This window comes from Lactuca serriola, chromosome 1 (assembly GCF_051521515.1).
Source record: "Lactuca serriola cultivar US96UC23 chromosome 1, Lser_US96UC23_V15, whole genome shotgun sequence".
In the NCBI taxonomy this organism is placed as follows: Eukaryota; Viridiplantae; Streptophyta; class Magnoliopsida; order Asterales; family Asteraceae; genus Lactuca; species Lactuca serriola.
This window is the reverse complement of record NC_136408.1, coordinates 168,671,822-168,743,910: the sequence shown is the minus strand read 5'-3', so window position 1 is coordinate 168,743,910 and position 72,089 is coordinate 168,671,822. Positions and strand designations below refer to the sequence as shown.

Sequence of the window (72,089 nt, the reverse complement as noted above, 5' to 3'; positions counted from 1 at the left end):
ATCCCTATATCGTCCAAACCTTGTTCCTTGTGAGATTGAAGTGCTTTGGTGTGTTTTCTTGAATTTTTTGAGAGAAAAGGAGAGTAGATCAAGAAGAGAAGAAGGAGGCCAGACATCTTGGTGTTATTCCAGTGATTTCCTTGAGGTATAACTCGGTTTCCCTCTGTTTTCATGCTTATAGTCCCTTATAGCTCCATTAAAGTCCTTCTTGAGCCATTTCCAAACTTGTTTATGAATTAGGGTTCATAATAAGCTGATTAACCTTTAGATCTATGCATGGTTGAGCTCCAGGAGCTCAGATCTACTGCCTTTATGGAGCCATATTACATGAAAGCCCTATATCTACTCTTTTAGTGCATTTTGAGCCCTAAAACCTTCATTAGTGTTTATTTACACGTAAAGTTGGAAACTTTACGTGTTAATCGAGCCCTAGGAACCCAGATCTATGTATGGCATGAGCTGGAATCAAGTAAAATCGAGCATATAGTATTTGCATGCGAAGACTCGGCGAGTCGTTCATCGGACTCGGCGAGTCAAGTCGCGAGTCCCCGAGTTTTCCCCCTTTTCGTGTTTGCTGGGTGGAGTAGGGAGTCATGGGGTGTGACTTAGTGGGTCGGAAGCCAGACTCACTCATGAAGGAACTCGGCGAGTCAATGCCATGACTCGGCGAGTTCAAGGCAATCTTCTTGCCTCAAGAACAGACTCGGCGAGTTGTTCATACAACTCGGCGAGTCGTAGCATAGAGTGTTCTACGGATGAAGATGAACTCGACAAGTTGTTCACACAACTCGGCGAGTAGGATGAAGGACTATTGGACATCGGTTTAGAAGGAAAACTCATCGAGTCAATGCCTAACTCGACGAGTAGAGACGGGATTATGGTCAATCGAATGAATAGGGACTCGACGAGTTGGCGAGCCAACTCGGCGAGTCGGGTCAACTGGAAGTTGACTTTGACTTGGACTTTGACATGGTCAAGGGTCAAAGGGGTCATTTTACCCTAAGTACATCTAGCAGTGTTTGACTGAATGTTTTGTGGAAATTATAGCCAAAGGACTTCCGGAACAACAGCAGCAGCAGCAGTAGACAACTAGTTCCTGCTCAAATCAGCAGCTACCTCGAGGTGAGTTACCTTCCAGTAGCAGTGGGTCTACGGCCACAATGCCGGCCCACCAGTAGGAGATGTATGTTAGATGATCGTCTTTGTGATATCATCTAGGTTGCTACTACCTGTTACGTTATATGATGGCATGATATGTGATAGTAATAGAGTTCGGTCGTTAGGACCGAAAGGTAGGTCAGACACCCCAGCTATGTCTGACAGTATGTGATGATATGATTATATGCCAATATGATCTGTTATATGTGTTAGAGGTAGTAGGAGGGGAGCAGTCCCCGAGGTTCGATCGTCAGGACCGAAGGGTAGTCAGCACCCCAGAACGGCTTGACATAGGCCGGACGGCACCCCAGAATGGCCGCATGGGTAGGTCAGCACCCCAGAATGGCCGTACCAGGTAGGTCGGGCACCCTAGAATTGCCTGGCAGTATGTATGCTATGTGATTATATGGTATGTGGTACAGTAGGGGAACTCACTAAGCTTCGTGCTTACAGTTTTCAGTTTTGGTTTCAGGTACCTCTACTTCGAAGGGGAAGGAGCTGGCATGGTAGCGGCACATCACACACATGCCTCGTATTCCACACTATGAGATCTTCCTGGGGATTTGTACTCTGACAATGTTATGTTTTATAAAAATGTTTTTCCAGACATGCGGTTATCTTTATGAAATGATATGATCGGTGAACGTTTTATTTCTAATGTTTTGCTAAGTATATGTTTTAAAAATGAAATTTTTGGCCCGTATTTTTGCGACGTTACATAACCCCTTACTGTGAATTACGAGTTTGGGCAATGTTGTAACTATGTATTCATGCGATGATGCCCTAAACCTTGTTGGGCACGTATTGAGGGAGTAATCCCTGAATCAATACTGTCTATGCGATGTAGGCGATGGTCCTTAGGGAGAGTCCTTAGGAACAAACATATAAGGAGACGCGATATAAGGAGATGAGAGGTAAATATGATGTAGGAGACGACCCCTAGGATAAATCCTTAGGGAGGGTACTTAGGAATAAAGAAGATAATGGGGATGGGTAATTGGGTTAATTGTTTGATGAGTAAACATAATAATTATATTATTGTGGGTTGAAAACCCTATGTACTCACCAGGTTTCCCAACCTGACCCACTCAGTTTACTTGTGTCACAGGTGACGATGTGAAGTTACATTACACTGAGAGATTAAGGAGATATAGATCATTAGTGTAAATGAATGTAAGTTCTGTTTATGCGTATGTTTCTGTATTAACGATGACATCCCAAATGTTTTAAAAGGAATAAAAATACATTTCTTCGAAAATGATTTGATAATGAAATTATCATGTTTTTCTGGGAACAAATTCTGCAACTTTTTTTATTGAAAGAGATACTCCGATTTTTATAAAGCATACACAAAAATCGGTCTTTTCTGGCCGTGAAAATGGGGATGTCACGGAGACCTTGGAGTTGTACTAGCTATAAAGGAGCCTATGTAGATTTTCTATGACAATGAGGGTGCGGTTGCCTTAACCAAGGAACCAAGGGATCATGGAAGATCCAGGCACATCGATAGGAAATACCACTTCATAAGACATCGGGTGGAAGGACTCCTCGTGGTAAAGAGGGTATCATCAGATGAGAACCCATCAGATACCCTCATGAAGCGACTGAGTAGGGTTAAACATTTTTAGCATGCGAGACGCATTGGGCTAAATGATGATATTAGTTTTAATGATTAGATAGCTATTTTGAAACTTGCCATAGATAAAATGTAATTGACATTTGATGATTAAATAAAAGGTGTTTTATTTATGAGTAAAGTTACTATCTTGTGTCAATAGTTTACTATTGTTTCATTTTTCATGTTTTGACTTCCAGAATAATTATATTATTCAAACTATCACCAGTCGTTCTTACTTTGGAAGTAGTTATTGAGGCAAGACTGTCATGAATTTGGCTTGTAGATTGTCTAAAGTGTTTTAGACATAGTGAGAGATTGCTACAACATTCATGAGTGCTTATAAGGTCTGAGTATTACATTAAACCCATGCTCACTTGAATCACTTCATGGAATTTATCACGAGTGATCGTTAGACGATAATATCATATAAGTCTTCAAACTAAGATATATGAGTTGGTTGTACATTGATAGTGCGAAAATGCATCAGTAACTTGATTTTATAAAATGCATTGTTGTATATGATTTGATGAATAGTTAGTACAAGCATATAATGTCGAAGTTTATATGTTCCTTTTAATTCTTGGAGTATTAAAAGCGATATCTTAGGTCCTTCGATGATTTTGTTTTAACTTATGTGTCGGGACCGGTCAGGACTAAATTGATGTGTTCAATTAAGTTCTCTGCCAAACAAATCGGAAATCGAGAAACAAACTGTTGTATAATAAGAATAGCATTGTTCCATGTATTTGTCCGGTTGATATCTTGAATAACAGAGGATTATATGATCCCTTATCTAAAGGACGCGACACTGACTGAGTTAGAGTTCGACAACGGCTTATAAGAGCTACGAGTGCTAGTCGGTTTTAAGTCATGCTTGAAGTTATAGTTATTAGACTTATCCAAGTGGGAGACCGTTGGATTAGGTGTCTAAGCCCATAACTATAAATGGTATGTAATTGACCCGAGAGTAGCATGGTCCTTTTGGGTTACCTTCATTAATGCAAATTGATAGGATAGACTTTTGAGAATAAGGTATTTGTGATTTGTTAATATATTACAAGTATAATATATTAATATGAAATCATAATATTTAATTAGTATTTATCAATAATTAATTTGGAATTAATTTAGTGATCAAAAGAGACTAATTAAATATACGTGGACTGATTTGGTAAATCAATGATTTTTATATCGTGGGCCAATGATCCATTGTTATTTAGGATCGACTAAACCAACATGGATAGTCCATGGAGGTTAACCCATGGAGCCTAAGTAATATGAAGAGTCATGGTGCATTAGGGTTTGAATGGATGTAACCCTAGCACTTGTCACACTATAAAAGGAAGTCCCTGTAGCCAAAATCGATTGCCATATATATTCTTGGAGAGTGTTAATCGATTTTGTGCTAAGAAACTTATTCTCTCAAACCTCGTTTTGCACTTAGTGTTTGTGACACACTAGAGGCATCACATTTGAGGTGATATCGCTTTTGAAGGCCAAGAACTACAAGTCCTAGTTAGAGGTAAGTGATCTAACCGGTTATTTTTTTCAATTGTCAAATTGTATGCTAGTTAAGAAGTATGCTTTGGAAAATCAAATTGCATGTATAATTGGAGAAAACATAGATCCAAAGCATCTAGGGTTGCATGTGCACCATAAGGTTGTTAGAGTGCTCAAAACCCATCAGGTCATACCATGACACTAAAAGCAACTACAACATGACCAATGACCGATATGTCATCCATGGGTAATAACATGACACTATAAGCAACTACAACATGAACAATAACCCATATGCTATCCATGGGTCATACCATGACACTATAAACAACTATAACATGACAAATGAACCGTATGTCGTCCATGAGTTATACCATGACACTATAAGCAACTACAACATGACCAATGACCCATATGTCATCTATGGGTCACACCATGACACAATAAGCAACTACCATATGACCAATGACCCATATCTCATCCATGGATCATATCATGACACTATAAGCAACTACAACATGACCAATGACTTATATGTCATCCATGGGTCATACCATGACACTATAAGCAACTACCACATGTCTAATGACCCATATGTCATCCATGGGTCATATCATGACACTAAAAGCAAATACAACATGACCAATGACCCATATGTCATCCATGGGTCATACCATGACACTATAAGCAACTACAACATGACCAATGTCCCACATGTCATCTATTGGTCATACCATGACACTATAAACAGCTACAAAATGACCAACGACCCATATATCTTCCATGAGTTATACCATGATACTATAAGCAATTATAACATGACCCACATGTCGTCCATGGGTCATACCATGATACTATAGCCAACTATAACATGACCAAAGACCCATATGTCGTCGATGGGTCATACCATGACACTATAAGAAACACAACATGTCTAATGACCCATATGTCATCCATGGGTCATACCATGACACTATAAGAAACTATAACATGACCAATGATCGTTATGTCATCCATGGGTTTTACCATGACACTATAAGCAACTACAACATGACCAATGATCCATATGTCATCCACGGGTCATACCATGACACTATAAGCAACTACTTCATGAAAAATGACCCATATGTCATCCATAGGTCATATCATGATACTATAAGCAATTACAACATGACCAATGACCCATAATTCATCCATGGATTATAATATGACACTATATGCAACTATTGTTGGATTAGGTGTCTAAGTTCATAACTATTTCTGGAATGTACTTGACCCGGTTAGCATGGTCCATTTTGGGTTGCATGGCATTGCAACACTTGGATAGACTAAATGAGTGAAAGGACACTTATGGTTTATTAATATATTATAAGTTCTAATACATTAATAATATTATTTAATTAGTTTTTATCAAGAATTAATTTGGTGATCAAAAAGAGACTAATTAAATATATGGGGTTAATTATGCAAATCATCCATTCTTTTATATGGGCTAATGATCCATGTTTTATTGAATTGGGCTAAAACCCATAATGTGCTACATGGATAGTCCATGGAGGTTATAAACCCATGGATCATGGAATATGAAAAGCCATGTCAATTAGCGTTTACATGTTGTAACCCTATTTGTGACACAACTATAAAAGGACCCTATGGGCTACTAAAGTGTAACATCCGGATTCCCAGGTACATTATTTATTCATTTAATTTTTGGAGTTTGTGGAGGAACTCGGCGAGTTAGTGCCAAGACTCGCCGAGTAGGGACGTGGATGATCATTCTAGTTCACGTCTGGACTCGGCGAGTCCATGCTGTTTAGTGAAGCCCTAATTTCCAGGGTTTAGGACCTATTTAAAGGCCTTTATAGCCGTCTATTGCGGCTACTACACCCCAGAGAGAGTCTCATATCATTTGAGAGGAAAGGAGTGACCATTGTTGATCTTTGTGGAGTTGGTTGGCAAGAAAAAGGAGGTTCTAGCCAAGGGAAAGCAAAGGAGGTTGCTATTCTGTGGACTAAAAGCTAAGATCCTTTCATTTGAGGTATTATTTCGACTCTTCTTCTGTTTTGGGAAGGATATGTGGTTTTAGGGTTTCTTGTGCCCTTGTCTAAGTTGATTTGAGGTCCAAATGGTCCCTTCTGGAGATGAGACTTTAAATCTGGACCCATAGAGGTCCAGAGAGCCTTATTCTTCAAGCTTTATGAAGAACAATGGAGGTCATGACCTTCGGTCAAAGTATTTGGGACTAAATCACCATTTGATGCCTATTGGTTGATATATAAGCATCAAGATTCAGACTTTACGTGACATTTATGCTTGGGAAGGTCGGAGCTATGGATTAGGGGCACAGATCTGACCTCAGGAGGTCAATAGAGTTGGTGCATGGCATGAACTTGCCGAGTTGTTCTTGAGACTCGACGAGTAGGGTTAAGGGTTCACGCAAATCACTCAGTGAGTAGACTTGCCAAGTTGGGGGATAACTCAGTGTGTCAGAAGGGGATTAAAGGACTGGAGTTCAAGGCGGTACTCGCCGAGTTGTTCTTGATACTTGACGAGTTGAGTCGGGGTAGCCCTGCGATTCATGCCAGCTGTGAGTCGTCGAGCATATGGAGGGACTCGACGTACCAAGCGGGACATAGAGAGAGTTAATGGACATGTGTGTACTCGCCGAGTCGCCGGAGTGCACTCGGCGAGTTGGGTCAAAGTTTGACCGTTGACTTTGTTAACTTTTAGGGTTTGCTCAACAATAGGGTCCTTAAGTCAAGAGGGGGGGGTAAAATAGTCTTTTACCCTTCTGAGGGTGACAATAGAGGGTTGAGTCTAGCCTCGAGAGTTATATTTATGAGAAGTATTTACTTTTTGTGAATAGGCGGAGGCTAGGCAATATTTCTACCGAGCCAGAGATTTACCGAGACGTCTGAGGTGAGTCTTCTCACTATGCCTTACCCAATTGGGTAATTATATGTGACCGAAGGGTTTTATGTGTATGATGTATATGTGATGTAAGTTATGTGTGATATGTTATGTGATATGAGCATGATGTGGGCCGGAAGGTCAAGATGATATGGACCGGAAGGTCAACAGAGTCTGGGATGGAAATCCCCTGAGACACTTGGATTGGGAGATCCTATGGCCTGGAAAGGCGTATGTGCAGTATGTGGTATTTTGGGGAACTCACTAAGCATTTATGCTTACAGTGTTATGTGTTATGTGTTTCAGGTACTAGTGATGATCGCAGGAAGGCGCCGGCATGACTCGTACACACGCACATTGGAGTTTAAATATTTTGATCTTGGGGTTTTGTACTGATACAATGTCGATACAATGTTTTTATTTATGAATGTAAATTATATTTCATGGTTTTTCAAAAGTGAAAAATTGTTCAAATTTTTACGGTGTTACAAGTTGGTATCAGAGCCTTGGTTTGAGGGATTCGGATACATCTTCGGGCGTATCTAAACTCAAACTGGGGATTTGAGGAAAATTTTAATAATAAAATAAATTTTTTGAAAAAGAGTAAAAAGGGTTTTGAGACAAACAGAGCAGAGCCGTGTGTACGATCAACCAGCGCCCGAACGGTGATTTCCCAAAATACTCTCATAATAAGTGTTATCAGACATGCTATGTTATGCTATATGATGAATTACGATATGCATGCTAGAGTAGAATAGGTATTCTTATTAGGACTAGAGTGGCCTGATATATGATGCCTTAGTCTAGGGGTTTTGCTGCTAGAAATGCTTAAAAGTGTTTAGATAGTAGCGAGGTGCTTATGAGAGATTTGCTAGCGAGTAGCACATGATAGTGAGAGTAGAGCACTAGGATTTGGGGCTCAAGGAGGAGGACTTGGGATGAATGCCGATGTGGTATGGACGGTAGTATTGGGCCCGTACTACTGAAGATACTGGTTTGGTGCGCAGTCATGTAAGAATCCTAAAGGCACTAAGGAACCAGTGTGGTGGAGTTATCGAGTGTGATTATACTCGAGTGGGTCCCTAATATTCTTATGTTGTATTTCAGAGGGAGATCGTGGTTGGGACACGCCACACACCAGAGGTCAACGGGACGAGTGATGAGAAGAGTGTGATTATCCACGAGGAGGTGGCTGCGGCCATCAGGGCTGAGATTCCAGAGATGTTCGGGTCTATTAAGACCACTTTGATTGAGACTTTGGATGAGCGGTATGCTGTTCTTTCTGATGTTGCTGTTGCTGCAGCCACTACGTCTGTTGCTGCTGCCAGGCCGCAAGGGGGTGACTCGTTGTTGTACCGGGAGTTCAGCAACACGAAGCCACCAGAATTTGATAGAACTCAGGATCCGATAGCCGCGATGAGATAGGTTTCTGACATAGAGGGGTGCTTCTACACATGCTCCTGTCCGGAGCATCTGAGAATTTGGTTCGCGCTGAACCAGCTTCGCTTGGGAGCAAAGGACTGGTAGAAGTTTGTGACTGCGCACTACACTCCTGCTGAGCTTCTTGCAGTAACCTGGGAGAGGTTCACTGCTATGTTCCGAGATAAGTACGTTCCCCAGGTGGAAAGGGAGCGATTAGCACAGGAGTTTCTGACCCTTAAGCAGGGTACTGAGTCGGTTACAGAGATTACACGGAGGTTTCACGAGAGGGCGATGTTCTGCCCTGAGCACGTGTCGAACGAGCAGGCACGTATGTGTCGGTATCTGAGCATTCTGAGAAGAGACATTCGGGAGTTTGTGGCAAACTCATCATACCGGACATTTGTTGAGCTTCAGGCAAATGCCCGGAAGAGGGAGATTGAATTGGAGACGCGGGCCAAGGAGGAGGCCGAGTCTCAGAAGATGGATTGGTGGCCGGAACAGTCTCAACCGGCAGCCAAGCAGGCCAAGCCCGCCGATTCGAGGTCTGGGGTCAAAAGGGTCACACTTGCGAAAAGTGCGGCAAGGGTCATGATGGAGTTTATAGGGTCGGTGCTTGCTACAAGTGTGGCAAGGAGGGCCATATCGTCAAGGATTGCCCCAAGGGATTCATGGTCTGCTTTCATTGCAACCAGACCGGGCACCGGAAGGCAGAGTGTCCACAGTTGTTAGGGATGACACAGGGAGCACCTCAGGGATCTGCCCCTGCTGCCGCGAGAGCTAGTAAGAGTCGGTCGGTGAAAGCCGAGGGGCCAAAGGCGCGAGGGAGGGCGTTTCAGCTGACAGCGGAGGAGGTCCGTGCATCACCTGACGTCGTGGCTGGTATGTATTCTATCATGTATTCATTTTATGTTGAGATATTGTGCTTATATTATGTTATACGTAGGTACTTTTCTTGTGAATTCTGTACCTGCTCGAGTGTTATTTGACTCGGGTGCAAGTCGATCTTTTGTATCGTTGGCGTTTAGTCGACACATCAGTATTAGTCGAGAGGCGTTGAGTCGACCTCTGAGAGTTTCCATAGCGGATGAGAGAGCAGTCTATGCCACCGAGGTGATTCGAGGTTGTGTACTTGAGATTTTCAGGGTAGCGTTTCCGATCGAGTTAGTCCCCATTGCAATGGGAGATGTCTGCGTCATCGTGGGTGTGGACTGGTTGAGCAGATTTGGAGCGATCATCGACTGTGAGCGATAGCCGGTGACCATGCGAGACCCTAGTGGGGGAGTTCTTACAGTGTACGGCGAGGGTACACGTTCTGGGTCAGCATTTTGTTCAGCCGCCAGGGCGAGATAGAGTCTTCAGCAGGGATATAAGGGATTTATAGCGTATGTGATGGGCACGAGGGTTGATTCAGAGAGACCAAGGTCAGTGGAAGAGGTTCCGATAGTGCGTGAGTTCCCAGATGTGTTTCCGGAGGAGTTGTCGGGTGTGCCTCCCGCGAGGCAGGTAGAGTTTAGTATCGATCTGATCCCGGGGGCTGTGCCTATCGCCAAGGCACCCTATCGCCTTGCGCCTCTCGAGATACAGGATTTGTCCTCACAGCTTCAGGAGCTGCTGGGGAAGGGATTTATTCGGCCGAGCAGTTCGTCGTGGGGAGCACCTATCCTTTTTGTCAAGAAAAAGGATGGTTCACACCGGATGTGCATTGATTACCGGGAGTTGAACAAGTTGATGGTCAAGAACCGTTATCTGTTGCCGAGGATTGATGATTTGTTCGATCAGTTGTAGGGAGCATCTCGGTTCTCCAAGATCAATCTGAGGTCTGGATATCATCAGGTGAGGGTGCGAGATGAGGATATCCAGAAAACAGTCTTCAGGACTCGTTACGAGCGTTACGAGTTCGTAGTGATGCCTTTCGGGCTCACCAACGCACCAGCGGTGTTCATGGATATCATGAACAGGGTGTGTAGACCGTTGTTGGATCGCTCGGTGATCGTATTCATCGACGACATTTTGGTGTATTCGAGATCTAGAGAGCAGCAAGAGGAGCATTTGAGGGAGATCCTCGGGGTTTTGAGATCGGAGAAGCTTTATGCCAAATTCTCCAAGTGTGATTTCTGGTTGCGAGAAGTCCAGTTCCTGGGACATCTCGTTAACCAGAAAGGGATATTGGTCGACCCGGCCAAGATCGAGGCGGTGATGAGTTGGGAGGTGCCGAAGTCACCAACGGAGATCAGGAGTTTCCTAGGACTGGCAGGCTATTATCGGAGGTTCATCAGGGATTTCTCTAAGATCGCCGTGCCACTCACTAAGTTGACTCGGAAGGGTGTAGCTTTTTCTTGGGGTCCAGAGCAGTAGGCCTCCTTCGAGACACTTCGCCAGAGACTTTCCAAAGCCCCGGTGTTAGCCCTTCTGGAGGGAATGGAGGATTTTATGGTATATTGTGACGCGTCGATATCAGGGTTGGGAGCAGTGCTTATGCAGAGAGGGCATGTGATAGCATATGCATCGAGGCAGCTGAAGCCTCATGAGGCGAGGTATCCTAACCACGATTTAGAGTTGGGGGCAGTAGTGTTCGCCGTCAAGATCTGGCGTCACTTTCTGTATGGAGTCCGGTGTACCATTTACACGGATCATAAGAGCCTGAAGTACTTAATGGACCAGCCCAACCTGAATATGCGACATAGGAGATGGCTGGATGTGGTAAATGATTATGATTGTGAGATCCTGTATCACTCGGGTAAGGCTAACGTGGTAGCTGATGCCCTGATTCGTAGGGCGGAGAGTGTTCCGATGCGAGGCGTTTGTATGAGACTGATAGTGATGACTCCGGTGTTGGACACCATTCGAGGGGCCCAGGCCAAGGCCGTGAGACCAGAAAACCAGAAGATAGAGCGAGTTATCCAAGTATCGGAGTTCGTTACCGATAGCCGAGGGCTTGTGACTTTTCAAGGTCGAATTTGGGTACCGTTTGTGGGCAGAACGCGTACCATTCTGATGGAAGAGGCACATAGATCGAGGTTCTCGATCCATCCCGGGGCCACTAAGATGTACTTGGATCTGAAGAGGGAATATTGGTGGCCCTGTATGAAGAGGGACGTCGTGTGGTTCGTTGAGAGGTGCCTAACCTGTCGCAAGGTTAAGGTTGAGCACCAGCGTCCGCATGGCAAGTTGCAGCCGTTGGAGGTTCCCGAGTGGAAGTGGGAACAGATCACCATGGATTTTATCACCAAATTGCTGACGAATGCTAGGGGTGTCGATGCAATTTGGGTGATTGTGGATAGGTTGACGAAAAGCGCTCACTTCCTTGCCATCAGTGAGAGCTCTTCCGCTGAGAGGTTGGCAGAGGTGTACGTGAGAGAGGTGGTATCGCGACATGGAGTGTCGATCTCGATTGTCTCAGATTGAGATGTGCGTTTCACGTCCAGATTTTAGAAGAAATTCCATGAGGAGTTGGGTACGAGGCTTTATTTTAGTATCGCATACCACCCATAGACTGACGAGCAGAGTGGGCGGACGATTCAGACGCTCGAGGACATGCTCCGAGCATGTGTGCTGGATTTCGGTGGGAGTAGGGACACGTATTTGCCCTTAGCGGAGTTTTCCTACAACAACAGCCATCATTCGATCATTGGTATGCCACCCTTTGAGCTGTTGTATGGGAGGAGGTGTCGGACCCCCATTTCCTAGGGAGAAGTAGGGCAGCGTGTGATGGGTAGTACAGAGAATCTGCTTCAGACGACTGAGCAGATTCAGCATGTCCAGCAGAGGTTGTTGACCGCTCAGAGTCGCCAGAAGAGTTATGCGGACAGGCGACGATCTGAGCTCGAGTTCCAGGTTGGTGATATCGTGCTCCTGAAGGTATCTCCTTGGAAAGGAGTGATCCGATTTAGGAAGAGGGGCAAGCTGGGGCCCCGGTACATTGGGCCGTTCAGAGTGATCGTGAGGGTGGGCAGGGTAGCGTATCGCTTGGAGCTACCTGCGGAATTGGACCAGATTCATGATACCTTTCCACGTGTCGCAGCTGAGAAAGTGTATAGCCGACGAGTCGGAGGTGGTGCCATTAGAGGATACTCTGGTGGATGTGGGCCTGAACTACATTGAGAAACCGGTGGCAATTCGGGATCGAAAGATCAAGGCCCTAAGGAACAAGGAAGTGCCTCTGGTGCAGGTCCAGTGGCAGCATCAGAAAGGGTCAGAGCTTACTTGGGAGCCGGAGCGTGAGATGCGTCAACAGCATCCAGAGTTGTTTTCAGAGTGAGACTTCGAGGGAGAAGTCTGATTCTAGTGGGGGACAATTGTAACATCCGGATACCCAGGTACATTATTTATTCATTTAATTTTTGGAGTTTGTGGAGGAACTCGGCGAGTTGGTGCCAAGACTCGCCGAGTAGGGACGCGGATGTTCATTCTAGTTCACGTCCGGACTCAGCGAGTCCATGGGTGGACTCGGCGAGTCCACGTTGTTTAGTGAAGCCCTAATTTCCAGGGTTTGGGACCTATTTAAAGGCCTTTATGGCCGTCTATTGCGGCTTCTACACCCCAGAGAGAGTCTCAGATCGTTTGAGAGACAAGGAGTGACCATTGTTCATCTTTGTGGTGTTGTTTAGAAAGAAGAAGGAGGTTCTAGCCAAGGGAAAGCAAAGGAGGTTGCTATTCTGTGGACTAAAAGCTAAGATCCTTTCATTTGAGGTATTATTTCGACTCTTCTTCTATTTTGGGAAGGATATGTGGTTTTAGGGTTTCTTGTGCCCTTGTCTAAGTTGATTTGAGGTCCAAATAGTCCCTTCTGGAGATGAGACTTTAGATTTGGACCCATAGAGGTCCAGAGAGCCTTATTCTTCAAGCTTTATGAAGAACAATGGAGGTCATGACCTTGGGTCAAAGTATTTGGGACTAAATCACCATTTGATGCCTATTGGTTGATATATAAGCATCAAGATTCAGACTTTACGTGACATTTATGCTTGGGAAGGTCGGAGCTATGGATTAGGGGCACAGATCTGACCTCAGGAGGTCAATAGAGTTGGTGCATGGCATGAACTTGCCGAGTTGTTCTTGAGACTCGACGAGTAGGGTTAAGGGTTCACGCAAATCACTCAGTGAGTAGACTTGCCGAGTTGGGGGATAACTCAGTGTGTCAGAAGGGGATTAAAGGACTGGAGTTCAAGGCGGTACTCGCCGAGTTGTTCTTGATACTCGGCGAGTTGAGTCGGGGTAGCCCCGCGATTCATGCCAGCTGTGAGTCGTCAAGCATAGGGAGGGACTCGACGTACCAAGCGGGACAGAGATAGTTAGTGGACATGTGTGTACTCGCCAAGTCGTCGGAGTGCACTCGGCGAGTTGGGTCAAAGTTTGACCGTTGACTTTGTTGACTTTTAGGGTTTGGTCAACAATGGGGTCCTTGAGTCAAGAGGGGGGGGGGGGGGTAAATAGTCTTTTACCCTTCTGAGGGTGACAATAGAGGGTTGAGTCTAGCCTCGAGATTTATATTTATGAGAAGTATTACTTTGTGTGAATAGGCGGAGGCTAGGTAATATTTCTACCGAGCCAGAGATTTACCGAGACGTCTGAGGTGAGTCTTCTCACTATGCCTTACCCAATGGGGTAATTATATGTGACCGGAGGGTCTTATGTGTATGATGTATACGTGATGTAATTTATGTGTGATATGTTATGTGATATGAGCATGATGTGGGCCGGAAGGTCAAGATGATATGGACCGGAAGGTCAACAGAGTCTGGGATGGAAATCCCTTAGACACTTTGATCGGGAGATCCTATGGCCTGGAAAGGCGTATGTGCAGTATGTGGTATTTTGGGGAACTCACTAAGCATTTATGGTTACAGTGTTATGTGTTATGTGTTTCAGGTACTAGTGATGATCGCGGGAAGGCGACGGAATGACTCATACACACGCACATTGGAGTTTAAATATTTTGATCTTGGGGTTTTGTACTGATACAATGTTGATACAATGTTTTTATTAATGAATGCAAATTATATTTCATGGTTTTTCAAAAGTGAAAAATTGTTCAAATTTTTACGGTGTTACATAAAGTCGACACTATGTGTAGAACAAGAGGGCTAGCCGATTTTGAGTGATAGCGTACTTCTCTCAAAGTTATTCCAAGTGTTGTGGTGTTGTGTGAAACATTTGATGCATCACATTTGAGGTGTTATGCTCACAAGGTTCTCAAGGAATCCAAACAACAAGAAAGGTATGTTCTTCTACTAGCTTTTATGTTTCAAAGTTCCCCATGCCATGCTATCTAGGTTAAGAACCTTGGAAAATCAAATTTGCATGTATATTAGTAAAACATAGATCCAAGGTTTCTAGGGTTTCATGTACACCTTAGGAGTGTTAGAATGCTCAAAACCCTTCAGTGGTATCAGAGCCTAGGCTTGTTTTCTTGATACTTGATGCAAATTGTTGAAAAAACTCAAGATTTCTGCATTCTACTGAGTGAACTTGCCGAGTCAATGGGGGGACTCGACGAGTTCATGTGTTATTCCATCCTACTCGTCGAGTTGGTTCTTGCACTCGATGAGTAGGAGGCCATTAATGTATATTTTCGAGTTTTGCTGCGGGAAATGGACTAGAAATATTACCCTAAACTGTTTTGGTCTTATAAAACTTGTTTTAGATGGTGTAATGGTTATACTAATCCATTTACAATGGCTATTATCAAATTTTCAAGTTTTGTATATGTTATTTATGATTCTTGAAATTGTTGATATGAATGTTCATACATTTATGAGTTTAGAAGATCATATGAATTATTTGCAAATAGTTTGTTAGTTTAATTCTTGATCTTGATGTGTTTTATTTGAATCCATAATTTGTCCTCAAGTTATGGATTACCAAAAGTTTTCCTTTTAAAGTCCATTAATGAACACATAGGTTACATAAAATGAAGAGTCTTTCATTTTAATAAACCATTAACTCAGAAGTTATGAAGTTGAAAAGCTTTGAAAGTTACAAAAATTGCCCTCAAGTTTTGGAACATGTAAAGTCACTTTAAAAAAACTTTAGTTCCAACCCCTAGAATTCTACAGCAATAAGTGGCAACCCCCTCCATTTTAGCATCGATCAGACCATACGAGGGCAAACTTTCGAAGTGTAACCGTGACTGTTGTCATTTGTTGGTTTCCCGGATCGATACAACAATAGAAATTTTCAACTCCTTTGCTAGTCTTGTTTGCGTTGCCAAAGCTGAGGTTTGCAAGGACAGCTGTCACGACAGCTGTTACCGCGGCTTGGAATGTAGCGGCATCGATATGAAGGATAGGGGTTTCGTTGTTCGGCTGACTATTTCTGGATGACGACATGATTTTGTTATACGAAAGAAAAGGAGTTTGTGAGTGATTATGTTTGAACCTAGATGTATTTCGGTCATTCATGTAAATAGTAGAAGCATGTTCTCGAGGGTTTGACCTACATCCCTATGATGCAGTCCTAGTAAGGAACAGAAGTAAGTTCATAGAATGGTCTCAAGACGTTTTCCATCCAAACTAGTGTATTATTGGTTGGTGGATAACATGATCCAACCTTTGAAAGAGAATTGTAAATGATCCTGGGGCTGAATTACTATAGTCCAATAGCTTTACTAGAATGAGTTTCAAATAGACTCTAACGATGGTATGATGAAAGTATTTGAACAAAGAGTGACACAGAAGTTAGCCGACTGTCAATATCATTGATGTTTAAGATGTAATAATTTTGAAAAATTGACCTTGTAGTAGATCTTAAATCATATCCAGAGTAGAAAAGTTTTTGACAGTAGAAAGGCCTAACTAAAAGTACTTATAGTACAAGATAGTTTCATAGAAAAGTGCCACATAGGACATAGACAGGAAAACGGTTCCTTAAAACAAGGAAGCAAAATAAAGCCTCTCCTACTGGTGATGGGCATTCCTCTGGTGAACTCTCAGTTCAGCCAATTGTCGTTCCATATCAAGCAGGTATCTTTCGTAGACACTCTGGCGTACTCGGAGCTCTATGACTTTGGCTCGAGTTTCAGCTAGTGCTTGCAGCAGGGTCTCATGGTCTCCCTCAGATCTCTCACGAGTGTTTTCAAGGCGATTGGTGCGAATGGTATGCATTCTTGAATTGGCATCAACCTCTGCCCTGAATTTTGTTTTGGGCAACTCTACGGACCAGGATTGGCAGAACTCTGTCTGCTGAGCCCCCTTCACTTAAGTTGTAGAAGCTTCAGTCTACATTAAACGGCATAGGTTGATCTTGCTCTTTGCTCCATGTTTCCAAGAATTATACCCAAGGAGGCGTCGGGCCATGAAAAGTCGGACGAGGGTTAGGATTTGGAGTGGGAGCTATCGGGGGTAGGTTATCAACCTCGGGCTCAGAGTTAGCACCATCCAAAAAGTCTTCAGCATGGTGATCATTCAAAGGGATTGGATGATCATCCTCTAGTTGTTCTCCACACCATCTAGCATTGCCTCCGTTCGGAAGGTACGGATCGCCGTGAGGATGGAATCCAGCCATTTTATCTACGCGAGAATTGGGGTAAGGAAATAATTATTAGACGAACTAACTAGATAATTATTAGATAATCTTCATTAGTTACATCACTATTTGTAAAGTGCATACCAGTTATATGTAATCAAAACAGGATAGGCCTTCGAATAAGTGACCTTAACTCTAAATTCACAAGGAACAGGGGTAAAGCAAAAATTCACAGATTCTAAGTCTATGACATCCTAGTTACATATAACCTTAGCGTACCCACTTAGCAATTATCGACTTAGTAATGAAGATCTTTTTAGTTCTCAAATAAGTAATTATAGTAACACAAAGTACTCCTATAGTATTTTAGACTTATGTTCTGTCCTAGTGTTCTCATTGTAGTAGTGTTGGTAAGTTTTTAGACTTGTTGCCATATCACAACCATTCTTAGGCATATGTTAATCACTCCTCAGACTAGCATAGTTGATCAGGCTATGCCACTCCCAGGACTAACCATACATCCTCGAGCTTACTTGTGATATCCAACAATCATAATACTTTTGTTCTTGTCATTGTGACACTGATTTTAGTATGAATGCAAGTATGTATACTTAGTTAAATATTTTATTATTTAAAAGTAAACTCTTGGTCAGAGTATTTTTAATCCCATTGTATTTATAGTCTGTATATCTTTTATGTGTTGATATACTCAATTCACTATAAACAATGCTCTGATACCAATCTGTCACACCCCAAAACCAAGAACGGCGGAAACGTTTCGGGGCGGAGGACGTCATGTAAAGTATCACAACAATGCAAAGTAGTAAACAAGCAACAACATCATCCATTGCATTAATAGTATAATTTTAAATACAAGTGTGTTCTTTCATAGAATAAAACAACATAATGAATAATCAAAATAAAAGACGAGTCTTGACTGCTCCGTCTTCACAAAACCTGGTTGTCATACCTATCTATTGGTGACCTGAGAATACAAAGTATTTTGAAAGCGAGTATCAACATAAAGCTGGTGAATTTATAAGTATTTTAGTGTCATTGATTTGTAAAAACTGTAATTTAAGACTTGTAATTGTTTGAGAAAAAGTTTGTATAAATATAAAAGATCCTAGAAAATCTCATATTTCCTACTAGTATAAAAACTAGTCATCTACCAAGACTCGACAGTTTTGAAATTATGTATCATTGTAAATATGACGGTTTTTCCCATGTATAACTATTATTATAAAAATATAGTCTACCTCTTTTTTTAAGTGAATGTATCAAAAAATAAAGGTAATAGGGGAAATAATATATTTATATCAAAATATATCCTACCTCATCATTTATATGAATGTCTCACAAAATAAAGGTAATAGGAGAAATAATATATTTATATCAAAATATATCCTACCTCATCGTTTATGTGAATGTCTCACAAAATAAAGGTAATAAGGAAATAATATAATCCTTATGAAAGTATCCATTTGTATAGGATAAATATAGCGTGGTAACTCGCCGAACAGTACAACCGAGAACATCCGTAGATGAACACACCTTCTGTTGCGAGCAGCCAAGTGTAGGATGGTCAGTCCATGAGTATGTAGAAGTATGACTTCATGTAGTATGTAGTAGTATCTCTCCATATAGTATGTACTAGTGTCTATTTGTATAGTATGTATTAGTGTCTCTTCGTATAGTATGTACTAGTGTCTCTTCGTATAGTATGTACTAGTGTCTCTTCGTATAGTATGTATTAGTATATCTTCGTATAGTATGTATTAGTATATCTTCGTATAGTATGTATTAATGTCTCTTTGTATAGTATGTATCAGTGTAGTGTATGTATTGACTCATTTATGAACTGACTCTTAGTGTGATTCCTTGTACTAGGAATAGTAAATAGTATCTCCTAACTATACCTATTATAGTTACTAGTAATGTACGTGTATAACCGAAAAGTATGCCTTTGCTACCCAAAGGTACTGAATTGACTGACAAAACTTTTATGTCTATATATGTATACATAATATATAACAAATATTTAGACGACATTCAGAAAAATAACCGATACTCTAAGGCCACATCCAAACAAGGAAAAGGAATTAAAGCGAGCTAGCAGTCCTAAGTCCTTTAAACATTACTTATATAACTATACATATATAGGCATGCATTTGACAATATAAAAGTATCAGAGAAGTTTTATAAAACCTTTGAAAAGTTTAGTAAATAAGAATTGATGACTTTATGTCAATTTATAAAATGATTTAAAAGCAGTTTGTTTGATAAGAACAGTTCAGAGTATAAGAAATCATTTGTCTGAAACATAGATGTAACAGAGTTTAAAAGGAAAGATATAGTATGTAATACAATTTGATAAAGAGTTCAGTATGTAAAGATGTTTTGAGAAATCATTTTGAAGTAGTATACTGAGTAAAATAGCTAAAGGTGTAGTAAATCTATAGTTTGATAGTTATTAATCCTATGTGATTGATATAACTATCATGACTCAACTTGTATTCCCCCCATGAAAGCATTTAAAAACATTTGAAAGGTTAATTAAGGGGTATGAACTCACCTATAGTGAGTGGATCGTATGGAAGTGTCGGACAAGTGCTGGGTGTCAAGTGAAGACTTGAACACACACAACGATCCTAATAACATATAAAGACATATATATATATATATATATATATATATATATATATATATATATATATGTATACAATTAGTGATTATAACACTAATTTGACAAGTATTAACACCCTAAAACGTGTTAAACACTTTTATTCAAGTCCTAGGAGTTCATTAGGGTTGCATCCAAGGAGTGTAGGGCTTCTCAAAGGAGTTTATGGTCCAAACGGGAACAACTCATGAGTTTACGGCCCATGGTCATTTCCCCATGAGTATATGGCCGTAAACTCATGGTATTAAGTACCATTTTGTGTATTAAGGTCTTATAAGTCATAAAGAAGCATCCTTACTTCAAGTCTAAGCCTTAGGAAGTCATGGTGGCACAATCTTACTCCTTTATAGAGTTTACGGCCTAAGGACCATTTCCTTATGAGTTTACGGTCGTAAACTCTATGTGGACATGTTTTCTTTTATGTTTAAGGTCCTTAACACTTCAAGGATGTGATCTAGGCTAGTGTCCAAGGCTATAGGAGGGACTAGGGTGCATTTTGCACTACTTATAAGGGTTTACGGACCAAGAACATGTCTTGGCCGTAAACACCTTGTATCTTGTGTTTCTTTGTGATTTCTAAGTGCAAACAAGTCCAACTCAAGTGTATAACAAGCTAGGATAAGTGTACTTACAATCTAGAAGCTTGATTGGGTGTTTAAGGTCAAAGAACACTAGTGTGTGTTCTTGGTGAAACTAAGAACACTTGAAGATCTACACAAATGGAATGATTTCACGGATGAAATAATGTAAGATCACTAGATTAAGTAAGATATCAACTAGTTAGGGAAAGAAACACTAACAAATTTGAAGATCAAGAAGGAAAATCGGATGATACTTGAGAGGATTTTTATGTTCTAGTTCTTGAAAGTGAGAAAAAGTGATAAATATGACTAAGTGTCATATTTATACCCCTTGGGGTTTACGACCGTAAACACCATTTTTAGGCCGTAAACTCCAAACTCTTGGAGTTTTGAGACCTTATTGTTGCACAATAAACCCTAGGGCATCCTCTCTTCTGTTATCTCTTGAAGTACTAAGCTTTAGAACATTGAAACTCACTCCAAAACTGCTAAAATTTAGCAATTGAAAGATTGACTTTGATTGAATGCAGGGATTGTTATAAGATAGAAATTTCGAGTTGTCACACATATGTTATCTATGGGTCATACCATGACACTATAAGCAACTACAACATGACCACTGACTCATATGTTATCCATGGGTCATACGATGACACTATAAGCAACTACAACATGACTAATGACCTATATTTCATCCATGGGTCACACCATGACACTATAAGCAACTACCACATGACCAGTAACCCATATATCATCCATGGGTCATACCATGACACTATAAGAAGACAAATGACCCATATGTCATCCATGGGTCATACCATGATACTAGCTGTTATTTGTATCATGTGTTGTTATGTCTAACTGTTAATGTACTAATTGTAATAGAAATTCTAGTACTTCAAAAAAATTCAATATAATATTTATTTCATAATGGAAGTTATATTCATGTTATATATTATTTTGTACTATACAATGTGTGTTCAATACATGTGATCCAACTTCGAACGTCTCACAACCCGACGTTTCTGTCGCCGACCGAGGCCCGGGGTGTGACAATAGTAGATGTAATTGGACTACATACTCGCCATCTATTAATAGTAAGTATTGACTAGACTATTGTTGGCCTCTAGTGCAAGTAGGAGTTGTTGAAGAATGGTACACATAGCCACAACAAATTAGTAGTATTACTATAAATAGAAGTGTCATTTTGGGTTACACGTAAGAACAAATATGAGTATAACTAAAAAAGAGATAAATTATTTGGACTTGTTTCTTAATTAATTAATAGTTTAATTAGTTGAATGAAACTAGGAGATTCTAGAAATTAGTCAAAACCCTAGAGAATTCGGTGGTGCTCTCAAAGATCTAGAAAAACCCTAATAAACGTCCACACGCCTTGTAGAGCCGATCCAGATTTAGATCTTGCTGATTTTTGGTGTAGTGCTACGTGGGGTGCTTTCCTAGCTGCTGTTTTCTTCTTGGATGCGGTCACGAAAGAAGGATTCTACGTTGGATCATCAAGTCCGATCAACTGGTGAAATGAAAGAAGTCAAAGAATCCAAGTGCATGTGTTTGATCCCTCTTGATTTTATTTATGTACTAGTTGCCTAGATCTAGTGAACATGGGTCCTTTAATGGTTATGATTATTTTTGTTTCTCCATCTGTCCATTTCGTTGTCTAAGTACTCTCATAACCCAACAACATTATGCAAGGGTATCAGACACATTGATTTGGACTGGGTCGGACTTAACCTCTTACTAGACTCAATAAGAGGTATATCAAACATGGACAAAATGTTTTTAAATATGTTTTCAAATAGACCCTATCGAGGGTTCTTACACTAAGGCATTAAATAGTATCACTGAAGCCAACCCACTAATGCTCATAACCTGTAACGCTCCGATTCTGGTATGTTATTTAATATTATTATTTATTCAAGTTTCAAGAGGAACTCGACAAGTCAGTAGCCTGACTCGTCGAGTAGAGACGGGATTTCTAGCACGTTTAAGTTGGCGACTCGGTGAGTCCATATCTTGGACTCGACGAGTCCATCAGTATGAATGGAACCCTAAATCCCCAGGTTTTGCACCCTATTTAGACCATGTTATGAGCCCCAACCTCGTCCCCTTCACCCTCAGAGCATCATTTAGCAAACCGTAACCTTTCCTTGAGCATTTTAAGCACTTATTGTGTGAATCTTGAAGTGTTGGGAGAGAAGAAGGAAGCTAGATCCAAGGGAGTAGGAGATCCAAGATTGTGCATCTATTACAGAGTTACTGAGGTAAAAATCGGATTCCCTCTGTTTCTATGTTTGATTCTCTATTTTTGAATCACATTTAGAACATTTAATCTATTCCTTACCTTATTTATGGTAGAGAGATCACATTGGGGTGATTGGCCTTCGGGTCTAGTCATGTTTTAGTCCCTAAGTCGTGGATCTAACACCCTTATGGAGCCTTTTGCTTGAAAGCCCTACATCTATTCCTTTAAGTGTCTTTTTAGCCTTTAAATACCTTTTCATGCATATGTACACGTAAAGTTGGAAACTTTACATGGTAACTAAGCTTTATGAACCCAGATCTATAAGTTATATGCATCAGATTTGAGCTGAATCATCGTAGTAGTGTTGCATGCAAACGACTCGACGAGTTGTTCTTTAGACTCGGCGAGTCGGGTCGCGAGTCCCCGATTCCTTCCCCTTTTATGTGTCATGCCGGGTGGAACCAGTGAGTTATAGGTGGACTCAGTGAGTCGGAGATAGAACTTATTCATAGAGGGACTCGGCGAGTCCAAGGCAATCTTCATATCTCAAGAACAGACTCAACCAGTTGTTCATACAACTCGGCGAGTCACAGCCAGAGTGTTCATGTGTTGAAGGAGGACTCGACGAGTTGTTCATACAACTCGGCGAGTTGGATGCAGATTGACTGAGTGTTAGTATCGAAGGGGAACTCGTCGAGTCTATGCCAAACTCGACGAGTAGTAGCGAGTAGAAGCAAGAAAGTGAGAGTAAGGACTCGACGAGTTGGTGACCCAACTCGACGAGTCAGGTCAACTGTATGTTGACTTTGACCAATAGGTTGACTTTGACCAGGGGTAAAATAGTCATTTTACCCTCAGTGTAGTTATCAGTGATTGATTTAGCGTAATTATGGAAATTGTAGTCGGGGAGGTACCGGAGCAGCAACAGACAGTTTCCCGAGCAGTTCATTCAGCAGCTAGATTACGAGGTGAGTTTCCTTCTAGTAGGAACGGGTCTACGGCCATAATGCCCGCCTGTTTAGTTAGCAGTAGTTCCGGACTTCGGTCCGATGCAGTAGTTAGTATGTCTGATGCCTTCGTGGCTCAGATAGGATTTATGTGTTAAGTGTCTCGGGCTACGGCCCGATGTAGTATATAGTATATGTGTTTATGCTAGTTGATATGTTTATGCTATGCTATGTTCAGTCAGTTCTGGACTTCGGTCCAATGCAGTTTCCGGACATCGGTCCGATGCAGGGGTCAAGGCCCCAGACAGTTCTGGACTCTGGTCCGATGTAGTTAGTTCTGGACTTTGGTCCGACGCAGTCAGTTCCAAACTTCGGTCCGATCCAGTTTCCGGACTTCAGTCCGATGCAGTGGGCAAGGCCCAGTGTGTGATTTATATGTATTGTATGGTATGTGGTAGTTTGGGGGAGCTCACTAAGCTTCGTGCTTACAGTTTCAGTTTTAGTTTCAGGTACTTTCGCAAGTAAAAGGAAGAGCTCGGGATGATGACATTGCACACACCACAACTTCAGTTTTTGTCCTGGGAGTTTGTTTTGATTCTTAGTCTAATTTGATACAGTTGTTTCACGACATTTTATTATGATTTGAGATATTTGACATATGGTTTTATGATATGAAGTTCAGTATATTATTTTTTATTATTATTAAAACAAAAACATTTGGGTCGTATTTTTGGATGTTACAAGTTGGTATCAGAGCCTTGGTTCGAGGGATTCGGATACACTCCTGGGTGCGTCTGAAGTCAAACTAAGGAAATGGTAAATGGTTTTAAAAGAAAGACATTTTTGAAAAAGAACTTAGAAAGAAGAGAGTTTTGTTAAAAGAGAAAAGGGTGTGGTGCATGCGATCAGGCGAGCTCAAGTAAGTACTCCCAAATTACCCATACATGTTTATATTATGATTATTTGTTTCAATTTCAGTAGAACATCATGCTAGTATAGGACTAAGGATCTAGGAGGATGCCTTATGTGCCTGCTTTATGTATTTCAGCTTTCTGAGAATTGCATGCTAGTATTGAGTAGACAGCAGTAGGATAGCCTGTTTAGGTTATGCCTGATAGCATGAGCTTAGCATTGTATGTTAGTACAATTTCTCATTATGAGGATAGAATTGCTTGAGTAGTTTTTCATGTCCGAATGTTGTTTGCTTTGTGCTTTTTGGGACTCTGAGTGATGGGAGTTAGCCATTAGGTGAATACGCCACATCACATGTGAGCATGGTTGAATAATCTCAGAGTGTTGGACTTGGCCCTGCTGCGCAGCTCTTGTTTGAGTCTAACCATTGTGGGGACGAGTCTTTTACTTGAAGGATTATTTGAGCCTCGCCACATGTGATGGTATTCAGGTAATGGTTAATTGGTATTACAAGGAGGCCTTCAGCAGCTGAGGACTGGTTGAGTTGAGTCAGAGATTTTCCCTAGGGCAAGCCTAGGATGAGAGTAGTAGAGATCAGTAGCAGTAGTAGCGGCTTAGTGGAGTCAAGGCAGTTCTTGAGGAAAGCACGAGTGGAAGGTAGTAGGGGCCCATACTACTGGAAGCAGAGGATCCGTACTTGAATCAAGGAAGACTGAGATGAGACCGGAAGGCCTGTAGTAGTAGTGATCCCTCGAGATATATCAGTGTTTCTGACATTTATCGTAACGTGTTTTTCAGAATGGTGGTTTTGCGCCCTAGACCAGCAAGCGGCAGTTCAAGTGCTGGAGAGGGATCAGGATCAGGCTCGGGAGCCGAGCTTCTAGATGAGCAGACCAGGGAGTTTCTCACCTCAGAGATTACTCGCAACATACTTGAGCAGACTCCTGTGATTTTCGGTTCGATCAAGGAGGGTATCCTAGAGCCGATGTATTAGAGGTTGGGCACTTTTCGTGCCGAGGTGGCGGCCATGATGGGGTTGCACACGCTTACGTTCAGGGAGTTTCGAGCATGTGGAGCTCCAGATTATCACGGGGCATGGGACCCCATAGCGAGTACCAGATGGTTGGCAGATGTGGCCAACGCTTTCCGCACGAGCAGGTGTCCCGAGGAGGACAAGGTTAGATTGGTGTCCTGTCTTTTGAAGGACAGGGCACGGGATTGGTAAGAGGAGGTCGGACATGTCATTGGAGATGACGCAGCATTGGATGCCATGACCTGGGCTGACTTTACTACCAGGTTCAGAGCTGAGTTCGCACCGGTTATCGAGGTGCAGCAGTTAGCGAGGGAGTTTCAGGACCTCACCCAGACTACAAAGACAGTGGCGGAGATTACCGCCAAGTTCAGGGAGAGGGCACTTCTCGTTCCTCAGTATGCAGAAGATGAGGAAATGAAGAAGGCCCGCTATCATGAGATGCTGCGGAGTGATATCCGCCACTTTGTGAGCCGGTCCAGCTGTAAAACGCTAGATGACATGATTTCCAGGGCTCGAGAGAGAGAGATTGACCTTGAGATGGAGAAGAAGAGGAAGTTGGAGGCAGCTCTAGGTACAGGGGGTTCGGGAAAAAAAGCCCAAGGTTTCAGATCATAGATCCAGAAGTCAGCAGAGCCACGGTCGGTGTGGCAAGTGTGGGAGATTGCATGATGGGGCGTGCAAGGCAGGGAGTGTCGGCTGCTACAAGTGCGGCCGGGCTGGGCATATGAGCAGAGATTGTACAACCACTACCACCGCCATTGCGGCGTCAGATCTGATTTGCTTTCAGTGCAATCAGAGGGGACATAAAAAGTCCCAGTGTCCGAGTTTAGCAGCTGCAGGGAAGGTGTCAGCACCTGCGCCTGCTACTTTGAGGATTACAGATGGTCGTCAGGGCCGAGTTGATACGCCGGTGGCGAAGAGTAGGGCTTTTCAGCTGACAGCAGAGGAGGCGCGAGCGACTCCTGACGTGGTGATGGGTACATATTTCTCCCTTATCTCTGCATTTATTATTGACTGTTTCTTATGGTTATATGTTTTGTATAGGGTCGTTCTCAGTGAACAGCATTTCAGCTACAGTATTGTTTGATTTGGGGGCTACCCGATCATTCATCTCTCTTGCGCTTAGTAAGAGGTTTAGCAGAGCTCCAGGGGAGCTAGATTGTCCACTCGAGGTCGAGATAGCAGATGACAAGACCGTTAGGGTTGCGAGAGTGCACAGAGGATGTTCCCTACGGTTATTCAATGAGCAGTTTTCGGTGGACTTGGTCCCTATTCCCCTACGAGGGAATAAGGTCATAGTAGGCATGGATTGGATGAGCCCCAATGGGGCAGTGATAGATTGTGAGTTGTAGTTAGTGAGGGTTCGCACTCCCAGTGGGGGAGAGTTAGTGATTCAGGGCGAGAGGCCACAACGCGGACCAGTTCTGTGTTCAGCAGCGAGAGCGAAGCGTTATTTTCAGCAGGGTTGTGTCGGTTATGTTGCCTATGTTTTAGATGCCCAGAAGAAGGGCAAGACGACAGTTGATGATGTTCCGGTAGTGCGAGACTACCCGGATGTATTTCCATAGGATTTGCCTGGAATACCTCCTGAGAGATAGGTCGAGTTCGGGATTGACTTAATCCCTGGTGCGGCTCTGATAGCCAAGGCACCGTATCGGTTGGCTCCGCCAAAGATGGATGAGTTATCTACGCAGCTGCAAGAGCTGCTAGACAAGGGTTTTATCAGGCCGAGCATTTTGCCCTAGGGTGCACCGATTTTGTTTGTGAAGAAAAAGGACGGGTCGCACCGTATGTGTATAGACTACTGGGAGCTGAATAAGGTAACGGTGAAGAACCGTTACCCACTTCCGAGGATAGATGATTTGTTTGATCAGCTGCAGGGAGTGTCTTGGTTTTCTAAGATCGATTTACGCTCCGGGTATCATCAGATGAGAGTCAGAGACGAGGATGTGTAGAAGACTGCTTTCAGGACCAGGTATGGACATTATGAGTTTGTGGTGATGCCATTTGGGCTCACCAACGTCCTAGCCGCGTTCATGGATCTCATGAACCACGTGTGCAGGCTGATGCTGGATCGGTCTGTGATAGTATTCATAGATGATATCTTGGTGTATTCCAAGACTCAAGAGCAGCACGAGGAGCACCTGAGGGAGGTGCTGGAGATTTTGAGGAGGGAGAAACTTTTCGCAAAGTTCTCCAAGTGCGAGTTCTGGTTGCGCGAGGTGCAGTTCCTTGGGCACCTTGTCAACCAGAAGGGTATTTTGGTAGATCCGGCCAAGATAGAGGTCGTGATGCAATGGGAGGCCCTGAAGTCTCCATATGAGATTTGGAGCTTCCTAGGTTTGGCAGGGTACTACAGGAAGTTCATTCAGGATTTCTCCAAGATAGCAGTACCGCTCACCTGACTAACCAAGAAGTCGGTGGCGTTTCGTTGGGGGCCTGAGCAGCAGGCAACATTTGAGACCCTCAGACAGATATTGTGCGAGGCACCGATTCTTACCCTGCCAGAGGGAATAGAAGATTTTGTAGTCTACTGTGATGCCTCAATCACAGGTATGGGAGCAATGTTGATGCAGCGAGGCCGTGTGATAGCTTACGCCTCGAGACAGTTGAAGCCTTACGAGGCTAAGTATCCTACACATGACTTAGAGCTAGGGGCAGTGGTGTTTGCCCTCAAGATTTGGAGACATTACCTCTACGGGGTCCGATGTACCATTTACACGGATCACAAGAGCTTGAGGTACCTCATGGATCAGCCAAATCTGAACATGAGGCAGAGGCGATGGTTAGATGTGGAAGGATTACGACTGTGAGATCCTTTATCACCCAGGAAAGGCCACCGTAGTGGCTGACGCCCTGAGCTGCAAGGCAGCAGCAGCCCCGATCAGAGATATTTGTTTGGGGATGACAGTGATTACTCCATTATTGGAGCAAATCAAAGAGGCGCAGGCCGAGGGCCTCAAGGAGGAAAGGTAGAAGTGTGAGAGGATTGTGGGCCGAGTAGCTTCTTTTGACTACGACAGTCGAGGATTGTTTATCCTTCACGGGAGAGTATGGATACCGTACTGGTGGGGAGTACGGCAGGTGTTGATGGACGAGGCCCATAAGTCTCGATTTTCCATCCATCTAGGGGCAACGAAGATGTATAGGGATCTTCGACCCGACTATTGGTGGACCTGCATGAGGCGGGATGTCGCCTGGTATGTGGAAAGATGCATGACCTGCAGGAAGGTTAAGGCGGAGCACCAGAGGCCTCATGGCAAGATGCAGCCGTTGGACATTCCAGTGTGGAAATGGGAGGATATCACTATGGATTTTATCACTAAGCTTCCCAGGACCACACGTGGAGTGGATTCGATTTGGGTTATAGTGGATTGGTTGAGGAAGAGTGCTCATTTTATACCGATCCAGGAGAGCATATCGGCTGAGAAGCTAGCCGATATATATATATATATATATATATATATATATATATATATATATATATATATGTGTGTGTGTGTGTGTGTGTGTGTGCGAGAGGTTGTGGCACGACATGGAGTGCCGGTATCAGTGGTGTCAAAAACAAATGTCCGTTTTACTTCCAGATTCTGGAAGCGGTTTCACGACGAGATGGGTACTCGTCTCCATTTCAACACCGCTTTCCACCTTCATACGGACGGGCAGAGCGAGAGGACGATTCAGACTCTTGAGGACATGCTCCGGGCATGTGTCCTAGATTTTGGTGGCAGTTGGGATACGTATCTTCCATTAGCGGAATTTTCGTATAACAACAGTTATCATGCGAGTATTGACCGCCCTCCCTTCGAGATGCTTTATGGGAGGAAGTGCAGGACCCCGATTTGTTGGGGCGAGGTCAGTCAACGCGTCATTGGGAGCACCGAGCTGGTGCTCAAGACGACATAGTTGATCCAGCAGGTTCGTAGTAGACTGCAGACTGCGCAGAGTAGGCAGAAGAGTTACGCCGACAGGAGGCGCTCAAACTTGGAGTTTCAGGTGGGCGATATGGTCCTTCTGAAGGTATCACCCTGGAAGGGTATCATCAGGTTTTGGAAGAGGGGCAAGCTGGGCCCCAAGTTTATTGGTCCTTTTAGGGTTTCGGCCCGGGTGGGTCGGGTCCCTTATCGGTTGGATCTTCCGGCGAAGCTTAGCCAGATCCAAAACACTTTCCATGTGTTCCCAGTTGCGGAAGTGTTTGGTGGATGATTCAGCAGTTGTACCCTTAGGGGACATTCAGGTTGATGGCAGCCTGAATTATATTAAGAGACCGGTTGCGATCTTGGATCGAAAGACGAAGACCTTGAGGAACAAGGTGGTTCAGTTGGTAAAGGTGTAGTGGCAGCACCGGAAGGGATCTGAGTGGACGTGGGAGGCAGAGGAGGAGATGAGGGAGCACTACCCAGAGTTGTTCCCAGATGCAGTAGCAGCAAACTTCGAGGACGAAGTCTGAGACAAGTGGGGGAGAGTTGTAACGCCCCGATTCTGGTATGTTATTTAATATTATTATTTATTCAAGTTTCAAGAGGAACTCGACAAGTCAGTAGCCTGACTCGTCGAGTAGAGACGGGATTTCTAGCACGTTTAAGTTGGCGACTCGGTGAGTCCATATCTTGGACTCGACGAGTCCATCAGTATGAATGGAACCCTAAATCCCCAGGTTTTGCACCCTATTTAGACCATGTTATGAGCCCCAACCTCGTCCCCTTCACCCTCAGAGCATCATTTAGCAAACCGTAACCTTTCCTTGAGCATTTTAAGCACTTATTGTGTGAATCTTGAAGTGTTGGGAGAGAAGAAGGAAGCTAGATCCAAGGGAGTAGAAGGAGATCAAAGATTGTGCATCTATTACAGAGTTACTGAGGTAAAAATCGGATTCCCTCTGTTTCTATGTTTGATTCTCTATTTTTGAATCACATTTAGAACATTTAATCTATTCCTTAGCTATTTATGGTAGAGAGATCACATTGGGGTGATTGGCCTTCGGGTCTAGTCATGTTTCAGTCCCTAAGTCGTGGATCTAACACCCTTATGGAGCCTTTTGCTTGAAAGCCCTACATCTATTCCTTTAAGTGTCTTTTTAGCCTTTAAATACCTTTTCATGCATATGTACACGTAAAGTTGGAAACTTTACATGGTAACTAAGCTTTATGAACCCAGATCTATAAGTTATATGCATCAGATTTGAGCTGAATCATCGTAGTAGTGTTGCATGCAAACGACTCGACGAGTTGTTCTTTAGACTCGGCGAGTCGGGTCGCGAGTCCCCGATTCCTTCCCCTTTTATGTGTCATGCCGGGTGGAACCAGTGAGTTATAGGTGGACTCAGTGAGTCGGAGATAGAACTTATTCATAGAGGGACTCGGCGAGTCAATGCCCTGACTCGGCGAGTCCAAGGCAATCTTCATATCTCAAGAACAGACTCAAACAGTTGTTCATACAACTCGGCGAGTCACAGCCAGAGTGTTCATGTGTTGAAGGAGGACTCGGCGAGTTGTTCATACAACTCGGCGAGTCAGATGCAGATTGACTGAGTGTTAGTGTCGAAGAGGAACTCGTCGAGTCTATGCCAAACTCGACGAGTAGTAGCGAGCAGAAGCAAGAAAGTGAGAGTAAGGACTCGACGAGTTGGTGACCCAACTCGATGAGTCAGGTCAACTATATGTTGACTTTGACCAATAGGTTGACTTTGACCAGGGGTAAAATAGTCATTTTACCCTCAGTGTAGTTATCAGTGATTGATTTAGCGTAATTATGGAAATTGTAGTCGAGGAGGTACCGGAGCAGCAGCAGACAGTTTCCCGAGCAGTTCATTCAGCAGCCAGATTACGAGGTGAGTTTCCTTCTAGTAAGAACGGGTCTACGGCCACAATGCCCGCCTGTTTAGTTAGCAGTAGTTTCGGACTTCGGTCTGATGCAGTAGTTAGTATGTCTGATGCCTTCGTGGCTCAGATAGGATTTATGTGTTAAGTGTTCCGGGCTACGGCCCGATGCAGTATATAATATATGTGTTTATGCTATTTGATATGTTTATGCTATGCTATTTTCAGTCAGATTCGGTCCGATGCAGGGGTCAAGGCCCCAGTCAGTTCCGGACTCCGTTCCGATGCAGTTAGTTCTGGACTTTGGTCCGATGCAGTTTCCGGACTTCGGTCCGATGCAGTCAGTTCCTGACTTCGATCCGATGCAGTTTTCGGACTTCGGTCCGATGCAGTGGGCAAGGCCCAGTGTGTGTTTTATATGCATTGTATGGTATGTGGTAGTTTGGGGGAGCTCACTATGCTTCGTGCTTACAGTTTTAGTTTTGGTTTCAGGTACTTCCGCAAGTAAAGGGAAGAGCTCGGGATGATGTCATTGCACACACCACAGCTTCAGTTTTTGTCCTGGGAGTTTGTTTTGATTCTTAGTCTGATTTGATACAGTTGTTTCACGACATTTTATTATGATTTGAGATATTTGACGTATGGTTTTATGATATGACGTTCAGTATATGATTTTTTATTATTATTAAAACAAAAAATTTTGGGTCGTATTTTTGGATGTTACATAACCTATATTGTTTTTTCTTTAGATACTATCCTTGATTTATTGACATACACCAGTAAGGAGAAGGAGACTGGTGAAGGTTGATGTAACATCAATAGACCATGAGTTAACGACAATGCATGCGATTAGGTCAAAGGTTAATTCAAAAGGCATATGGTTCTACATCTCGAGCTTAATCGTTGGAAGAAATTGGTGTTTGAAGTAATGTTTGAACATCAAATTTTATAATAACAATCATAGTTTGGCGAGATTCATTAGTAGTCTCCACATGTTGTCATGACGAAACCAAAAATATTTTGAGGGTCTTTGAAATTGCATTATAAGCTTGTTAAGTACCAAACGTAGTTTAAGAAATGTTTAAATTAGTTTATATTGTACCGAAAAGTAAAAATTTGATAATTTGTTTATTAACGAGTTATTTTTTTCATTCCGAACAATCAAAATGATTATTAAGGACACCATAACACAAAAAACCATAATAACAAACTATATTTTATGTAATAAAAAATTCAAATTTACTTATCATGTGAAGCTAATTTAGATAAAAAAAAAAAATCCCAAACATCGTTTAAAAACCGTACTTTGATTTATTGTGTATCATTGCTTGCATTGTAATTAATAAATCTTTGTTATTATAAAGGACTTCTAGTACAAAATGAGTTTGAAGTATATATCATTTGGGTTTTGGGTTTGATTTTTATAAATATTATAGCTTGCTTTCAATCATGATTAGAATTATATTTCTTGATTTGTTATGATATTGTCTAGGTTTTCATTTTTAAAGTTTTCTGAATTTTATTTTTGAATTAGCGCGTGAAGGTATAAAAAGTAATTTACCCTATAGAAAAATCGAGATGCGGATGTAACTAATAAAATAGTATAGGGACTGAAAGTGAAAATAGATAAGAAAACAGGGGGTTCGACCGCGGAATTCGTCGTCACAACCGCGGTTTTTGTCTCTCATGGCAGAATCTGCGTTTCCGTCATCCGTGGGTTGTTAAAGTCGTCTCTCTATCTACGCATTCGGGATTTTTGAAGCCGTAATAACTGTCCATGACGGCTGATTTCTTCGATTAGCAGGTTCGATCCTTGATTTTTTATACTCTCAGGTTTACGTTTTTAGGTCTTAGGGTTTTTTTTCTTCAGATCATTTTTCTCATAGATCAATTAAAATTTTTATAGTAGATGTTTTTGGAGTCCGAAATTGAATACGTTTCGATAATGGATGCTTCATTGCTGTGCTTCTTAGCTGTAAAGCTTGGAGATTCGCGTTACAATTTTGATCCCTCCCATTTTTTTGTTTTAAACTGGGTGATCAATTTGGGTTGTAATCTGTGATACAATAAAGGTTAAGAAATTAAGAAGTGATTAATTATGTCTACTAGAATCAGTGATAGAATGAAATTTCAATTCAAACGAAGACAATGCTCTTGATCCGTTGATCCAACTAAAATTGTAGAATTCCGCTTGAGAATTGCTTTTATGATTTAGTACAGAATTCAAGGCAACAGTCTTAGCTGCTCAGATGATATGAATTCTGAAATTGCGTAGTACTTAGTCATGAATTAGCTAGGTTAAATTCAGAATTCCAAAATATATTCATCCCATGACTTCTGAAATTGATGATGCTCAATGTTTTTAGTTTCCGTTTTGAGATGACCCACATAAGGTGCAGATTTATAATAATATTCCCAATTTTATCGTCTTTTTTCTTGAAATTTCAGGTGAGACACACACAAGCTCAAGTGTCCAAGAAGGCTAATGCAGATTCATGTTTATATTCAAAAAACCTGAACTCTGCTTTAGCTGAACTTGCTTGATGAGTTGATGTGGTTTTAACTGAAGGATTGATTCACTATATTCCATTAACAAACAGTTCTCAAAGTCATTTCTCCCGGTGATTACGGTAAAATTGGTATAGAAGTGTTGATAAGAAGTGCACCATGGAGATATTATGTTGAAATCAAGATAGATTAGGTTGTGTATAGGAATTAGGAACAAACACAATGGGTTCAATACATAAACAAATCTTCATACTCTTTCTCTTTTCACTAGTTCTATATACAACTTCTGCTACATCAGATTCAGAAAACAAGACTACTACTACAGAGAGGCTAATAACTGCTCCATTGAAGGACACCATAGGAAGTGTTATAGATGGAAACAACTTAGGTGAAGTCTTTAACACCATTAACGAAGAACTTGATGGAAAAAAGAGTGGAAACTCAAACAACAGGGTTTCAGTGACTACTGTTGCTCTGTTTACATTAGCCATGGCTGCTGCTACTGGTTTGGGTGCTTTGCCATTTTTCTTTGTTGAACTTGATGCTCAATGGGCAGGAATATGTAATGGAATGGCTGCAGGAGTTATGTTAGCAGCAAGTTTTGATTTGATACAAGAAGGAAGAGATCATGGTAGTGGTAGTTGGGTTGTCATGGGTATTTTGACAGGTGGCATCTTTATCTGGCTATGTAAACAGGTATGTACTGAATCTATAACCTCATTTAAAGGTTATCTTTTATGGGTATTACATTTTTATTTTTTTTACTTTTATAGTTTCTTGAGCATTATGGTGAAGTGAGTATGTTGGACATAAAAGGAGCAGATGCAAATAAGGTTATTCTTGTAATTGGGATCATGACACTTCATTCTTTTGGGGAAGGTTCTGGAGTTGGAGTATCTTTTGCTGGATCAAAAGGTCTTTCTCAGGGTCTTTTGGTAACTTTGGCTATTGCTGTTCATAATATTCCAGAAGGGTTAGCTGTTAGTATGGTTCTTGCATCAAGAGGAGTCTCTCCACAAAATGCTATGTTATGGAGTGTAATTACATCTTTGCCCCAGGTATAATACTAATACCCTATTACCCTTTTCTTTAAATAATTGAAAGCTTTGATCTTTGATATTTTATGTTGATTATATTTTTATTTTGACAGCCTATTGTAGCAGTGCCTTCGTTTATATGTGCTGATGCCTTCAATAAAATGTTGCCATTTTGTACGGGGTTTGCAGCAGGGTGTATGATCTGGATGGTTGTTGCTGAGGTTCTTCCAGATGCATTTAAGGTAAACGGAAGAATGGAATTGGATTCCTTTCACCCTACCATGGAATGGAATCTCAAATTTCAATTCCAATTCCACAAGATTCTTAATGAAAAATATTTGAACGGTTTCTTTCTGTCTTACTTTTATAGGAAGCATCTCCATCTCATGTTGCATCAGCAGCCACTCTTTCAGTTGCCTCCATGGAAGCTCTTGGAGCCATGTTCCAAAATTTCGGCCTCAATTACAAGTAAGTTACTTTTCCTGAATTATTTTGAGTTCAATTTTTTTTTTTTAGTTTCTTCAATTTAAATTTTTTTTAACAAAACTTTCTTAAATGTAGTTCAGAAGGCGCATCCGGCTTCCTAGTCTCCTTACTCTTTGGTCTGGGTCCATTACTAGGCGGCAACATCCTGGTGGCCTTCGCCCTCGCCTTCCACCTCCACCACACCCTCCTCACCGGAATATCCTCCGGCATCGCCTTCCTCCTCGCCACCTGGCGGCCCCTCCAACTTCTCTTCACCTCCAAACTCAACTTCTTCACCCTCGCTTTCCTCCTAGCCACCGGTGCCACCTTCACCCACATCACCACCACCGCCGCCACCAAACTCGCCGCACGGAAAAAAACCTCCGCCAACACCTTACCGGATTCCCGTTATTCCCCCACCTTCACCATCTCCCCAACCACCCTCCAATCAATCCTCTCATGTCTAACCATTGCCCTCCACGCCCTAGTGGAAGGGCTCGCGTTAGGTGTGGCGGCACCGAAAGCGTACGGGTTCGGCCGCCACATGCTCCTCCCCGTTTGTCTCCACGGGTTGACCCGCGGGGCGGCGGTTGCGAGTTGTATATTTGGAGCGACTGATAGTTGGTACGGGGCGTTGGCGGGGTCCGGGTTGATTGGAATTGTGGGCCCGGTTTCAGCGATCGGTGCGATACTTGCAGGGATTGATTATAGCGGTTTGGACCATTTGATGGTGTTTGCGTGTGGCGGTTTGATACCGTGTTTTTTGAGTATGTTTAAAAGGGCGGTGAGGTTGGATCGCCGGAAAAGTATGGCGGGTGTGGTGGCCGGTGTCGGTTTTGCCACCATTTGTCTTATGTCCACCAAGTTGGTTTGTTTGCATACACCGTATTGTAATTCGGCGCCTGAGGCCGTCAGATAATTGTTTGAATTGTTTGTTCTATCTGGTTAGATGACTGGAACATTACTATAATGTTCCAGTCATCAGATATCAGATGACCTGAATGCTTCGGTCATCTGATATTGGTAGCTTATGCTTTTTGAGTACAACATAGAAAAAAGGTTTCATTTTGGGAGCACGGGAAATAGGATATTATTATTTGCTTGTTATGGCGTATGGCTCTTTAAAATCTAATGGTGGCTCACTAATTCGTAATATTTTTAATGGTTAAGTGTTGGGGTTGTAACATACGACGAATTTTACTAAACTTTATAGAGAAACAGAAATTTTAATCTTATTTTTTGTCGTTTGATATGAATATTGTTGTTAGTTCGTTGCATTTTCAATGATCTTGATTTATTTTATCTTGGTATATAAAAATCTCTTATCAGCATCATTTTGGGTTGTCATATATTTATTTGAACCGCTGAATTTTATTAAAGAAGACAAGCAAGGAGATAGAAAGCAAAACAATTACAACGAAATATTATGGATTAAGATTTGTAACCATAAGTCCAAGTAATGTACTAATGCTAACTCTATTGATCTTATTCCTGAACCAATCTGAAGAGGTAATTACAATCTTTTCAAACATATACTACTTCGTGAGATGGTAGACGATTGAATAAACATATTGCTTTTATATAATCCAAAGCAGCCAAATTGTAGTCAAAAGGATCACCTTAAGTGGAAGAGGAAGGACCACCCGATTCGCAACCCACAACCAAATCCGAACAACCACCTCATAAAACAGGAACACTTTTCTTATGCCTTTTGAATGCAAATCACATGAAGGACATAAAACCGAAGGAACATCAATGCCTATTGGACTAAGAACAACCGATCACGAATGGGAACATATTTTCTCATTACCAAGACTAATCTGTTACAAAGAGTATTTATACTACCTATACATACCATGCTAACATACACACAACAAACACAGCTAAGCTAACTTGCACCACATACCTAACTACCTTATTAACAAACAAACAAACTACTATAAAACGACATAGCATTGATAAATAATAAATGTCACCCCCCCCCCCCCCCCCCTTCTCAAGATGGAAACTTAAAAATGTTTTTAACTGCAATCTTGGAGATGATAGGTTGAAGTTTGGAGAATGATATAGGTTTAGTGAAAATATCAACAGTTGGTGGGAAGTATGGATTGGCATTAACTTGATTGTTTTGTCCAAAATTTTATCACATACAAAATGGCAATCAACTTCCAAGTGTTTCGTTCGTTCATGGAAAATTGGATTGGTTGCCAATTTGATGGCTGACTCATTACCACAAAAGACTAAGATAGGAGTGGAGGAAGTAAAACCAAAATCTAAGTAAATGTCGTAACCAAATAATCTCAGAAATCATAGAACCCAATGCTCGGTATTCTGCTTCAGTTGAGCTGCGAGAGACTGTACATTACTTATTCGATTTCCACGAGATTAATGAATCTCTAAGGAAGACATAAAAACCTGTTACGAATCTTCTTGTATCCAAACATCCAGCCCAGTCAGAATCACTAAAGGCACGTAATTGTAAAAAAGATTTAGATGACAAAAATAATCCTTGTCCCGAATTTGTTTTCAAAAAAATCGTAACTAATGTTGTACAACATGATAATGAGGCTTTAAGGGCTTAGACATCCTTTAACTTAATCGATGAACAACATATGTAATTTCAGGTCTTGTTAAAGTAATATTGTAGCGCTCGGTTCCTGGTATGTACTTTTAATATGAATATTTGCACATTTACTCTGGGGCTCAGCGAGTTGGAGGCCCCAACTCGTCGAGTAAAGGTGAAACTTGGACGCAGGTGGAAGGACCTACTCGTCGAGTCAGATTCCCTGACTCGACGAGTAGGCATGTCGGGATGAAACCCTAATTTTAAGGGTTTGCACCCTATTTAAACGCCTTAACTGGCCTTCATTACGACCTCCATCACCTCCTAACAACATTCACGAAAGGCTAGTCCATTTTTAGTGTTCTTGAGCCATAGTTGTGTGTTTGTGGTGATTTTGAAGCTAAAGAAGGAAGAGAACGCTTGAAGGTTCTCGGGGAAGCAAGTAGATCCAAAGATTGTGCCACTTTTCCAACTCATTTGAGGTAAAAGCCTATACCTTGCTTATTCTTTCCTTAGATCCCTCCATGGGGGTAAGTTAGGGTTTTATGGAGCATTTTATGGAACCATAAATGGGTAGAAGCTTGTTTGGGGAGTTATAACTTCAGATCCAGAGCCTTAAAGGGACCCCATGGCATAAGGGTGCCAACTTTATGGCCATGGGAGTCCCATGCATCATATAAACCCCTTTTGAGGACCATTTGAGCCAAATACCCCATGCATGAACGTCAAGTTTGTAACTTTATGTGTAATATGGACCCTAGGAGGTCAAATATATGTTTTAGATGCATGAAGACCAACTGAAATCGACGGAATAGTTTTGGTCATGGAGGGACTCGGCGAGTCGCTCATACGACTCGGCGAGTCGGGTCATAATTTCCCCCAAACCTCTTCTGATAATGGGCAATGTTTTGAGTTGGAAGAACACTCAGCCAGTTGGGTTCATTGTGGACCTGAAGATCATGGAACTCGGTGAGTTCAAGAACAAAACTCGGCAAGTTCAAGACTAAGCTCCAACTGCATGAAGAAAAACTTGATGAGCTCATGGAGAACTCGGCGAGTTTAGGACTAAATGTGCCATCTTGCATGATGCAGGACTCGACGAGTTCAAGGATGAACTCGGCGAGTCAGTTGTAGAAGGTCCCGACTTTTTTTAAAGGAGAACTCGATGAGCTCTTGAAAGACTCAGCGAGTAGGGTCGAAGTTTTTGCGTTCTAAGGATTATGGAACTCGGCAAGTTGTTGATTCAACTAGATGTTGACTTTGACCTATAGTTGACTTTGACCAAGGTGTTTACCTTGACTTTGAATTTGACCTGAGTTAACCATGAAATGGTAATTAAGGAAGATTGTTATGTGTAGGAATTGAGAGGAGTTGATCCCGACAGCGAGGATAGTTCAGGCACTTCACGACATGAGGTGAGTTACCTTCTAGTAGAAGTGGGTCGAAGGCACCAAGGACGACCCACTAGTAAGAGTTATAGTAGAGATAATTGTCTTTGTGATAATTATCTGGTATATTGTTATCTGTTTTGATTATGTGCTAGTATGCTATGATGATATATGATATGTGATAGAAGGGGTAGGATAGACCCCAGTACCGGTTGATAGGGTCGAAGGGGTATACCAGCACCCAGATAAGTTAGGAAGTATATGACTTGTATGTTTATACACTAGGATGCTATGTGGTAGAGTAGGGGTGAAATAGTCCCCAGTACCAGTCGAAAGGACCGAAAGGGTAGGCCAACACCCTGATATGTTAGGCAAGGTTACCGGTCGACAAGACTGAAGGGGTAGGCTAGCACCCTGATATGCTAGGCAAGGTACCGGTCAACGGGACTGAATGGGATGCCAGCACCCGGATATGTTAGGCAAAGTACTGGTCGACAGGACCGAAGGGGTAGTTAGTACCCAGTTATGTTATGCAATATGTGTTATGTATGGTATGTGGTATGATGGGGGAACTCGCTAAGCTTCATGCTTACAGTTTTCAGTTTTGTTTTAGGTACCTCTTCAGCGAAGGGGAAGGAGCTGGCACGGTAACTGCGCATCACACACACATAGAGGATTTCCACTATGACATTCTTGGGATTGTACTATGATGTTACTATTGTTTTCATGATATGAATATGAGACATGTGACTGTGGTTTTGATGAAATGATATGACTTGATGATATTTTCTTATAAACGATTTTCTAAATTGTTATATCAAATATGAAATTTTTGGTCTTTAAAGTTAGGATGTTACAAAGATAGAATAATCTACCAACAAGCCGACTATACTGAGATGCATCTTCAAATTCTTCTCCTTTAAATTTTGAAACTTTATGTTTAGAATCCATTGGATATGAGATTGGTTTAGCTGCTAACATTCATGTATCTTATAATAAGTCAAGAGCGTATTTTCGTTGTGAAATGACAATACCATTTGCACTTTTGACAATTTCTAAACCAAGAAAATGTTTTAAATTTCCAAGGTCTATTAAACGAGTAATGACTATGTCATCAACATATACTAGTAAAACAACGAAATTATCACCATTTCCTTTTTTGAATAAGGAAACATCATCCTTTGATTGCATAAACATTTCTGAAATTAAGAATGATGAAAATTTAGCATACCATTTCCTTGACGCTTGGCGAAGGCTATAAAGAGATTTTTCCAATTTGCAATCTAATGGAATGTTGTTATGTTGGGTATGAGAATGAACATATCCTTGTGGCAATTGAATATAAACTTCCTCCTATAATTAACCGTTTAAAAACGCATTATTGACATCTAACTGTATTAAAGGCCAACCTTCTTGACAGTGACAAGTTTGAACACAGGAGAATTATTAGAGATAAAACTTAAGAATAGATAAGATTTATATTATCTCATGTAATCTAGTATTTGTTATTATCTCTTTGTATCTTGTATGTATTATAAATACCGTGAAATACAATATACGATCTCAAGGTGATTATTAAAGCCTTATATGGTATCAAAGCTACGTTTTCTATTCCCTTCCTCCCTCATCATGACCAGCGGCACCTCCTCAGATCCCTCAACACTATTCTTCATATGATTACGGTCAAACTCTTCCCCACCAACTATCTCATTTGGCGTAATCATTTACCAATTATGCTTGCTTATCAGAAGCTATCAGGTCATATTGATGACATTACTTTTGGCCCCTCCAAAACGATAGCCCCTGATGTTGCCGACTCGTCTAGTCCCAATCCTACTTACACTTCATGGCTAGAAGATGATCAAAAGGAATTTTTAATCATTCAGGCCTTTCTCACCGAGGCTGCCATGGCTGAAACTCTCAGCATCACTACTGCCTATGAAGCCTGGACTGCTTTGCAGATTGCCTATCGCTAGGACTCCCATGAACGGATGCATGTTCTCAAAGATAACCTTCGATAGCTACAGAAAGTTACTTCCACAGTCTTTGAATTTGGTGCTAAATTCAAAAGCATTTGTGATCAGCTTTCAACAATTTGCCATCCTGTTGATGCAACTGACAAAAATCATTTGTTTCTTTGTGGTCTTGCGCATCCTTTGAGGCTCGGTGTCATGTGACTAATGACTCACCTGATTGGTATGTTGATTTAGGTGCTACCACTCACATGACTTCTTCTCCCAGTAATCTTGACTCTAACAATCACTATCATGGTAATGATCAGGTCATGTTTGGTAATGGTAATTACTCTTCTATCTCACATATTGGTCACAAATGTCTCTCTCAAGATATTAAACTTAGTGATGTTCTTGTTGTCCCCAACATCACCAAGAATCTGCTATCCATCAGTAAACTGACGCATGATTCTCCGATTGATGTTTTATTTTCTAATCCTTTCTTTGCAATTCAGAATCAGGCAACAAAGGGAATATTGGCAAGGGGAAAATGTGAGAATGGTTTGTATGTGCTCAAGCAAGGACAAAAAGTTTTTCTTTCAACTTTACCATCTTCTAAATCACATGCATCTCTTGAATTGTGGCATAATAGATTAGAGCATGTTTCATTTGACATTATTCTTTATTAAATAAAAATGGTGCTTTTATGTTACGTATTTATTGCTTAAGCCACATGTTTATTCATCATGTCAATTATCAAAAAGCAAGAAATTACCATTCCAGTTTAATACTAAACGAGCTTCTCAAGTTCTTGACTTAGTTCACTGTGATCTTTGGGGTCCTACGCCCGTTGCCTCTGCAGAAGGATATCAATACGATTGTTTGTTTGTTGATGACTTCTCTTGCTTTACATGGTTCTATCCACTAAAGCTGAAATCAGATTTTATTATAGTTTTAACATCTTTTCTTTCCTTTGTTCAAACTCAATTTGCATGCAAATTGAAAACCTTTCAAACAGATGGTGGTTCAGAGTTTGTTAATAATCATGTTAGCACCCTTTTAGTCAATAATGACACACATCACCGTTTATCATGTGCCCAAATACCGCAACAGAATGGTAGAGCGGAGAGAAAGCACCGTCATGTTACAGAAACCGGCCTTGCAATGATGTTTAGTTCGAGTGCCCCAACTACTTTATGGGTTGATGTGTTATGTTTAGCAACTTATATTATCAACCGCCTTCCCTCTAAGCTTCTCGATTACAAAAGTCCATTCGAGCTACTTTATCACTCCTCTCCTAACTACAACGTTTTAGAGCGTTTGATGCGGTTTTTGATGAAAATCAATTTCCTTTCACTGGTATTACTTCTCCACCCGACCAATCAAAGATGGTTTTCTCTGAATTTGATGATGTTTCTTCCTCTTTTGTAACATCCGGAATTTCAGGTATTATATCTATTTATTTTATTTCAAGTTTTGTGGAAGAACTCGGCGAGTTGGTGCGTAGACTCGCCGAGTAGAGACGCGATTTCTCACTCGGATTAATGACCGGACTCGACGAGTCGCATTTATGGACTCGGCGAGTCCGCGCTGTTTAATGAAACCCTAATTTCTTAGGTTTGGGAGCTATTTAAAGGGCCTTATGTCCGTCATTTGTGCTCACCAGCCCCCAGAGCGAAACCCTAGTGAGCTTGAGCGTTTGGAGTGAGAGAAGGAGCCATTGTCGACCTTGGAGGTGTTGTCTAGCAAGGGAAAGGAAGCTATAGCTAAGAAGAAGCAAGAGGGTTAACTTCCTGAAGATCTGAGGTCCAGAACATCACGTTTGAGGTACTATTTTCGAACCATTTTCCGTTTTGGTGATGTTCATGTTGATTTAGGGCTTATTGAGCCCTTTTGTGACTAGATCTAGTGCCCCCATGGCCCCTTAAGCGAGTTAGGTTCTGGATCTGGACCCATGGAGGTCCAGAGTGCCTCTTTGTCCAAGCTTTATATGAGTCTATGGAGGTTTTGGTTTGGGATCATTGTATTTGGGATCACTGATCTATGAGTTAGTGGAACAGATCTGACCTCAGAAGGTCGTTTGGAGTTGTGCATGGAATGAACTCGTCGAGTCCATTGGCAGACTCAACGAGTTGGAGCGAGTTGTTCCGTGCTTTCGAACCAGGGGTTGAGTAACCGAGTTGGGTGAGTGACTCGGTGAGTCGGAAGGGATTCAGAGGAATCGGGTCCCCGTAGGGACTCGGCGAGTCTACGCCAGACTCGGCGAGTTGGGTTGACCGTTGACCATTGACCAGGGTTAACCAGTGTTGACTTGGTAGAATTAGTCAACCATAGTTGGTATAGTGTTAATTAGAGATATACTTGTGTTATAGGAGGACTATAGCTCGGGAGATCGAGCACTAGTGATTTCCGGATTTTACGAGTTACCGAGATATGCAAGGTGAGTCTTCTCACTATACTTTACCTTGAGTAGGTAATTAGAGTTATGTGATACAGTGTTGTATGCTATATATGTGTTATGTGTTGCACTTCATTATTCTATGTGATTTATGTTGTGCATGCTACATAGTTAGAACCGGAAGGTTCGTAGAGATAGAGCCTGAGGGTTCATAGAGTTGGGTGCACGGACCCAAAGAGTTATAGCCTCGAGTGGCTAATATGTTATATATATATATATATATATATATATATATATATATATATATATATATATATATATATATATGGTATTTTGGGGAAACTCACTAAGCTTTGTGCTTACAGTGTTTGGTGTTATTTGTTTCAGGTACTAGTGAGGATCGCAGGAAGGCGCCGGCCTGATCAGTACACACACGGGATTTTAATGTTATGAGATCTTGGGGTTGTTTTATGATATGAATTTGAGTTTCAAACAATGATGTTTTTATGAATAATAAATGAATTATGTTTTTATAAAATGCGAAAAATTGTTTTGAAATTTACGGTTTTACAAGTTGGTATCAGAGCCTTGGTTTGAGGGATTCGAGTACACCTTCGGGCGTATTTGAACTCAAACTGAGGATTTGAGAAAGATTTTCAAAAAGAGTAAAAGATTTTTGGAAAACGCAGAGTAGAGTCGTGTGTACGATCAGTCAGCGCCCGAATGGTCATTCCCAAGATACCTTTATGTTATATGCTTATGATACCGATATGATGTATTCTCGTGCTAGAGTGGGCTAGGTACTCCTATTAGGACTAGAGTGGCCTGATTTGTGATGCCTTAGCCTAGGGAGAGGTGAGCTGCTATGAGATGCTTGAGAGTGAGTAGGTAGCAGTGAGGAGCTTATGAGAGATCTGTTAGAGAAAGGATTTTGCATAATAGAGTACTTGGGACTTGGGATCCTAGGAGGAGGACTTGGGTTGTATACTGACGTGGTGTGGAAGGTAGTATTGGGCCTGTACTACTGAAAACATCGGGACGGTGTACAGTTCAAGTAAGAATCTTCGGGATGCCGTGAATCAAGGAGGGACGAGTTATCGAGTGCGAGTATGCTCGAGTGAGTTTCTAATATATCGTATGTTGTTTTTCAGAGGTAGATCATGGTGAGGACACATCATGCACCAGAGAGCAGTGAGACCAGTGATGAGGAGATTCGTCGGATCATCCATGAGGAGGTGGTTGCGGCCATCAGGGCAGAGATACTAGAGATGTTCGGGTCTATCAAGACCACACGGATTGAGACTTTTGACGAGCGTTATGCCGCTCTTTCTGAAGCTGCTGTTGTAGCGGCCACCACAGCCATTGCTGCTGCTAGGCTACAAGGGGGTGACTCGTTGTTGTTCAGGGAGTTCAGCAACACGAAGCCACTAGAGTTTGATGGGACGCAGGATCCGATTGCAGTGATGAGATGGGTATCTGACATTGAGGGGTGTTTCTATACATGCTCGTGCCCGGAGCACTTGAGGGTTCGGTTTGCGCTGAACCAGATTCGCCTGGGGGCAAAGGATTGGTGGAAGTTCACGACAGCACACTATTCTCCAGCAGAGCTTGCTGCGGTGACCTGGGAGAGGTTCACCACCATGTTTCGTGATGAGTACGTTCCCCCGGTGGAACGGGATCGGTTGGCACAGGAGTTTTTAACCCTCAAGCAGGGTACGGAGTCTGTTACGGTTATTACCAGGATGTTTCATAAGAGGGCGATGTTCTGCCCTGAGCACGTGTCTACTGAGCAGGCACGTATGAGCCGTTATTTGATTATTTTGAGGAGAGATATTCGGGAGTTCATGGCGAACTCCTCGTACCGAACATTTTCCGAGCTTTAGGCAAATGCCCGGAAGAGGGAGATCGAGCTAAAGACTCAAGCTAGGGAGGAGGCGGAGCCTAGGGGAGGGATCGGCGACCGTCACAGTCCCAACCGGCATCCAAGCGGGCCAAGCCCGCTGATCCCAGAGCAGGGAGCCAGAAGGGCCGCACTTGTGGAAAGTGCGGCAAGGGTCATGATGGAGTTTGTAGAGCTGGATCTTGCTACAAGTGTGGCAAGGAGGTGCATATGGCCAAGGACTGCCCCAAGGGGTTTGCAGTGTGTTTCCATTGCAACCAAACCGGACACCGGAAGGCCGAGTGTCCGCTACTGCGAGGGTCAGCACAGGGAGCTTCTCAGGGGACTGCCCCTGCTGCGATTAGAGCTCCAGATAGTCGGCCGGTGAAGACCGAGACGCCGAAGGCTCGGGGGAGAGCCTTCCAGTTGACTGTGGAGGAGGTCCACGCAGCGCCCGATGTCGTGGCTGGTATGTATTCTTTCGTGTATTTATTTTGATGTTTGAGATTTTGTGCTTATTTTATGATATGCGTAGGTACTTTTCTTGTGAGTTCTGTACCTGCTTTGGTGTTATTTGACTCGGGTGCGAGTTGATCTTTTGTATATTTGGCTTTTAGTCAGCACATCAGTATTAGTCGGGAGGCGTTGAGTCGACCTCTGAGAGTCTCCATCGCCGACGAGAGAGCAGTGTATGCCACAGATGTGATTCGAGGGTGTGTACTCGATATCTTCGGTGTAGAGTTTCCTATCGATTTGGTCCCAATTGCGATGGGGGACGTATGTGTCATCGTAGGCATGGATTGGTTGAGCAGATTTGGAGCCGTTATCGATTGCGAGCGGCAGCTGGTGACTATACGAGACCCAAGTGGGGGAGTTCTTACGGTGTACGGCGTGGGTACCCATCCCGATTCAGCATTTTGTTCGGCTGCTAGAGCAAGACAGAGCCTACAACAGGGTTGTAGTGGTTTTGTAGCATATGTGGTGGATACGAGAGTTGGTGCAGAGAGACCGAGTACGGTTGAGGAGGTTCCGATAGTGCGGGAATTCCCGGACGTCTTCCTCGAGGAGTTACCGAGTGAGCCTCTCGAGACGCAGGTTGAGTGTCACATTGATTTGATTCCGGGGGCAGCTCCTATTGCCACGGCGTCCTATCGCCTTGCACCTTCAGAGATGCAGGAGTTATCCTCGCAGCTTCAGGAGCTGCTGGGGAAGGGGTTTATTTGGCCGAGCAGCTCGCCGTGGGGAGCACCTATCCTTTTTGTGAAGAAAAAGGATGGTTCGCACCGAATGTGCATAGATTATCGAGAGCTAAATAAGCTAACGGTCAAGAACCGTTATCCTTTGCCAAGGATTGATGATTTATTCGATCAGCTGCAGGGAGCATCTTGGTTTTCCAAGATTGATATGAGATCTGGATATCATCAGATGAGGGTGCGTGAGGAGGATATCCAGAAGACCGCGTTCAGGACTCGTTATGGGCATTACGAGTTCGTGGTGATGCCATCCGGGCTCACCAATGCACCTGCAACGTTCATGGGTCTCATGAACAGGGTATGTAGACCGATGCTGGATCGATCAGTGATTGTGTTCATTGACGACATTTTGGTGTATTCGAGATCTAGGGAGCAACATGAGGAGCACTTGCGAGAAATCCTCAGTGTGCTGAGATCGGTGAGGCTTTATGCCAAATTCTCCAAGTGCGATTAGAGGTGCAATTCCTTGGTCACCTCGTTAACCAAAAGGGGATCTTGGTCGATTCAGCCAAGATCGAGGCAGTGTTGAGCTGGGAGGTGCCGAAATCTCCTTCCGAGATCAGGAGTTTTCTAGGGTTGGACGGCTATTATCGGAGATTCATCAAGGATTTCTCCAAGATTGTTGTTCCTCTCACCAGGTTGACCCGGAAGGGTGTGGTGTTCAGCTGGGGCCCAGAGCAGCATGCCTCATTTGAGACTCTTCGCCAGAGAATGTGCGAAGCCCCGGTGTTGGCTCTTCCAGAGGGAATGGAGGACTTCGTGGTGTATTGTAACGCATCGATATCTGGGTTGGGCGCGGTGTTGATGCATAGAGGGCATGTGATAGCGTACACATCAAGGCACACGAGGCAAGGTATCCCACCCACGATCTAGAGTTGGGGGCTGTGGTGTTCGCCCTCAAGATTTGGCGCCATTACTTGTATGGGGATCGGTGTACGATATACACGAACCATAAGAGTTTGAAGTATTTGATGGATCAACCAAACCTGAACATGCGTCAGAGAAGATGGTTGGATGTAGTAAAGGATTATGATTGTGAAATCCTTTACCACCCGAGCAAGGCTAATGTGGTAGCCGACGCCCTGAGTCGTAGGGCAGAGAACGCCCCGATTCGAGATATTTGTACGAGATTGACGGTGATGACTCTGGTGTTGGACACCATCAGAGGGGCTCAAGCTGAGGCAGTAAGACCGAAGAACCGTAAGAGAGAACGAGTTATCGGTCAGGTATCAGAGTTCGTAACCGATAGCAGAGGTCTTATGACTTTCCAGGGTCGGATTTGGGTACCGTTTGTTGGAGGAACGCGTACCATCTTGATGGAGGAGGCTAATAGATCGAGATTCTCGATCCATCCCAGGGCCACTAAGATGTTTTTGGATCTTAAGAGAGAGTATTGGTGGCCCTGTATGAAGAGAGATGTGGCGTGGTTTGTTGAGAGGTGCCTAACCTGTCGTAGGGTTAAGGCCGAGCATCAGAGACCGCATGGTAAGTTGCAACCACTGGAAATACCATAGTGGAAATGGGAGTAGATATCCATGGATTTTATCACCAAATTGCCAAGAACGGCCAGGGGCGTCGATGCGATTTGGGTGATAGTAGACTGTTTGACAAAGAGTGCTCACTTTCTTGCCATTAGTGAGAGTTCTTCAGCAGAAAGGTTAGCAGAGGTCTATGTGAGAGAGGTGGTATCGTGGCATGGGGTGCCGATCTCGATCGTGTCGGATCGGGATGTGCGTTTCACTTCCAGATTTTGGAAGAAATTCCATGAGGAGTTGGGTACGAGGCTGCATTTTAGTACCGCATACCACCCACAGACTGATGGTCAGAGCGAGCGGATGATTCAGATGCTCGAGGACATGCTCCGAGCATGCGTGTTGGATTTTGTCGGAAGTTGGGACACGTATTTTCCCTTAGCAGAGTTCTCCTACAATAACAACCATAATTCGAGCATTGGTATGCCGCCTTTTGAGCTGTTGTATGGGAGGAGGTGTTAGACTCCCATTTGTTGGGGAGAGGTAGGGCAACGAGTGATGGGTAGCATGGAGATTGTGCTTCAGAGGACCAAGCAGATACAGCGGGTCAGGCAGAGATTGTTGACCGCTCAGAGCCTCCAGAAGAGTTATGCGGATAGGCGACGATCCGAGCTTGAGTTCCAGGTCGGTGATTATGTTCTCCTGAAGGTATCTCCTTGGAAAGGAGTGATTCGATTCAGGAAGAGGGGCAAGCTAGGGCCCCGGTATATTGGGCCGTTCAGAGTAATTGCAAGGGTGGGCAGGGTAGCGTATCGCCTGGAGCTACCTGCGGAGTTGGAGCGAATTCATAATACCTTCCACGTGTCTCAGTTGAGGAAGTGTATAGCCGACGAGTCGGCAGTAGTGCCGTTAGAGGACATTCAAGTGGATGCGAGCCTGAACTACGCGGAGAGGCCAATTGCTATTATGGATCGGAAGATCAAGGTTCTGAGAAACAAGGAGGTGCCTCTGGTGCAGGTTCAGTGGCAACATCGGCAAGGATCCGAGTTGACTTGGGAGCCAGAGCGAGAGATGCATGAGTAGCATCCAGAGCTATTTCAGGGATGAGACTTCGAGGGCGAAGTCTGATTCAATTGGGGAGAATTGTAACATCCGGAATTTCAGGTATTATATCTATTTATTTTATTTCAAGTTTTGTGGAAGAACTCGGCGAGTTGGTGCGTAGACTCGCCGAGTAGAGACGTGATTTCTCACCCGGATTAATGACCGGACTCGACGAGTCGCATTTGTGGACTCGGCGAGTCCGCGCTGTTTAATGAAACCTTAATTTCTCGGGTTTGGGACCTATTTAAAGGGACTTATGGCCGTCATTTGTGCTCACCAGCCCCCAGAGCGAAACCCTAGTGAGCTTGAGTGTTTGGAGTGAGAGAAGGAGCCATTGTCGACCTTGGAGGTGTTTTCTAGCAAGGGAAAGGAAGCTACAGCAAGAGGAAGCAAGAGGGTTAACTTCCTGAAGATCTGATGTCCAGAACATCAGGTTTGAGGTACTATTTTCGAACCATTTTCCGTTGTGGTGATGTTCATGTTGAATTAGGGCTTATTGAGCCCTTTTGTGACTAGATCTAGTGCCCCCATGGTCCCTTAAGCGAGTAAGGTTCTGGATCTGGACCCATGGAGGTCCAGAGTGCCTCTTTATCCAAGCTTTATATGAGTCTATGGAGGTTTTGGCTTGGGATCATTGTATTTGAGGTTAAAACACCATTTATGAGTCAATAGGTGTGATATGAGCGCCAAGACATAAACTTTACGTGATAAATAAGCTTGGAAAGACTGGATCTATAAGTTAGTGGAACAGATCTGACCTCAGAAGGTCGTTTGGAGTTGTGCATGGAATGAACTCGTCGAGTCCATTGGCAGACTCGACGAGTTGGAGGGAGTTGTTCCGTGCTTTCGAACCAGGGGTTGAGTAACCGAGTTGGGTGAGTGACTCGGTGAGTCGGAAGGGATTCAGAGGAATCGGGTTCCCGTAGGGACTCGGCGAGTCTACGCCAGACTCGGCGAGTTGGGTTGACCGTTGACCATTGACCAGGGTTGACCAGTGTTGACTTGGTAGAATTAGTCAACCATAGTTGGGATAGTGTTAATTAGAGATATACTTGTGTTATAGGAGGACTATAGCTCGGGAGATCGAGCACTAGTGATTTCCGGATTTTACGAGTTACCGAGATACGCGAGGTGAGTCTTCTCACTATACTTTACCTTGAGTAGGTAATTAGAGTTATGTGATACAGTGTTGTATGCTATATATGTGTTATGTGTTGCACTGCATTATTCTATGTGATTTATGCTATGCATGCTACAGAGTTAGAACCGAAAGGTTCACAGAGATAGAGCCTGAGGGTTCATAGAGTTGGGTGCACGGAACCAAAGAGTTATAGCCTCGAGTGGCTAATATGTGTTATATATATATATATATATATATATATATATGGTATTTTGGGGAAACTCACTAAGCTTTGTGCTTACAGTGTTTGGTGTTATTTGTTTCAGTTACTAGTGAGGATCGCAGGAAGGCGCCAGCCTGATCAGTACACACACGGGATTTTTATGTTATGAGATCTTGGGATTGTTTTATGATATGAATTTGAGTTTCAAACAATGATGTTTTTATGAATAATAAATTAATTATGTTTTTATAAAATGCGAAAAATTGTTTTGAAATTTACGGTGTTACATCTTTGCTATCTGATCCATCATCTCTAGATTCATCTCCTTCTGACTCGACACAAACTGTTATAGCAGCCACTGATTCTCCATGTTCTTTATGTCCACCATCTAATTTTCCTAGCTCGGCTGCCACTCCTGATCGTATAGTAGCCCCATCTCCACCGCTACAGCAGCCAACAACTGTAGGTTCTCCTTCTCCTGCTGATGACCCGACTCCATCTCCAAATCTGCCTTCTTCACTAACTGTTTCATCATAATACTCATCCAATGATAACACACCTAAAAGATGGTATTGTGAAACCAAGACACATAGTTGATCTCGCTATTCTCCATCAGTCTCCCTTACATCAACTTCTATTTGCCTCCAAAGAACCTCATGGCTACAAAACAACTGCCAAAAACCCACGATGGTTATCTGCAATGGAATATGAGATGCGAGCTTTACGCTCCAATCATACTTGGGACTTGGTGCCTCGTCCACGTGAATCCAATTTTGTAGGTTCTAAATGCGTCTATCGCATTAAATACAATTTTGATGGTACTATTGATAGATTCAAGGCTCACTTAGTTGCTCAAGGATTCAGTCAAATTTTTGGGCTTGACTATACTTATACTTTTAGTCCTGTCGTCAAATTTGCAACTATTCGTATTGTGCTGTCTCTAGCTGTCATGCATAAATGTTCCTTACATCAATTGAATGTAAATAATGCTTCTTAAATGGAAAACTAGCTAAAACTGTTTTCATGGAGCAATCACCCGGATTTGTTGATGATCGTTTTCCCAATCATGTGTGTCAACTAAAGAAGGCGTTGTACGGGCTCAAACAAGCACCACGAGCATGGTTTCAATGTTTAAGCTCGTTTCTTGTTAGACTTGGTTTTATATGCAGTCGAGCTGATACTTCTCTATTCGTCTTCAAACGCGACTCTTACATCTTGTACTTACTTGTCTACGTTAGTGACATCATCCTTACCGGTAATCATCCACCTCTTGTTCCCAAGTTCATTTCCAATCTTCACTCGGAATTTGCTGTTAAGGATCTTGGAACATTGAACTATTTCGTGGGTCTCGAGGTCTCATATATGGATGATGGGTTGTTTCTATCTCAGTCCAAATATGCACATCATATTCTAGTTAGAGTTGATCTTCTTGACTACAAACCAGTATCCACTCCATTATCCACCACATATATGCTTGTTTCCACTGGATCACCATTTGTTTATCCAACCACATATCGATCTTTAGTAGGTGCATTTAAATATTTAACAATTATGCGTCCTAACTTGTCATATGTTGTTAATCAAGTCAGCCAATTCCTTCATGCTCCTACCATCTTCAATTTGTAATGCGGATTCTCCGATATGTTAAGGGTACTTTCTCGTATGGGCTATGTTTCACTCATCCTCGTTCTTCTTCTCTTCTTAGTTATTCAGACGCAGATTAGGCACGTTGTATTGAAACACGGAGATCCATCTATGGTTATTCTATTTTTCTCGGAGGAAACTTGGTGTCTTGGAGTGCTAAAAAGCATCCTACTGTCTCTCGATCGAGTTGTGAATCGGAGTACCGAGCTATGGCTAACACGACAACTGAAATAGTGTGGATAACTCATCTCTTACGGGAACCTTTTGCTCTGCCTCTGGAACGTCCCACATTGCTATGTGAAAACAGGAGTGCTTTGTTCCTCAGTTAAAATCCAATATCTCATAAACATGCCAAACACATTGATATTGACTATCACTTTGTTCGAGAGCTCGTTGCTTCCGGAAAGTTGTACACACGGTTTGTGCCCACTGATCTACAACTTGCACACATCTTCACCAAAAGTCTTCCACGACCCTTATTTGAGCAATTCTGTGCCAAGCTACGTGTTGGTCCGCCACCTTTGCGCTTGAAAGGGGGTATTAGAGATAAAACTTAAGAATAGATAAGATTTATATTATCTCCTGCAATCTAGTATTTGTTATTATCTCTTTGTATCTTGTATGTATTATAAATACCGTTAAATACAATATACGATCTCAAGGTGATCATTGAAACCTTATAAGAATAAGTATCAAGAAAATTAACGCCCTCTTGTTGATTAAAACCTTTGGCTACCAAACGAGACTTATATCTTTCTATTGGTACCTTTGGCTGCCAAGCGTTATATCTTTCTTTTGACCCATTTGCTCTTCTTTTTGTCTTAAACACCAATTTATAACTCCAATGGTTTCCTATCTTTAGGTAATGGAACCACTATGTGTTGTTCAACTCTAGGACTTGTAATTCTTCATTCATAGCTTGAATCCATTATGGAAATTAACACGCCTCTTTATAAGTAGTAGGTTCAACTTAAGTAGAAAGAGCATAAATGTATTTTTGATAAGATGGGGACAATTTTTCATAAGAAATAACATCTGAAACTGGGTAGTTAACAGTAGATGGTTGAGAAGTAGATTGCAAAAGATGACAATGAAATTCATGTAAGTAAGATGGAGGTTTCCTGTTTCTTGATGGTCGTTGGAATGGAGCATTTGAAACTGGATTATCAAGAAGGGTATTATCATCACTTTCAATATTAGCTAAATCATTCGAAGGACAAACAAGATGATCAACCATTGGATCAATATGATGAGGTAAGGTTTGTATAATAAATGGATTTGTAGTAGATTCAGTTAATGAGTGTTGAAACAGGTAAATGTCTTCATGGAATACATCTCTAGAGATAAAAATATGTTTAGATTCCAAATCTAAAAGTTTGTACGCCTTCATTCCCATAGGATAACAAATGAAAACTGCATCCCTAATCCTTTGTTGAAACTTCTGTCTATCTATGTGCAGGAAAAGTAGAAGCAAATACCAAACAACCAAATGATCTTTGGTGATCATAATCTGGAAATTTCCCATATAATTTGTCAAATGAATAAATGTTCCCAATAGACCTTGAAGGAGTACGATTGATTAAAAAGGCGGTTGTTGTGGAACATTCATACCAATAAGAAGAAGGAAGATGTGCTTGATAAAATAATGCTCTTGCAACATTCAATAAGTGTTGATGTTTTTGTTCACCTACCGCATTCTGTTGAGGCCTTTCTACACATGATCATTGGTGCAGGACACCTTCTTTTTGAAAAAATGCATTGATATGAAACTCTTTTGCATTATCATATATAAATGATTTGATATGAGTATTAAATTGTCTGTGTATCATGCTTAAAAACCGAGGAATTATATTTTGTGCTCCATGCTTATTCCTAATCAAATAGATCCATGTGTACCTTGTACAGTCATCAATAATAATAATAAAATATTGAAAACCTTGGTATGAATTTATGTGATAAGGCCCCCCAAGTATCACAATACACCAACTCAAATGTTTTATTAGAAATATTGTTTGAAGAAACAAAACCTAGTCTTTTATGTTGAACAACAGGACAAACAATACAAGGAATGGAATTGTCATGCTTATCACAATTAAAAACATGATCAAGACACTTGATTTTATCAAAAGATGAATGACATAATCTTTGATGTCATGTTTGTGTAGTAATAACAGCTGTAATTGTTTCCATCTCTTTGACCTTCAACAAATAGAGTTTAGTCATAACATCCCCGTTGCAAATCACATTCTTTCTTGAAATATGTTTAATAATAGCATGATTATAGTATAACATGACTACTAAATCCTTATCATGGGCTGTTAAGGAAGTAATAGATACAAGATTTAACTAAAATTGAGGCACACAAGCACACAAGCAATGGCGGGGCCAAAGTCAAAGTAAAGGGGTACCACAATTTTTTTGGGGGTAGCCCAAATTTTTTCTAGGGTATCACCGCAACATAAAACAAAATTTTACAAAAAAATTACACTGCTAAAAAAAACATTTTGAGGGGCATCCCGAGCTACCCCGGGCTCTACATTGGATCTTCCCCTGCAAACAAGACATCTTGTAAGACTAACTGCTCATTTAGTTTGATATTCCCAACTTTATCAAATTTGATGAGCAATTGATTTGGTAGTCTAATTCTTGTGTTTGAAACAGATCTCATGTTGGAAAACATATGTAATCTAATTCTTATCTACCACATTCTTCCTGGTGCTATTCAACAAGACATGCCACACAAAACATTAACGTATATAGGACCAATTACACCATTTATTGTCATTACCATCTGACTAAAGGGTAGCATCATCAATGTAACATTTGGTATTATTAACCACGAACACACCATCTGACTCTAACTCCCACAACCATCTATCGATATCAACACTGAGCTCCACGTAACTAAGAAAGGATTTGAAAGCATTAGTGGTACGACCCCTGATATGTTTATTCCAGTCTTTTCATTAATCATCTTTCTACAATAAAAAAGCCTTTATCAACTTCTAACACATAAAGCCTGGGAAATTGACCCATAAGCCTTGAATCACCCACCCAAAACTCCTATAAGGCTAGTGGGTGTGGTGCCACACTTGCCACGGTCCATGTAGGCGTCACGTCATATTTGCCATATTTTAGCCAAAACTTATCATTTGCATGGTGCGGGTTGCCACACTTGCCATGCTATTTTTTTTAATTAAAATAGAAAATAAACAGACAAAACTGCAAAAATGGTCATTGTGGTATGCATTTTTTCCGAGGTTTAGTCTAAACCTCGGTTTTTTTGGCTTCATGGTCATTTTGGCCTAGTTTGTACATGGATTTGGTCCCTCCTAAAAACTGAAATGACTAAATTACCCTTATTAAATTTATTTTCCATTTTTTCAAAATATATTTTTATTTATTAAAGAAAAATAGGGACCCACATACACCTCTCTCTCTCTCTCTCTCTCTCACAATCGACAAGCCTTAAATAATGCCATCACTGATGATGATCCTCACCCCTAATTTGTTGTTGATAGTGGAGATCGATCTTTGGTGGATACTGTGGAGATGGATCAAAGGTGGTGAAGGAAGGAATGGAGGCTAACGGTCAACACTGATTCACATAAAGGCCGATTATCGTCGATTCTTACAGCAACAACCAACAAAGGCTGATTCAGAGGTTGCTTAACCCTATCCAAGATTTCCTCTGCCACCGATTCAAGTATTCTGGTTATGGAGGTTTGATCATCAAATTTATACCCTGTTTTGAAAGCCATTTTCAGAATTCTGAATATCCATGCTCATTTATTTGGTTTAATCGATCCAACTTGGAACTGGTAAACTCTAGATTACCAGTCACTTGTTTATTTGATCTATGTATTCACCCATTCCCCTTTCTCTACCCTTTCATTCATGTTTCAGTTTCAGTTTCCCCACCTAGGATATGTTCATAAACTGATGATTCCTCCTTGGAATCACCTTATTATTGTGTTATCTTGAGTTGAAAACATTGATAGTATGTTGATGTTTTTGTTTTCTTCTGCGATTCCAGTGAATTTTGATCTTGCTGCTCTTTCAACAAATCTAGGATTAGTAGGGAATAGAGCAGGTGGTAATTGGTGATTCCTGAGAACTGGTAAACTCCCGTGAATTTAATGATCTTTTATTGAGAGATTAAGCTTTGGTGGTGAGTTTAAAGGAGTGTTATAGGAAGAATTGTTGGAAAAACCATTTTTGTCTTTGATTTATAATCCTCATCATTGTTGACCTATTTCTTAGGAGAGCATTAATTTCTCCAATCTTTACGATGTCAAAATTAAAGAAATGGAAGCTTTCTTCATCGCCTATATTAGAAATAGACCTGAGGGTGATGCTAATGCTTTCTATATTAATCTTCATTTTGATTTTATAGATCTGTTGTGGGATGATGGTAGCAAAAATAAGTTAACTGATTTGGTGTTTTAGAGATACTTGTTAGATGGATATGTTTTTTGTGTTATTTATGTGTGAGAGAAAGAGAAATGGGGGCACAATGTGGGTTTGGTTTGGTTTTTCTTGTTTATTTTTAATCTGGAAGAGTAAAAACGATTTGTTCTTAAGGTTTTGATTTTAATTTTAGTTTGACTAAGGTTGGGTTTTGAGAGAGAGAGAGAGAGAGAGAGAGGCCCTTAATTTTTTAATTAATAAAACTTAAAATTAAATAGAAAAAATATAAAAATATATTAGGAGGGCATTTTAGTCTTTTTAGTTTTGGGAGCGACCAAATCCACATACAAGCTAGGCCAAAAGGACCATGAAGCAAAAAAAGTCGAGGCTTGGACTGAACCTCGGAAAAAATGCATACCACAGAGACCATTTTTGCATTTAAAAACTTAAATTCCATTAAAAACATGTAATGTAACAATCCAAATTTTCAAAATAAAATTTTCATTTTTAATTAATCAAACACATTTCCATAAATCATGAAATCCCAACATAATGTTTTCAAATCCACATTCATTACATCTTTATTTAAAACCATCAGAGTTTCCCACAAAATATTAGCGAGAGAGTGCACGCCACGCCATCAAGCCTTGCCCTTGCCCTTGGGTTCAGATGTACCTGAACAAATCCACAAACTATAAGCTAATGCTTAGTGAGTTCCCCAGAGCATACCCCACATACAATCCACATAACACATATCACATTAACTATAAAACTACATATATCACACAAGCCATGCATACCAACATACAAGGAATCCATGGAAACCCTCTAAGGTCTTACACCTGGTACCACTGGAACGCCCACGTGGTCTTACTATCTGCTATGGGAACCCCCATATGGTCTTCCTGCCATGGGAACCCCCACATGGTCTTTCTGCCAAACAGATAACAAACAACTATTCATGCAAGTATACTAGGATGCCATGGAAACCCTCCAAGGTCTTATACCAAATGCCATGGGAACCCCTACGTGGTCTCCGCCTACAATGCCACACTAACATAATTCATAATCAACTAATAATCCACATATCATAAAATGGGCTGGTGCCTTAAACCCATTGGTATGGTGACAAGACTCACATTTCGCGAATGCTAAACTGACAAACTTCAATCAGGTATGTCCCTCGTGCTGCTCCGACTCAACTGCCGAAAAGCATCATAAGATAGACTTGTCATAATCCCTAAATTTCCCCCAAAGTCAACCGTGGTCAACCTCGGTCAAAACCAAGGTCATCACTCAAAGTCAATGGTCCATGTTGACTTCAACTCGTCGAATGCATCTATCGACTCGTCGAGTTCCCTCCGAGTCCAGAAGACCTGATAAAACCCTAGTCAACTCGCCGAGCTTGCTTGATATATAGAAAATGGGGAAATCCAACCTGACTTGTTGAGTTGCTATGGGAACTCGCCGAATCCCCCTTCATGTTTGCTAGTTGTGATTATACACCAAATATAAGGATTCCAGGGCTTAGATCTGAAGCCCTAAGGTGCGTAGAAGGATAAAGTTTCCAACTTTACCTTCTAGAACCGTCCCAAATGCTCTAAGGTCCTTAATAAAGGTTGGAAAGCTCCAAAGCTTTGCCATTTGATCCAAAACTCTAGGGATCTGAAATCCCTCCTTTCCAGAAAGGTTTCTCGTCCTCAAAACGTTCCAAAGGTGGATGCTTTATGGACATGCATGTCCAATACATGTCCCTAGGTCAAAATGGCCATAAAGAGGGAAATAAGCCCTAACCCCTTGCATGGTGTCCTTGCTCAATCAAAAGCCAGATCTAGCCCACCTTGGGACCATTTTGCTCTGGAGATTCATAAAGTTGCAAGCTTTATGAATCCTATGCATGCATACAACAAGAAAGGTAGGAAATGAAGAGTAAACTCAAGATCTATCCATATTCTTTGATAAAAATCGAGTCTTGAAGACTTACAGTAGTTCACAAGATGATTAAGCTCGAGGATGGGTGCTTGGTTTGCTGGATCTTCTCACTATCTCCTTCTTCTTAAGCTTCAAAGATCACTCTAGCTTACAAAAAGGGAGAGAATAGAGATTAGGGTTAGCACAGACGTTCTTAGGGTTTGGAGGCTGATGGGAGGTCAGCCTCAATGCTCATAAGGAGATTATATACGGTGAAAACCCTAAAATTAGGGTTTTATTATTATAGCGCCTACTTGTCGAGTCAGCCTTCCAACTCGTCGAATAGGGTGTAGATTCCGCATCCTTAAAATTCCCTCTACTCAACGAGTTGGACTCCCAACTCGCCAAGTCCACACACCAAAACCCTAGATTTTAAATAAGAGTAAATTACACGAATGGTCCCTATGGTTTGGGGTGATTTACGCACTTGGTCCCTAACTTTTTTTTAACTCGGAAGATCCCTGATGTTTGTTTTTGTTACGCGCTTGGTCCCCACTTTTTGTTTTTGTTTCACGCTTGGTCCCTGTCTTACATAAAAAGACTATTATTTAAATAGGGAAAAATAGTGTGGTATGTAGGGTAATGTGATGGGGTTGGGGTTGAGGGTGTGTTTATTTAAATAAGTTAAAAAATCAATGGCAAAATAGTCTTTTTAGGTGAGACAGGGACCAAGCGCATAACAAAAACAAACAGTAGGGACCTTCCGAGTTAAAAAAATAAGTTAGTGACCAAACACACAAATTACCCTAAACCATAGGGACCATTCGTGTAATTTACTCTTTAAATAAATTAAGTAATACCTGGAACTGGTGTTACATAGAAATTAAAAAAACCATAGAAATTCAAAGAAAAACCGTAGAAATTTAAAACATCACAAGACCACTTGAACTCCAGAAGAAAAAGACTTCAAATTTGACGCCATTTGGGGCAACGCCTCACAATTTGCCAAAACTCAACAGCCTGAAATATTTTCTAGTTTCAACACGGTAATCCTTAAGAGAATTATCAAGCAAAGTATTTTCGTTTTCACCATTTCCAGATTCATGCATCACCCTACGAAACACAATGGTAAACTGAGTTGTGAGTGCGTGTGCTTTTTTCCATATGTCGTAGAGTATAACTTTTCTTTGAGGTTGAACGACTTGACAGTTGTATATGTCGAAGACTCTCCTCCAAAAAGTAGTCGAAGGGGTAGAAAATTTATACTCTATGCCATATGGACGAGCGAGTAAGATCTTTTCTTTGTGGGTTGAATCTTCTTCTACATCAATCCATGAACGAGCGAGTAAGATCTCTTCTTAAATAGACCAAACAATACCCACTTTTAGTGACGAGGGGTAAAAAATTTAACGTCCAAAAAATTATGAAGTAAAAATATCATTTTTAATTCAATCAAAACACTAATTATCTTTTATTCAAACATCCAAAAGTATTTCATAATAAAACAGTCATCAGAGTATAATCCCAAAATCATCACAAAACGAAAACATGGGTGGATGTGTTGCGATCACATCAGACACTTCCTTTTCGAACCTGAAGTACCTGAAACCATAACAATAAAAATAGTTAGCACAAAGCTTAGTGAGTTCTCCAAAATACCATATACCATACATACCATTGGGTCTAGCCCTCACATTGGGCCCATCTCGCATATTGGGCCCAACCCACCATAATGGGCCTAGCCTTGCCAAACTAATAGGCCTAGCTCGATCATTCAAATGAAAAAGTCAATAAGATACAATGGGCCTAGCCCTTACTGATCCATGGGCCTAGCCCAACATACAAATAGGCCTAGCTCGATCATATAATGGTCCTAGCCCAACGTACAAATGGGCCTAGTCCAACATACCATTCAAGAGTCACAAAGACAATTAGCATAACATAACCTAGTGGGTCGACATTGGTGCCTTCGACCCACGAGTACAGCGAAGAGACTCACCTCAATTCACTGATAACCAAATAACTGTTCGGGTCGTTGAACCGGATAACCTTGCACCAACTAACAATAAATACAACCTCAATTAATAATTAACCGGATAACCCAAAATCCGAGGCCCACTCCATAATCCAACTTCCTAAATGGAAAAAAGACCATTTTACCCTTTTCTTACTTGGCCCAAAACCAAGGCCCAACCCATTTTCTCAAGAAGACCAAATCACTAAATGGCATCCCAAGGCCCAATATGGCCCATTTTCCTAATTGGGTCTAAAAACCATCATAGACCTAATTCCAAGAGAGCCCTTAGTCTATCCACGGACCAAAGTCAGGAGTCAAATAAACCGACAAGGCCCAAACCTTAAAAGGCTCAATATTGACATACTAGGTAGTACGCCTCGCGTACCAGAAGGGTACGCCACACATACGTACCCCTGAAGCACAAGGTACAAGACGTTGATACGTAACCACGCATTACACCGAGCGTACTCCTATGTACGCCCAACGTACTCAGAAGAGAGCCAAAAATCTCATAAAAGCTCTTAATGGTTAAGACAAGGACTTTCAAACTCATATATGACCATAAGGAGATGTCTTAACACGTAAAGTTGGCAACTTTACTCCTTTACATGGCTTAATGGGATCAAATCCTTAATAAAATCCATAATAAACACCCAAACTCATGCGTGAACCAAAATAACTCATCAAGATGACATTCTTATGAACAAGTGTGACAACCCGAAATTTCCATTCTGTACAAACAATATCACTTCAATAGAAGTTATAACAGTCACAGTAAATTTTCAGACTTTTTTGTGTAAGTTTGAGTAATTCAGGGTTTACACTTCAGGAGATATCAGGAGAGTGGATGCACCAGGGTTTCGTGCAACACTGTTATTCCAACACTCTATTATATTAGAAATCATTTCAGGAATAAAAATATTTTCTGCCAAAAATATCTCTGGACTATAAATAGAATTTTGAACCAAATTCATTCATTATTCGCATTTCCAACTAGAGAAAAGCCATTTTCTCTCTCACGGATCTTCGGGTTTTTATACCAAAACCTGAGTAACTCTCTCTAGTAGTGTTAGAAAGCTTATTATGTGTTTATAACATGATTTAGATAGCTAAATAACTAGATTTAGGAGTTTACTCCCCAAGGTGTTCTTGGGCGGTAAACTCCCGAAACAATGCTTAGACCTTCCCTCGTCTTATGCTACTACCTTGGACTCATATATAGGTGTATTAGGGACATGAAAACAACCAAGAATCACCAAGTTTTGGGTGTTCACGGCCCAAGAAGATCTTGGACCGTGAACTCCAAAATCATGGACCAAAGTGTGTTTTTAAGACACCTAAAGCCTTGGACATTTACATGGAATTGTTCCCACTTAAATCATGGACCAAAACACATCAAAAACACCCCTCAAAGTGAGTTCACGGCCCTAATAAGGTTCTTGGGCCGTGAACATCAAACAAAGGCACCAAAGTGTGCCTAAGGCGTTCATATGCTTGGGATAAAAGTTTAAGACCTATACCACATGAGTATGAGACTTGAAAGCATCAAAAACACCCATCCTTAAGAGTTTACGGCCGCAAACTCTAAAGGAAATGGCCTTAAGGCCGTAAACTCCTCAAAGGGGTGTTTCTATGCCTTCGACCCTTCCAAGAATTAAACCACCAAGTTGGAATAATTCTAGGGATCATTTGGGACTTCAAAACACAAAATATCACCAAGATTGGGAGTTCACGGCCGTAAACTCAAGAGTTTACAACCGTAAACTCCATGTGTGATGCTATATGGAGAGTAAACTCAAGTATAGGGTCCTTTGGAACCCTAAACCCAAGTGCCTTGTCCCCACAATAGCTTAGATGCAATCCTTAGGGCTTAAAACACTTATATAAAGTGTTTATTATGTTCTAGGATGTCTTAACATTATCAATTAGTAATTTAAGACTAATTGAGTGCATATATGTGTGATTATATGTTCATTAGGATCGTAGTGTGTGTACAAGTCCTCACTTGACACCTAACAATCCTACACCGTCCAGTTCATCCAAACCACCATCTACAGGTGAGTTCATACCCCTAATCAATGTTTTAAATGATTTTAAATGCTTTAATTGGGGGGGGGGGGAATACAAGTAGAAAACAACATGTTATTAAATCATGTATATGTATTTTATAACTGTGTTTTCATTCAATAGATTTCACATACTACAAAATGTGATGCATTCTATCTTAAAAATACTTTGTTATCAAAACATATTACTTTTGAAATGTTTATTAAAATGACATCAAGTCATTGTTAATTATTGTTCAAAACTCTTAAATGTCGTACAAAACCATTTTTTACCTTCTTGAATCAAACTATACTTATACGCATATGTTCATATATATGTTAGAGATTATAGTTTTCATCCTTCATTTAGTTTCCCACACTCTTGTGTAACAAGGGTGTATAAACCTACTTGAACAACCAATTACCTTTCAGTTAACTATCATAGGGATAGTTAGAAGATATCAAACATTATTCCTATTACAAGGAATCACACAAGAGTCAGTTCATTCATGAGTCTTTACTAGTACATTACCTGATACATGAGTACCTTTACATATGCTTACATGATACATGAATACGCTTACATGAACACATTACATGAATACCTTTACGTAGATACAATTACCTGTGTATACTTACATGAATACTTGAAACTCGATTCGTAAAGATGATTTATTAGTACTTTCAGTAAATCATCCAGCCCATCCTAGTTCAACGGGAGTCAGTTACCAGATTAACCATTCCTGGAATCTACTGTTCGCTACAGAGGTTAATTGGACAATCTTCGGATGTTCATTAGGTTATCTATTTTGCTTACAGCGATGTAGAGTCAGCTACGGGACTAACCATTCCTGGAACCACTATTCGCTACAGAGGTTAATGGACATCTACGAATGCCTAAGGTTATTACTTATATTAGGAGACAGTTACGGGACTAACCATTCCTGGAACCTACTGTTTGCTACAGAGGTTAATTGGACAATTTTCGGATGTTCATTAGGTTATCTATTTCTCTTACAGCGATGTAGAGCCAGTTACGGGACTAACCATTCCTGGAACCTTCTGTTCGCTACAGAGGTTAATTGGATAATCTTCAGATGTTCATTAGGTTATACCCTTTCGCTTCGGCGATGTCGTGTTAATCCTGGTAATCTAGGGATAACACTTACATGATTATACTTTTTCCTATTTACTTTATTTTGTGATACTTTCACATAAACGATGAGTTAGACTAAGTACTTTAGTACTAGTCAATAGAAGGAAAAACTACCATTTTACTTACAAAACATTCGGGTCTTGTTTGAAGACTACATTTCATAATAATAGAAAATAAGGGATTTTCTAGGTCTTTTTCATACTTATATCAACATTTTCATTTAAAGGTTTACATGACTTTTAAAACAGCTTTTCAAAGCAAGACAATGACACTTAAATACTTATGAATTCACCAGCTTTAAAGCTGATACTCTCTTTCAAAATAACTTGTATTCTCAGGTCATCAGTAGACAGGTACGGTGGCCAAATTTTGAGAAGACGGAGCAGACAAGTCTCGTCTTTTATTTTGATTATATATTTTTGGTGTCTTATTACAATGAAAGAACACATGTATTAAAACTTTACTTATAATGCAATGGATGATGTTGTTGCTTCTTTACTATTTTACACTGTTGTGATACTGTATATGACGTCCTCCACCCCTGAACGTTTCCGTCGTTCGTGGTTTTGGGGTGTGACAACAAGGGACCTCACAAATGCCAAGATCCAACATTCTAAGCTCTTGGAGTATCTCATACTCACATGGGTGACTCTAAGGACCAAAATGAACCCAAAACATTCCTTAGACTAGATCTAACACCTAGAGTCATCAAGTTAAAAACTTTATATCTCTAGAAGGTAGATCAAGATGCACTAAGCCCTGATCCAAACGCTCCAAGCAATCCCACACTTCTCCAAGAAGTTCCTCCTTCTTCTATGAGCACCAAAATGCATGAAATACCACCAAAAGATCAAGAACCACACTAATGGGGGCTAGGGTTTTGTTTCAAGGGTGCAATGGGATTGAGGCTGAAGATAATAGGATTTGGTGTTGAGTTAAGGAGCTTAAATAGTGTCCAAAATCCTAAATTAGGGTTTGGGTCTGACTGGAGTACACCATGCGTACTTCTGGTATGCCCAGCGTACTTCAAAGAGCACCCATGACTTCCCTGCCTAGTACGCCCAACATACTTACCAAGTACGCCCCACATACTAGGTTTGGCCCTTAAACCTTCAAACTTCCAAATGCCATATCTTCTTCGTTCTAAGTACGATTTCGATGATCCTTATATCCACAGAAAGGTAACAAGAAGCTCTACACTTTTACAACTCATACTTGACTTAAAACTTCTCGAACTAAAATCCAAAATTCCTAAAAGCTCGTACTACCACTTCACGGTTATACCCTTGGTCTTCAAATCATAAACCGAACTCCCTGATCATCTAACCTACATTACCCACACCCTAAGGCCCTAAGCCTTATGATAACCAATCCTTGGGTCACGACCCCGAATTAGGAAACGATTTGGAACCGGGTGTTACAACTCAACCCCACTTAAATTAGATTTCGTTCTCGAAATCACTCTTTACCAGCCTCCTGGGAACCAACATTCTGCACAAAACCTTCTAGTGCTGAAAAAATCACCGCTCCTTTAACTATCGAACCAATAAGTTACTTCTATAATTCTGAAGTCCCATAACTTGCCTGACCTCCACACAGGTGGAACCAATCCGAAACACAATCACAAGAGCCTCTTTCTACCATCATAACTGAAAACATCCTTTTGACCCTGAACCCTTCAACTGATACCCTTAGCATACAAACTCCTTAACCCATAACTCATAACCTGAGATCCTAGGATTTACACTTGTGTTTCACTCAAAATCTTTTGATTCACGACGACTTCCCACTAAACTGGGACATAAAAATATTCAATCCACTACTAAGACTGCCAATCTCACACTTGATCCAGCCACCAGGTTCCTGAGAGTCCAACTGATAGGTCTACCCTATCCTATGAATCACTCTTATGCCACTCACTAACCACATAGTGATCCCACTCTAACCATGATCCAATACCTTGTCACGACCGACCCCTACCGGGTCTCACCTGCACTGTCATAACCATACGGGCCTCGCCCACAGGTCTCACCTAGTCTATACCAACAAACGGGCCATGCCCACAGGTCTCATCCAATTGATAGCTACTTAGGACTAACCTTGTCTCGAACCCCAATGGTCCTCCCACCATAACATGGAGATATTTTCCGTCAATAGTGTCCACCTTGGCCAAGGCATGAGCTAATCCTCCTCTATACCAACGACCACCCCAACAATGGTCTACCTCAATCTGGTGAATACTAAGATCCTACTGCAAGCTTACAACATTTCACAATTGTCTAATATCCTAGTAAATGCTACGGCTATCTCGTAGTCTTACAACACTTCCATGTTGCCATGGCCGCACACATGGTCTTACCGTCCATCTACTACACCGACCACAATCACCATGAGTCTATCAAGCATCTAACTATACCCTAATCAGGTGTTCGGGTCATGCTTCGAACCCCAAAGCCTTCATCAAAAAAGAACAAGCAGAGAGGATCTAACACAACCCTCAACCTGGATCAACCCACATGCTTGCTATACATCACAAAGAATGCGTCACCTAGCTATTGGAAGTTTCTTAAACTTCCAACCTACATAATTTCAATCCAGACGGCCACTTGATTCATCTTCCCTCCTGATTGGGATGTGAAACTCTCCCTAATTCCACACCTGATTCTACTCTTGCAGATCTGAACGATTCTACCCCATTTGGATTCACCGATGCTCTTCCAACCCACACAAATTTGTTGGATTTCTAACCCATCTTACATCCTTATCATTCAAACTGTCAGCAACCTGAGCTTGCTAATACTAGCATTCCATTACTAGCCCTTCTCTATGATTGCACAAACACCCGAAATCTAGATGAACACTTCCTGAAATCTTAGCAAGTCCAATAACCCCAATCGCTCCCCCATGATACAATACCAATCCTTAAGTCCTTTATGTTGGTGACAAAGGCTATAACTCTTGACCGAAACTAGCGAATCTTCACTCCAACTTCGCATTCTCATAACGGTCTCTGCATTCTAACCATCTTAAACCTTTGCGACTATGAAATTTCCCTGGCACTTCCAATGTCCAAACAAACTCATGTGACTGCCACCTTCATCTTCTTGCTATCACTCCTTCCTTAGCAACGGTAGTGATTGGACCCAAAGGTCCTTCCATAGACAACTGACGTTCCTACCTAAACAAATGCTAACATGTCTGAACTCTGCCTTCATTGTTGAACCGTGCTAATTCATCCATAGATCTTCCAAATGATACCCCTGAATTGACCCCATCAAAGAAATGGAACAACATTGAACAAACTGAATCCCACTTAGCAAGATACGATCCACTAATAACTCTTGGCATGCAAAAATGGCATATAACAATTCTCAATGATATAACCCAGGCAATAACAAAGAACAAAAGTAAATATGATGCTTACACATACCAACACAATATTCCAAGGAAACTACAAATACTGATAATAAGATATGGAAGAGTATAAAAAATAACATACCTACGACAACATCTGATGAAACTCTGGCCTCCCCCGATTGAAACTGCAATGCTTGGCTCCTTGCTGTTGGGGCTCCTATCCTACCCTCATGATTGTCAGTGATCCTCAAAGTAACTGGAGCAGGTGCATTCACTATTCCACCCCTCAATATCTGATAACCGGCCTTCTTGTGGCCCACCTAGATGCAATGAAAACACATCAGAACCGACCCACAAGGGCAATCCCTACTAAAATGACCCATCTGACCACAACTGAAACATCCTCAGCCTGTCTCCCGACATCCTTCCTTAAGGATACTCCCACACTTGGCACAACGACCCCGACCCTAATGGCCTCCCATACATGAATCCTGAGTCTTGTGCCTCTTCACCTAGTTGACCGTAATCTGAGTCTGCTCTTACTACCTCTTTCTGAGGTGCTCCAAATCAATCTCACGCTCCTAGGCTCTAGAAATCATATCATTTAGGGTCTAGCACCCTGAAAAAATCACAAACTTCATAATTTCATCTTTCAGGATGTCATGATAGCTTACATTCTTCATCTCCTCGTCTGTTGCATACTGCGGAACCAACAAAACTCTCTCCCAGAACTTGGTAGTGATCTCTGTTATAGTCTCAGTCGTCAGGCGAAGGTCCTGAAACTCCCTCGCCAATTGCTGCACCTCAATAACTGGTGCAAAGTTGGCCCTAAACTAGATCACAAACTCATCCTAAGTCATCATCTCCAGGGCTTCGCCTCCTAAAGTGAAGTCTACCTCCTCCCACCAATCCCGGGCTCTGTCTTTTAGAAGACAAGAGGCAAATTTGACCTTTGACCCCTCGGGGCAGAAACTCATCCGGAAAGTGTTCACCATATCCACTAACCATCTCCTACTAGCAATGGAGTCCTTCTCCCTAAAGAACTGGGGAGCTCCACAAGCACGAAACTCACCGAAAGAAAGAGTGTGAGCTCCAACAATAGCCATAACCTCAGTACGGAATGCGTCCAAACACTCATCCAAAATCTCCATAATCCCCTCCTTGATCATACTGAAGATCACTAGAGTTTGCTCCAAAATACCATGGGTAATCTCCAACAAGATGAACTCCCACATCCGCTCATCAATCGGCTTCGAACTTGCACCTAAGCCTGATCCAGAATGAGAACCTCCTCCATGAGTGCTCATAACCATTCTGAAAAGAAATCATAAAAATGATCAGAACATAACCATCAATCCTTATCCAATAGACTTCCTAAACTCTCCTTGACTCTCCTCGATTCGACTATGGATCATGTGCTTTCAGTAGTACGGGCCCAATACTACCTTCCACACCTATCCATACTTTCCTAAAGAATCATCCTGAATCCTCTAAGTCGCCTTCTCAAAATGATACTCTAAGTACTCGCTTGTGACAACTGTCAAAATTCGAGTCGGTTCTAGATTTGACTAGACTTAGTTGCACATATAGGCACTACACATACTAGACATAGTAACTAGAAGCTAAGTTATAACCTACTAGAAACTTGGAAACAATTAGAATCAATGGATAGTGTACTTAGATTTCACATTGATATGTGAATTCTACATCTACTGAGCTGTAGTGACTATCCATATTTGGGTCACTCTTTGACTCGAACAACATTTCATGAATCATATACACACATCATGCACTTGACCTAGAAATAGAAATTAGGTCAAAGTCTCATAGAAACTTAAGTCAAAGTTGAAGAGTAAGACTAGTATACTTGATTCCTCGGTTTCGTTTGAATTTCGGAATCACTACATAGAATGCCAATAAACCAATAAAAATAAATTACAAACAATATTTCTAATTTGAATAAGATTTATGAAAGTCTAAGATAGTTTGAAGTCTCAAAATTCAAGTAATTTTGATATCCAAAGATTTACAAACTCCCAAAAACCCAAAATGCCCTAAAAACTCATATTTACAAACTTTAACCTTAAAAATTCTATAAAAATAATTATAAACCTTGTAAGATTATCTTCTAATAATTAAAATTAGTATAATATATCCAAGGCAAATAAAATTTAACTCATTAACATTACCCTTAATTTATAAATAAAAAAATAAAGGTTTTATGAATAAAAACTTGATTTTAGTGTATATTTTATAAAAAGTTTGATATTTTTATAAAAGATTGAAATTTTTATAAAACAAACAAGAGAGAGGGAGCCTCTCTCACCCAAAATCTCGCCCCCCCCCCCCTCTCCCAAGACCCTCCTCCTCTTCCCAATACACCATTTTCCCAAGTCATTAATCAATTTCACTCACCCACTCCATCTTTTTCTCTCTCTCACACTCCCTCACTTCATTTTCTCTCTATTCTCTCTTCCTCTCTCCCTCAACCATGAAATTCTCCAGAAAATGGGTCATAGAACACACCATGAACTCTATATCTTAATCATCTTGAGGTGTTCTTAAAGGTAAACCCGAAACCCATTCATTTTCCTTCTCTTTTCCTTCAACTTTTACTTGTTTTCATGGATTTTCTCCATCTTCTACTCCATTCTAATGTAAAATCATGAACATTAGCACCAACTCACGGTTTTTATGATGATGGTGGTAGGGTTTCACCCAAGAACAACATGCATGTTGTTTAATGGTCAAATCCAAGGACCAAAACCTATGTCAAACACTAAAGTTTGGATTTTTACAAGTTTTAAAGGTTCATACACCTTATGCATTCAAGTATTTCCCTTAAAAACATCACTATGACCAACATATGTCCATGCATGATCTTCAAACCGTGATGCATGTGATGAACACCAAGCTAAAGAGCTTGATGATCAAAGTAGTGCATGTAAATGATTTTGTCTATAAAAATATGTAAAAGTTCTTTTCTGTTCAGATAAAAATTCTTCCAGATTCCCATTAAGGTAATATGAACATCTGAAAAATTTCAAGAGTTTTTATCATTTCCTTGATTTATTAAAATTGTTACAAGAAAACAAGCGCATAAATCACATAAAATACTTCCAGAGGTCTATAAATCCGGAATAAGTTCGTGGATGACCCCTATGGTGAATAATGACCTCTCATTAAATTTCATTGATTTATGTTGTTGTTTAGTATGATTTTTTATTTTCTTTTTGTTTGGGTATAATAAATCACAAAACCACTTTAGAGAGTGTGAAAATTGTATCTAACAATTTTCACAGCTCTTACCTTTGGTGGGAGACTCATAAAAGTAATTTCAGAATTTTTCATCATGCCTTCCTATTTTTCCCAATTTTTGGTAATTATAACGGCCTAAAAATAGGAAAACTAGTTCCGATTATCCAAAATTCATGAACATTTACCAGAGCATCATGTTGTACATTAGGAGGTTACATAAACATTTTTATGATTTTTCTCTACTGTAAACTATTTTTCTCCTATTTTCTAAGGTTAAATACACTTAAATACACTTAAATACACATAAATACCCAAAACCGGATTATACAATATGAAAACCACTTTTGGTATTGTTCCCGGATTACTTACACTGTAAATGATGTTACAAAAATTTTTGGTAATTTATTTTAACTGTTTATTATTTATTCTTCTATTAATGATTATTTAAGGGGATAAAACAAGGAAAAATAGAAATACCCACTGAAAAATATCTTTTATATTTTTCCCAGCCACTTTATGTATAATAACAGTTAAATAAAAATTTTGGGTAATTTTGGAAACTGTTTTCTATTTATTTCAATTTTTATTAGAATAAATGCTCAAAAATCATAAAATATAATTAAACAGCTTGGAAATCGATTTTTATATTTTTCCCAGCTTATTAATGTGTAATAACAGTAAAATAAAAAGTTTGAGAATTTTTATCCTTTGAATGCTATTTTTCATGAATTTTTATAAATTTAGAGAATTAAATATATGAAAAATGGTTATACATATCCATAATCCATGAAAATGTATCTAGAAGTCTATTAATACATTTAGAACCAAAATCTGAAGTTTGGTAAATTTTTATTAACTTTTTAGTATTTTTCATGATTTTATGGTTATTCAAGAAACTAAAATGGTGAAAAATAGTTAGACAAATCAAAAATTCAAGAAAATTTATCTTGAGGTCTTTGACTTCAATTAAAACTGAAATTCAAAGTTTGGGAAATTTTATAACTTAATTGATTTAGTTTTCGAATGTTTAACCATTGGAACGCCTCTTAAAATATTAAATATTAACATTTCAATAGTGAGAAATTACACTTAAATTGTTATATAACAATTGATTCATTGGAATTTAATTTTAACAGAAAAATGTTTATAACTTATCAATATTAAATTTTGGCACACTATAGGCATAATTCTATTGTAGTAGTAAGTATACTAGTGTTAGATTTCGATTAGAGACTCACTAGCGAATACCATTATTGTAGGAATCGATAGTGGTACGAGTGGAGCATAGTCAAGGCACCATTTGCATCATCTCAATGCATATTGTGAGTATTCACCAATCCCCTATTTGCGATTTTTAAATGTTTTGGGGTGGAAAAGCATGTCCTAAACTATTTATATTCGTTGTATTTATTTGACTCGTATAAACTTGGTTGCTATATTTTGCATATTGTGAGTATTCACGCACTCCCCTATTTTTAGTTTTTATGTTTTGGGGTGGAAAAGCATGTCCTGAAAAACTATTATTTGAATGTTGTATTTAAATTGATTTGTATCAAACATGATTGCTATTTTATTGCTATATCTCTCTATGTATGTCTATGCAACACGGAACATGAGAAC

At 41.1% G+C, this 72,089-nt stretch overlaps 1 protein-coding gene across 2 annotated transcripts; it reads left to right on the top strand.

Annotated features, from left to right (window-relative positions):
* Nucleotides 1-32,960: 32,960 nt before the first annotated feature.
* On the top strand, nt 32,961-36,575 carry LOC145101191 (ZIP metal ion transporter family). 2 transcript variants are annotated; one of them, XM_079038366.1, is made up of 6 exons: nt 32,961-33,113; nt 33,758-34,513; nt 34,591-34,875; nt 34,968-35,096; nt 35,225-35,322; nt 35,416-36,575. In XM_079038366.1, exons 2-6 carry the CDS (start codon nt 34,040-34,042, stop codon nt 36,236-36,238), a joined length of 1,809 nt encoding a protein of 602 aa, XP_078894492.1. In that variant the 5' UTR covers nt 32,961-33,113; nt 33,758-34,039; the 3' UTR covers nt 36,239-36,575. The 2 variants fall into 2 exon arrangements, with proteins under 2 accessions (XP_078894492.1, XP_078894500.1); XM_079038374.1 differs by having other exon boundaries at nt 35,421-36,077.
* The last annotated feature ends 35,514 nt before the right edge of the window (nt 36,576-72,089 follow it).

Bases quoted from the DNA above. Each gene is read 5' to 3' on its own strand.
- LOC145101191 (XM_079038366.1), top strand. From the start codon at position 34,040: ATGGGTTCAATACATAAACAAATCTTCATACTCTTTCTCTTTTCACTA. The intron at 34,876-34,967 runs GTATAATACTAA...TTATTTTGACAG, and splicing joins TAATTACATCTTTGCCCCAG to CCTATTGTAGCAGTGCCTTC. The intron at 35,323-35,415 runs GTAAGTTACTTT...TCTTAAATGTAG, and splicing joins AATTTCGGCCTCAATTACAA to TTCAGAAGGCGCATCCGGCT.